Source organism: Mytilus trossulus, chromosome 7, assembly GCF_036588685.1.
Source record: "Mytilus trossulus isolate FHL-02 chromosome 7, PNRI_Mtr1.1.1.hap1, whole genome shotgun sequence".
NCBI lineage: Eukaryota > Metazoa > Mollusca > Bivalvia > Mytilida > Mytilidae > Mytilus > Mytilus trossulus.
Genome location: NC_086379.1, coordinates 65,971,593 through 66,029,976, shown reverse-complemented (window position 1 = coordinate 66,029,976; position 58,384 = coordinate 65,971,593). Strand labels below are relative to the sequence as shown.

The 58,384-nt window shown below is 32.3% G+C and overlaps 4 protein-coding genes across 4 annotated transcripts; 1 reads left to right on the top strand and 3 right to left on the bottom strand.

Moving 5' to 3' along the window:
• Positions 1–4,961: 4,961 nt before the first annotated feature.
• On the bottom strand, positions 4,962–10,046 carry LOC134727223 (ependymin-related protein 1-like). Its single transcript, XM_063591603.1, has 4 exons — positions 9,700–10,046; positions 8,049–8,130; positions 6,240–6,508; positions 4,962–5,117 (listed from the first exon to the last, which is right to left on the bottom strand). The coding sequence occupies exons 1-4, from the start codon at positions 9,985–9,987 to the stop codon at positions 5,043–5,045; spliced, it is 714 nt and encodes a 237-aa protein (XP_063447673.1). The 5' UTR covers positions 9,988–10,046; the 3' UTR covers positions 4,962–5,042.
• Positions 10,047–16,200: 6,154 nt separating this feature from the next.
• On the bottom strand, positions 16,201–23,428 carry LOC134727222 (ependymin-related protein 1-like). Its single transcript, XM_063591601.1, has 5 exons — positions 23,108–23,428; positions 20,401–20,482; positions 18,858–18,968; positions 18,006–18,157; positions 16,201–16,378 (listed from the first exon to the last, which is right to left on the bottom strand). Exons 1-5 carry the CDS (start codon positions 23,390–23,392, stop codon positions 16,304–16,306), a joined length of 705 nt encoding a protein of 234 aa, XP_063447671.1. The 5' UTR covers positions 23,393–23,428; the 3' UTR covers positions 16,201–16,303.
• A 17,035-nt stretch (positions 23,429–40,463) lies between these two features.
• LOC134725605 (uncharacterized) lies at positions 40,464–46,317 on the bottom strand. The gene is made up of 2 exons (XM_063589553.1): positions 45,859–46,317; positions 40,464–40,754 (listed from the first exon to the last, which is right to left on the bottom strand). The coding sequence occupies exons 1-2, from the start codon at positions 46,280–46,282 to the stop codon at positions 40,537–40,539; spliced, it is 642 nt and encodes a 213-aa protein (XP_063445623.1). The 5' UTR covers positions 46,283–46,317; the 3' UTR covers positions 40,464–40,536.
• A 27-nt stretch (positions 46,318–46,344) lies between these two features.
• On the top strand, positions 46,345–57,946 carry LOC134725606 (uncharacterized Golgi apparatus membrane protein-like protein CG5021). The gene is made up of 6 exons (XM_063589554.1): positions 46,345–46,523; positions 52,937–53,091; positions 54,158–54,237; positions 55,730–55,855; positions 56,660–56,788; positions 57,771–57,946. The coding sequence occupies exons 1-6, from the start codon at positions 46,453–46,455 to the stop codon at positions 57,816–57,818; spliced, it is 609 nt and encodes a 202-aa protein (XP_063445624.1). The 5' UTR covers positions 46,345–46,452; the 3' UTR covers positions 57,819–57,946.
• The last annotated feature ends 438 nt before the right edge of the window (positions 57,947–58,384 follow it).

Sequence of the window (58,384 nt, the reverse complement as noted above, 5' to 3'; positions counted from 1 at the left end):
TTCAAAATTTTCACTTTTGTAGTAAAAAAAAACAAAATTACCAAACTCCATTGAAAATTTGGAAAGGATAGTCTCTTTTCAAGTGGTAAAATCAAAATTTCAAAACACATGAACCAAATGGAAAGCAATTAGTTATCAAAGGTACCAGGATTATAATTTAATACGCCAGACGCGCGTTTCGTCTACATATGACTCATCAGTGACGCTCAGATCAAAACAGTTAAAAACCCAAACAAATATAAAGTTGAAAAGCATTGAGGACCCAAAATTCCAAAAAGTTGTGCCAAATACGGCTAAGGTAATCTACTCCTGGGCGTAAGAAAATCCTTAGTTTTTTGAAAAATTCAAAGGTTTGTAAACAGATAATTTATAAAAATGACCATAAAATTGATATTCATGTCAACACCGAAGTGCTGACTACTGGGCTGGTGATACCCTCGGGGACGAAACTTCCACCAGCAGTGGCATCGACCCAGTGGTGTAAATAGTTATCAAAGGTACCAGGATTATAATTTAATACGCCAGACGCGCATTTCGTCTACATATGACTCATCAGTGACGCTCAGATCAAAACAGTTAAAAACCCAAACAAATACAAAGTTGAAAAGCATTGAGGACCCAAAATTCCAAAAAGTTGTGCCAAATACGGCTAAGGTAATCTACTCCTGGGCGTAAGAAAATCCTTAGTTTTTTGAAAAATTCAAAGGTTTGTAAACAGATAATTTATAAAAATGACCATAAAATTGATATTCATGTCAACACCGAAGTGCTGACTACTGGGCTGGTGATACCCTCGGGGACGAAACGTCCACCAGCAGTGGCATCGACCCAGTGGTGTAAATAGTTATCAAAGGTACCAGGATTATAATTTAATACGCCAGACGCGCGTTTCGTCTACATATGACTCATCAGTGACGCTCAGATCAAAACAGTTAAAAACCCAAACAAATACAAAGTTGAAAAGCATTGAGGACCCAAAATTCCAAAAAGTTGTGCCGAATACGGCTAAGGTAATCTACTCCTGGGCGTAAGAAAATCCTTAGTTTTTTGAAAAATTCAAAGGTTTGTAAACAGATAATTTATAAAAATGACCATAAAATTGATATTCATGTCAACACCGAAGTGCTGACTACTGGGCTGGTGATACCCTCGGGGACGAAACGTCCACCAGCAGTGGCATCGACCCAGTGGTGTAAATAGTTATCAAAGGTACCAGGATTATAATTTAATACGCCAGACGCGCGTTTCGTCTACATATGACTCATCAGTGACGCTCAGATCAAAACAGTTAAAAACCCAAACAAATACAAAGTTGAAAAGCATTGAGGACCCAAAATTCCAAAAAGTTGTGCCAAATACGGCTAAGGTAATCTACTCCTGGGCGTAAGAAAATCCTTAGTTTTTTGAAAAATTCAAAGGTTTGTAAACAGATAATTTATAAAAATGACCATAAAATTGATATTCATGTCAACACCGAAGTGCTGACTACTGGGCTGGTGATACCCTCGGGGACGAAACGTCCACCAGCAGTGGCATCGACCCAGTGGTGTAAATAGTTATCAAAGGTAAATAAAGGCAACAGTAGTATACCGCTGTTCAAAACTCATAAATCCATGGACAAAAAACAAAATCGGGGCAACAAACCAAAACTGAGGGAAACGCATTAAATATAAGAGAACAACGACACAACACCGAAACGCAACAGCACACAGAAACGGACCAAGCAACAGACAATACACCACGAGAATAACAAATATAACATCAAAACCAAATACATGAATATGGGATAGACAAGTACCGTGCCACGTCTTATCTCAAAAATAAGAGAAAACAGAAACGAACAATATTATAACAATGGCCAACTGTCATATCCTTAACTTGGTACAGGCATTTACTATTAGTATGTAGGCAATGGTGGATTAAACCTGGTTTTATTGCTAGTTAAAACCTCTCGACTGTATAACATGTACAATCACATATAATTCTATTGACAGAAATATCAACAGACATAAAAGGTAAATATTTAAAATTTGGGTTCTGCCAATGAGTTATAATCTCAATCACAATAAAGCCAACCAATCATTTAGGAACAACAAAGGGGTATATAGACAGATAAATTTATATATAAGCAAAATTGCAAAAATTCAAAGGGATGACAATAACACAAAAACACTTGCGGGTTGTAGTTTGCTTCATAAGATAGTTTACCAGTATTACCAATAGTTTACAAGGTATGATCACATAAAGAAATAATGAGATACCATAGTAATTCACGTAATGTTTCAAAGATTGAAGTTTGGCAAAAGAGGGACGAAAGACACCAAAGGGACAGTCAAACTCGTAAATCTAAAACAAACTGACAACGCCATGGCTAAAAATGAAAAAGACAAACAGAAAAACAATAGTACACATGACACAACATAGAAAACTAAAGAATAAACAACACGAACCCCACCAAAAACTAGGGGTGATCTCAGGTGCTCCGGAAGGGTAAGCAGATCCTGCTCCACATGCGGCACCCGTCGTGTTGCTTATGTGATTACAAATCCGGTAAATAGTCTAATTCGGTAGGTCAAATTCATTCAATTGGCGAGATGCACATAGAATTTCATCTTTGTGATAAAGCAGGTTTTCATATTTTAAGACTCTTCCAACTTAAAATGTCAGGATGTTTTTCAGACAATTTCCTGTTTCAATAAGTTCACAAAAATCTCTCTTATTTTAATTTTTCTTAGTTCAAAACTTTTTTTTTCTCTGCAGACAGTTCATGCAATATATGTTTTGTTTAATACTTACTCCTACACTTACATTAAGTGGAGAGATTTTTACGTATTGGTATTAATGATTACGGTCATAGGCAATCATACAAAATCTCTTTTGTTATACATGTTACTGTGCCTATCCAATAAGCTTTGTGGTAGTGAATTACCTATTGCCTGACCAGTTTAAAAAATTGTCAATACAAGTTGTCCATTTAAATTGTACAACAGGTATTGTGAGAGCTATTATCAACAGGTGGTCATTTAACTACCTGTAGATTTACCTGGTTTGTTTTTGACAGAGCTAATTTAAATGAATGATACATGTAGCTAGCTTGCTTTCCTCATGTCCAATGTCCTGAATGGACTATTCTATTTAGGTATGGGACATTTTACATTTAATACACTATTTGTTCTTTCTTATAAAGATATACGATATATGTAAATTTATTTATTTTGCTTACAATCACAAATAAATCATTGCTGGTAAATCCCATTTTCATAATGAAGGATAAAGCACTGAAATTCTATTCTCTTTAGAAGCTATTTGAACTTTTTTTGGTATATTGAAAAAAAAATTTAATAGTAATTCCAATTGAAGTAGATCCTGAATATAAATGAAACTTAGCATCACTACTATTCCATTTCAGGAATCGTAATATAACATGAAAATATATCCCATTAGAAAACACCAAGCCACACATAATTAATCTTGTAGAATTATTCACAATTAGATGGGCTATCCAAAAAAAGAAATCCATTTCTCAAACACTTTAACTCCATATTAGGAACCAGAAACTTAAAATACATCCCACATTAAAATCACCATGAAGCAAACATATATCTCCTTTTTTATAAACTAAATTCACTGATTGAATTTCCATCTTCACTGTAAAGAGACACAACTAGAGGCTCTAAAGAGCCTGTGTCCCTCACCTTGGTATATGTGAATTAAACAAAGGAAGCAGACAGTTCATGACAAAATTGTGTTTAGGTGATTGTGATGTGTTTGTACATCTTACTTTACTGAACATTCTTGCTGCTTACAATTATCTCTATCTATAATGGACTTGTCCGTGTAGTTTCAGTGGAAAATGTTAGTAAAAAGTTACAAATTTTATGAAAATTGTTAAAATTGATTATAAGGACAATAACTGCCATAACTTCTTAGGGGGTCAATTGACCATTTTGGTCATTTTGACTTATTTTTGAGTCTTAAATTGCTGTACATTATTACCATTTTGGTCCAGTTGACTTATTTATAAATCTTACTTTGCTGAACATAATTGCTGTTTACAGTTTATCTCCATCTATAATAATATTCAAGATAATAACCAAAAAACAGTAAAATTTCCTTAGAATTACCAATTTAGGGACAGCAACCCAACAATGGGTTGTCTGATTCATCTCTAAATTTCAGGGCAGATAGATCTTGAGATGATAAACAATTTTATCCATGTCAGATTTGCTCTAAATGCTTTGGTTTTTGAGTTATAAGCCAAAAACTGCATTTTACCCCTATGTTCTATTTTTAGCCATGGTGGCCATGTTTTTTGATGAAATGGGAATTCAAACACAAACTTTATTCTAGATACCCTACGAATCAATCAGATGAAGTTTGGTTTGAATTGGTTCAGTAGTTTCAGAGGAGAAGATTTTTGTAAAAGTTAACGACGACGGACGCAGGACGACGACGACGGACGATGGACGACGGAGAACGGACGCAAAGTGATGAGAAAAGCTCACTTGGCCCTTCGGGCCCGGTGAGTCAAAATGAAATGGCTTGAAATGTCCCATATCTAAATAGAATAGTCTATTCAGGACATTGGTCATGATACACGAAGAAAGCAAGCTAGCTATCAGTCATTTAAATTTTACCTTTTAGTGAAGATTTTTTACTGGGTAGTTAAATGACCACCTGTTGATGAGCTCTCACAATACATATTGTACAATTTAAATGGACAAATTGTGTTGACAATTTTTTATACTGGTCAGGCAATAGGTATTTAAATACCTCAAAGGTGGTCGGATAATGACAGTAAATAGGGTGAGGTACTGGTCCTTTCCCTTTTTTTTAATAAAGTCATAATACATTTCATTACACAATTCATCGGGCTATGAAAGAAGATCTTAATCTATATAAAGGGTCCTAGGATTTGGATTAGTATTTACAGCATTTCAATTTAATGAATAAATAGAAAATGGTTATCAATTTGTATACTATCAAAAATGATATATGTACATACTACAATAACAAAAAACATAATTTGTCAAACTAAAATGTCAAGGATTTCTTCTGCCAGACATAAATTGCAAAACTATCTTCCGTATTCTTGATTTCAAATCATGCATATTGTCCTGAAAAAAATATAAAAAATCATCGAATGCATGATATAGGTTATCACTGGGTACAAACTTACATTAGCAAAAGGAAGGGTGTCACATGTAGATATGGATCTGCTTAACATTAAACATTGACTATTTTGTGTTTTGTATACTGTTGTGAGTCGTTGCTTTTTGTGTTATTTTGCCATGACATTGTTAGTATGTTTTACGACTAATGAGTTTGATTATACCTTCAGTATCTTGGCTTATTTTTTTAAAATACAAATAATAAAGATTGTTTGAGTTTATTTTCTGCCTAATATCCTTTGTAAATATAACATTTATTTTCAAGTTGACAAACACTTTATAAACTATAAGTGAGCCATTTTCTGCATGTGTTGAGCATTGAAAATGAGGATAGTTTTGAAATATGTATTGCTCTGTAAAGTAAAGGCACGTTAATAACTTCAGATTGTTAGAAAATATGCTTCAAATATGCAATCGTTACATAAAGGTCTCTTGATAATGTTGTTCAACTAGTTGATGAGCTGCTGTTAGCATGGTTTTTCTTGAGTTAAGGTCAATTGATATATAGTGAAAGCAATCGAATAAAGGAGGATATTTTAAAGTATTTAACACTCATATCTAGGTCCCCATTACACAAACACGCAATGAGAGTCGTCTATATATGTTTTCAGAGAATGCAACCTACATCTGTCTTTCGAACATACAAGTGATTCCAAATGTTAATTTATGTATTACTTATGATGAACCAAACTGTAATGTACCCTCGCCTTATTTCTTCGTCTTTCCCTTGCAGATTTACTAGCTTTTTAAAAGATGGAATGGTTATTATCAGAAATATCATTTTCATATTCTCTTACTTTAAGCTGACGAAAGTAACAGTGGTTTACTCTGTGTTCTGTTATTTCGTTGTTTTCCTCATATAGTTAATGTGTTTCCCTCGGTTTTGATTGTAAACCAAATTTGTTTTCTCTAAATCGATTTATGATTTTTGAACAGCAGTTTGCTACTGTTGCCTTTATTATATAAACATCTCTTCAATTAAAGAAATCCATTGTTGACAGCAGAAGTCTAAATAATATCCTTAACGTCCTTAATATAGTCTTTATTTGTGTAAAAAATATAATATACCTGATTCTTTCTGTGTGTAGGACTGACATGTTTACATTGAGGCGGTATGTCGAAAATCTTTGTGTCTTTAATACCCGGCGTAATATCATAAACATCATAACCTGTTACAGAACCATAATCTGAACTAATGTAAACTAAATGCACAGGTAAACAGCTACCTCTCTCAATTGTTGCCCGTATGTTCTTGTATTGATCACCTAAAGTTGTATTATATGTGTCGATAACAGTCCCTTTTCCAACAACCCCACTCTGCATCAACTTTGCTCCCCCTATAAATACCAAAAACCAATGGATGGCAATCACAAATAATGACAATCATCGGTGTTGTTTTATTGGTAAGTCTTGATAAAATAGTTTGGCAAAGTTAAATTTCATTGTGTAGTTAACACAAGTTAACACAAGATAATGCGAAGCCTTCCTCTTTTAAGGATGTATTCTTCTGACTTTTCAGTCTCGTTGAAATCTCGTTCTTAAATTATTTCCAAAACATATGATAGAAGTGGAAAATATCAATGAATTTTAAAAATATTATAATCAAACATAACTCTGTGAAAAAATTGTGTATTTACCATGAACAGTTTTTGAATAATCCAGTTTTCAAATTTTACGACCATTCAAGTCAGTATTTTTAGTCAAAATTTTGAGAAAATGGGTGAGGGATACAAAAAATGATTTTACAACAATAATATACATCCCATCTCATTTTGGTCTTTTCAAATTTCTGAGATATGTATTTTTTCAATCATTTATAACAAAAAAGTTGAATTAATATGCATTTTGTTCTTTAAAATGAGAAAAATCATAAAAATACAAAATTGGCAGTATGGTAAATTTTACACAAAAAAGCATCAAAATATGATCAAACTTTCTTATGTTAACACCTACCTATAGTTTTTGTAAGTTAAATTTATTCAGATTGGTCCACTTCATCTTTATGGAAAGTATGAAAAAAAGTTTAATTGTGGAACTGTGATTTTTTTCACGATAATAGCCCAAAAATAGGTAAAAATCGATGAAAAGTGAGAAAATCATCAAAATTGGGCATTTTCAAAGGGCCGTAGCAAAAAAAGAAGCACACCACCATATGATTTTTTCTTCACCAATTGTTTTGTTACAGTCTTATAAACCTAAAAATCAGGTTAAGAAAAAAAGTTTAATTCTAGAAATTTTTGGCTCCTCAGAGGTGTACATCCTTAAGGCAAAGACAGGCATTATAATTGTTCATTTGTTATGATAAACTTGAATATAAAAGAATATTAGCTCTTCAAAATATCTTGCTACTAAAAACATTTTTAAATTACCTTTTGGTATGAAGAAGAGAGTGTCATAACAAGCTGGATATTAATAATAGCATTTTTTCAGTTCAATATTTTTGTGAATTTTCTTTTTAGTACACAAAATAACTAACATGCAAAATCATATGTAATTTATAAAACCCAAAATGATTTAGTATTCACATACTTCGTACTAGTAACTGGAGATGCAAACACCTTTTAGGTTTAAGTATTAGTCAGAATATTATATACTTTTGTACTTTTAATATACAATATCACAATCACAATATAGTGACCTTAATTGGAGACAAGGTAAATGACATAAAGACAACTTTATCAAATCCGACTGAAGAATGGGATAAACTGACCTTTCCAATTTCAAGGCTACATATCTGTAATCTATTATACAAAATTAATTGGAGTTTATGATTGTTAGTGTTTATTGAATTGTTCTTGCAATATGTTTATCAATTTCTACTGACCTTATTGCGTATTATTATTCTAATATGATTCATTGAAGCACGAGTATTCATACCTTTAACACATTGCTTAGTCATATCAAAATCCATCCATGCTTTCTGACAAGTCTTCCCGTCGTCTAATTCATATTCGACATTCTAAAAACAATTAATACATTATATGTATAACATCAACAGCCACACGCGTTTTGCGTTAGGTTGGTTCAAAACTGTTGAAAACGAACCGTATTTTAAAAGTAGAATAACCACAGACACTTCCTACACATTCGGATAAAGAATAAGAACTGTACAGGAGTAAGATAAATTCCTTAATTAAAAACTATTTCCAAAATTGTATAACAGCAAATTGTAATAACACAATATTCGTATTTTCCTATTTTTTTTTAAAAGCAAAAATATACAACTTCATTCTACTTTTAGGAAGATCATCTTTGTTTATGAATTTCTACTAAGCAAGGATTTCTATTTCCAACCCAACCCCTCTCATTCACGACCCTAAAAAAGAGTCATTTCCACAACTTATCTTATAAAGAACTCCCAGGAAAATTCAAAACGGAAAGTCCCTACGCAAATATAAAAAACATAAGCTGAAACACATCAAACGAATGGATAACAAGTGTCATATTCCTGACTTAGTACATGCATTTTATTGTATAGAAAATGTCGGATTAAACCTACTTTTATAGCTAGCTAAACCCCTCACAAGTATGACAATCGCATAAAATTCAATTATATTGACAACGACGTGTGATTAAAACAAACAGGCATAACAGGCAAAAATGTCAAAAAAAGAGGAACGGTAGTCAACATAGTGTTATAATCTTAATCACTATAAAACAAGCAAACACGTCAACAAAGATAAACAAAAAGGCTCAAAGACAAAGTATATTAGCTAAAACGGAAGACAAGAAAACAAAAATACATCAAAGCACAATACACAATGACAGGATGTATAAGTACCGATCTCTTATGTTTTTTTCCAAATATTTTGACCTCAAGCATCACTGAAAAGACATGTACTTCCAAAATGTGCATCTCATACCGTTTATGTTATGACTACCACTGGGTATGCTGATGGACTGCGATAAACTGTCTACAAGTTTATCTAGATTCGTATCCAGTACTGGCTAAAATACAGACACGAAAATACGAATATTGTGTTATTACAATTTGCTGTTATACAATTTTGAAATTAGTTTTAATTTAGGAATTTGTCTTATTCTTTGTCCGAATTTGAGGACAAATTTGTGTTCGTTGTTATTCTCCTATTTCCATGTTGTAATGTACTTTTATATAATTTATTTACGTATTTCACTGTGCCGAATGTTCTTGCGTTTTTTTAGATTGTATTCCTGTCACGTAGTGTAGTCATTTAAACTGCTTTTTGAAACATTGCCATAAAAGCATTTTTTTTTCTAGCCATAAACCAGGTTCAAACTGGTTTTTTTTCACTTAAAAATCTAATATATCAAGTCAGTATGAATATTAAACAACGATAATCTCTGTTGCTTTTATTTGAAAATATTTTTTTCTTTTGGGTTATAGGCTCTCCATTCTTTTGATAAGTTTTGGATTTTCAAATATGTTGGCTACGATTATTACCTAAGAAACATTTATGGTCGAAATGCGCATCTGGTGTTAAAGAAATGGTACAGTTAATGTTATTACATCGATAGATCATTGTAAATGCATAAACATTATACCTACATTTTTGTAGTCTTCGATATATAGTACGGAATATTGTTGTATTTCTGGTTTCAATACAAGACTCCTTTGGACAACAGTTGCATTTATGAAGGCTCTAGAGTTTGTGAAATCGTAGGCGACTTCCGCAGAACCATTCAAATGTATGTAGTAAAATATCTGTGCATCGTCGACATACACGCGTCCTTCCCACTGATCTGGAGTACAACACACAGGATCCAATTCCAATCCAATCCCAATTCTTAAAAGTAAAGCCGTTAAAAGTACCACTATTGATCGCGGTGTATACATTTTGACTGGTTCACAGAAAGTATGACACGATGATAACACATACTATAAGCATATCTTTATCGCATGATTATGAAGATAATATGAAGTATATACGTACTGATAATTGAGAGAAAAGCTTTGTTTACTGGTTAAAGTACACATGTAATTGTTTCTGAAACGTGTTGATCATACTGTAGTTTTCTAAGTTGTGTTTTGAGTACTGTTTTGTTTTTTCGTCTAATTCGTGTTTTGTAATGGCAATGTCAACTTGTTATCGACTTAAAGTTTGAATTTCTCTTTGGTTTCTTTCGCCTCTGTTTATATTATTACAGAGCACTGGTACATGTCTCTGATAAAAAAAATATACCTAATATAAATACTTAAATATTTTTTTCAGAGACAGGTGAATGTGTTTAAGATACTATATTTATTCGAATACTGGATCATGACTCAAACCTTTAGCTTATGCACAATTTAGCTTGCTAGTTTATTTCCCCCTTTCATGCTATGTGTTTTGATGTAACCAAACAGAAAAATCATAATGATTAAGTGTATATCTTGTAAATCAATTTTGTATCTGCTGCTTGATTTTCAAGCATAAAAATGTTTTATTTTTAAAGTTATTTGCAATTTTAAAAATATAACATGCACTGAACAGTTAAGCAAAGGCAACATGACTCCTTAAAAACAAAATTAACGCCGAAGTTAAGATGTTTAACAAAAAAGGTAAAATCACAAAAATACTGAACTCCGAGGAAATTTAAATCGCTAATCACATGGCAAAATTAAATGACAAAACACATAAAAAACGAATGGACAACAACTGCCATATTCCTGACTTGGTACAGACATTTTTAAAGGTAGAAAATGGTGGATTAAATCTGATTTTATAGAGCTAAACCTCTCACTTATTCGACAACGCATCAAATTCCATAATATCGACAAAGATGCGTGAACAAAATGTCACAAATAGGGGCACAACAACAACATGAACCCCACCGGGGGTTGATTGGGGTTGATTTCAGGTGCTGCTTTACATCTGATATCATCTGAAAAACGGGTACTCCACAACGGTCAACCAACTCGGGATGGCGTCCGTAAAATATTTTTTGTTGTAAAGTTTTGTTTTCAATTGACCCTCATAGTCAATTTTTAGAATTAAGTTGTTACACAGTAATCAAATGACAAAATCAAACGCTCAAACACATCAAATGAATGGACAACAACTGTCATATTCCTGACTTGGTACAGGCATATTCTCATTTTTCTTTAACAGTGAAGTTAAGAATTTAAAAAAGGATGACAATATCTGCTTTTTTAGTTACACACGTCCTGTTTCTCATTGGTTGTTAATCGGACTTTGGTGATAGTTTGGATTTGTAAATTAGTGAAACCTATATGTGGTCATCTGTCAATTATATATTCCGTAACGCTCAACAAATTAAGATGGTGTCTCTAACCTTTGGACGGTTTGACTTCAATATCACTATTAAGAGTGTGGTTTTTGCTTTTTAAAGCAACAAATATCTATCAAAACAATTAATATACAAAAATGATAACCAGAAAATTCGATCGAAAGATGAATTTATAATCAACAGTTGTTGCTGGAATGTTTCCACTGCGTTATAGAAAATTCAAAATTGAAATATTTAAATCATTTCTTTTGTCGTATAAAATCCAGATGTTTTTCGACTCTTATTGTCTATTCTTATATTAAAGTCAAGACATTAATCAGGATTAACTGTATCTGTAATATCATATATTTTAAAAACAATTGGATAGATGCGTCAGCATAGATACTAAAAGATGTACGAAAGATACTAGAGGGACAGTCAAACTCATAAATCGAAAATAAACTGACAACGCCATGGCTAAAAATGAAAAAGTCAAACAGTCAAACAATAGTACAAATGACATAGAAAACCATAGAATAAGCAACACGAACCCAACCAAAAACTAGGGGTGATATCAACTGCTCCTAATGTAAGCCTGAATTGTTCAGCTGAAGGACATGCTAGAGACATATAATACAATTTATTGCATTATAAGTATCTGTACATATAAGAAAAAAATCATGAGACTGAAATGTTTGGAGTAACTTTAATGTTTTAATTGCGTTAATTTATTTCTTTTGAGCAGACGACACATGTTAGTTCTCTGCCGTTTACGTATGGTGGACATTTCAAACAACCACACACAGCTTCTACTGGATAAACAACAGCTTCATTACGATTACTGTCACCACCAGGAACAGAATCCAACTTCTCATCTACGCAGTTATATTGCGACGGTGTGCGGGTTTTAGTGTGGTATTCTGACATCAAATAACCCGAGAATTCCTTATGCCAACCTTCATGGCAATTTATTTTCCCTGGAACCATTAGAACAGTAGATCGTGCTGTTAAACATACTGCACATGGCATGTCTTTATCATTGAAACTCTTTGAATATGGTTTACTGGTTTGAATTTCATATTCAACACCATATAAACGACCTGTTCCTTCATTCTGTCCACTTGTATAGTCTTTTCATTACGGATTTTTTGGAAGACAAAGAAAGTTTGAACCTGACCCTCCATCATTATAATGATTCCCAGCAGCATATCGTACAGCAAACAAACATATTTCACACGTTTATAGAACTGAATGAAATAAAAACTAGTTCATGTGTAACATACATTAAATAAGGTTACTTGCATTTGAACTGAAATTTCCATCAGTATCATAGAATATATTCTCTGTTTTGGAAAGCAAACTCAAAACTTTTATTTATCATCGTGGAAGACAAGGACAAGAAGTTATATGTTCTACATACATTTTGAAACGTATATCAAAGAAATGCAAAGTAGGAAAGAAATAGATGTAAAGCCTTGTTTCACTGTATAAATGATCGAATTTCATTCCACAAACGAAAGTGTTATTATAACCAATCATTGGTAATAACTCTTTATCAAAATTTAAAAACGATTTCAAAAATTGCTTGCTTTAGAAATAAAAGGACGCGGTAGACTGAATGAATGATGAGTACGAACTACAACTATTTATCAAATTTCTGCAAGTACAACCATGCGATATTTTTCGATGTGTTAAAGACCTATATGTGGCCCGCGGCTTTAACACAGTCCCAATTTTCATTCTAAATTTTATTTCTAAGATCACCCTGACTTACAATTATTTAAACAGTTGATAAGATATACTATCGTGTTGCCATTTTTAAATCTGAAGCGACTAGTGCTGCAAACAAGATGATACCTAACCAATTTTTCAAAAAGGAGTGAAAGGAACGCTTTCACCAAACTATATACTTTATTTGATATAAAGCTAAGCAGCTAAAGATAAATGTTATACATTTAATACTGAATCACTTATTGAATATACAGTTACCATCATAAACAAGAGTTGAATCCTGAGGGCAGCTGGACTTTCCACATCTAATATACGTTGCAGCGTTATGTCCTGAAAACAAAAAAAAATGCGGCAACTATGTTTATGAATTGAGAGCAACGACAAAGACATGTTAAGCCAACATTAAAAACACACACACATATACATTAATGTTAATGTTCTTTTTTCTCCACGTCTTTTTCTTTGGCGCATACAAATCAGTACACAGTTATTGTCCCAAACAACAAATACTAATCACTTATATTTGTATATCATGTTTTGAATGATCTTACCCCGATATGCTGGTGTATTAACTTTCATATCCTTTAGTTCCACCAAGTTCCTTTCCATCTGTTTGATAAGGTAGTCCTTCAACAAACAAGGTTTTTCGGACTCGCCACGGCAATGTACATTGAACATGATTAGACCAAATACTGTTAGGAATATATTTATCATGGTTTTTTCTGTGTATCTCTGAAAGGTGGAGACAAGCGCTCTTTATGGCTCCTTATAATTCCAAAATAATGCAAATGACAAATAAAGTTTGTATCAAATTTCTGAACTTGAAATATGAAACCATAATTATCTTCTGGCATGCGATTTCCTGCTAAATTACATAAAGGTTTTTCTAAGAAGAGATGTGTGATTCCTGCTGAAGATCAATTTACTAAAGTTCTGCGTTTGATTTTCTAACACTGAGTTGATATCGCGACTGTATGATTGTTTGTCCGCGTGGCATGGTATAATAAGTCCAGTAGCTAGTAAATATCCATTGAAACTAGTAATAATACAAGGAGGTCGACAGATATCAGAGAGACAGTGAAACTCATAAATAGAAAACAAATTGACAGCGCTATGGACAAAATTAAAAAAAATAACAGACAAATAATCATTTAAAAAGAAAGAACAAAGAAAAGTAAAGACTAAGCAACACGATCCCAACCAAAAACTGAGGATGATCTCAGGTGCTCCGGAATAGTAGGCAGATCCTGCTCCACATATAACACCCCTCGTGTTGATCATGTTATTACACATCCAGTAAATAGTTTAATTCGGTAGGTCACATTCTTGGTGAAAAGGAAACTGGATTGTAGGTACGACCTAAGGAATTTATCCGACATCATCTGTGAAACGGTAATTCTATAACGGTCAACCGATGTGTGATGGCGTCCGTAAAATTTACGAAGGGATGATTTAAACTGCACCATTTATAACTTTTGGTTAAATAGCTTCATAGCGTCTGGCGTGCTAATATGTATAAAAGGTACCAGGATTAGAATTTAGTAATTATAATTTAGTAATTAAATTATAGTCCTGGTACCTTTGATAACTGTTCATTGTGACCAGCAACCCTCTATTGAGGAAATTATGATAGGAAATAACAAGCCCTTGTTTATACATTTCTATCTTTTATTTCTTCTTGTTTTTTTCACACAAAGTTGTCAATATAATGGAATTTTATGCTATCATGCAAATGATAGTTTAGTTTAGCTATAAAACCAGGTTAAATCCTCCATATCTACTTGTTAACTTTTAAATTTTCCTATGAGTTCAGTTCTGTTTACTCTATACACAACGTGCGTTAGGGTGGATTTTGATAACACATTTAACACGTTTTAGATATGCAGTTCTTTAATCAACATTCATTGTTGGTTGCAAATACCAAATGTACCTAACTTTGAGGTCTATCATCAAGGTCAATGTCAAAAATCTCTAAATTATTAATTGACTATCATAGTCATGATTGTTACATGCACTTTCAAATGAATTTGCCACAATGATTGGATGGATACCTATATAGATCCCCCGCATTCAGGCTGTAAAACACATGTGAAAAAGTTACATTAATTTGGCTGTGTTAGATTTATATAATAAAATGAACGGTACTAATTTTCTTGCACCAGATGCGCATTTCGACAATACATGTCTCTTAAGTGATGCTCGTGTCCAAAATATTTGAAATCCAAAGCTTACAAAAAAGATGAAGAGCTATAATCCAAAAGATCCAAAAAGTTAGCCAAATCCGTGAAATGGATAATATAATAATATTATATGCAGTAACGTTCAGACATTATTTGGACACTTAATATGATGCCTCATTTTTTTCGTCTTCACGTTACAAAACTCTTTCAACAACTCTAAAGGTAGCATTTGACAATGTGAATTTTAGTTATTATCCACCATTCTCATTTTAACAATAGAAGTAAAAGAGAGGCGAAACATACCGAAGGAAAATTCAAACTCATAAGTCGAAAATTTACTTACAACACCAATGCTAAAGAAGTTAAAGACAAACAGACAAATTATAGTACACAAATACACGAGCCCTACCAAAATATTGGGCGATCTCAGATACTCCGTAATGGTAAAAAGATCATGGTCTACAATTTCCACTGGATTTATTGTCAATTTGTTCAATTCCAGAATATGCATGCAAAATTAATGAAAGGACGTTAGACAAACAATTAACATTAGTATTTGAGTCCAAAATGTTGATTCCTAAAATTGTTAGTTTATTCTCTGGCTACTGACAGGTCTCTCTGTCATGAGAAAAAGATATGACAACAAAACGAACTCCAAGACGAATTCGAAAACTTCTTTAAATATTAAAAAAAAGGGAAAAAAAGAAGTTCAATTCTCCAGACAAGATACAGACTTTCAGGAGAAAACGGTTGGTTAAACATGATTTTATAGCCACCGAACTATCCCATCCTTGGATTCATGTGAGTTTTTTTTTTCAAGACTTATAATGACCGATGCTAGGTCTTAAATAAAGACCACTGTGTGTTCACAACGTTTTAGTTAACTCCTTGCCTTTTAGTCAACTCCTTGCATTAGAAAACAAAGAACCTTTGTAATGAATCAGCATTTATTGAAAATATATAAACGACCAAATAAATTGGTTATCCACATCATCATACAAATGTTTGTCAAGTTGAATCTATCTGACCATTTTATTCCTTTCTCCCTCCAAACAACACCTGCTGAAGAGTTTCTCGTATTTTCAATTGGAATACATGCATACTCTCCTGAAATGAGATATCAAATGTATATTTTACACAACCTTAAGTCTTGTTATTCAGTAGAAAATCCAAAATATCTGTACTTTGTCGTTAAATGATTTAATTAATATTTTTTTTTTCAAATTAAAGTCTACAATGTTACATAGGTGCATCAAATGTGATATCATTTTATTCTCTCAAGACTCAAGATTAACCAAAGAGAACTGGGAAATTTCGTATGTGGTGTAGAAATAAAATTTCTAAAATTTAAACAAAATATATTCAAAATTTCGAAATAAAAAATATTCTTTAAGTTTGAAGAATGATGTGTTTTCTCCCGGGTGCGGGAATTTCTCGCTTCATTGAAGACCTGTTGGTGACCTTCTGCTGTTGTTTTTTATTTGGTCGGATTGTTGTCTCTTTGACACATTCCCCATTTCCATTCTCAATTTTATAGAAGGAAACCAACTGTTCTCTTTTTTTTCTACTTGTTCCTTTAACCTTATGTAGCAGACAAGATATTTGTCGAAAGACCGAAGAAGAGCTATTTTTATCATTTGATGCTACTTTGAACTATGAAGATGATGTCTTCTCACCAAATAATTCAGGGTTTAGTGACCATAAGAACGCATATATACTACTTAAATTAATAACAAAAAACAAAAATCTACACTTTTGTCCGTCACACATCTGGGGTTCCATCTAGACTAAAAATCAAAAGTACAAGGATTATAATTTAGGACGCCAGACGCGCGTTTCGTCTACACAAGACTCGTCAGTGATGATCATATCAAAATATTCATAATGCCAAACAAGTACAAAGTTGAAGAGCATTGAGGATCCAAAATTCCAAAACAGTTGTGCAAAATACGGTTAAGAAATTGTCCACGATGGTTGTGTGAGAACAGATGATTTAAGCCTTTTTTATTTCTATGTAGCAACATTCCAGCATAGCATGCACATCGGGAATATATCTTCAATGTGATACAATATTTAAGAGCTAGCATTTCATATCATGATTTCCTTGGTAGAGATTGCAAGAGTTTCAAGTGATGAGTTAAAATCATTTCTTCGAAAATAAAACAAAAACTAACACAAGTTGGTTGAACGTTATAGTATACTACAAACCGACCATATTCGCTAGCAATATTTTCGCAACTTTCACGAGTAGAAAAATAACGCGAATAAATCATAACGAATATGTTATACTTGGATCTTTCTTTATTAAACCATAAAGAGCAAATTTGAGAATCATGGAATTAAATCGCTGTGAAATGGGCCAGTAATTCTAAACGCTAAATAAATTATACTCGAAAATAAGTTGGTTTACATTGTCTTATCGGGGCCTTTTATAGCTGACCATATGCGGTATGGGCTTTGCTCATTGGTGAAGGCTGTACGGTGACCTATAGTCGTTAATGTTTGTGTCATTTTGGTCTTTTGTGGATAGTTGTCTCATTGGCAATCATACCACATCTTCTTTTTTATATTATAGTTTCTGGTTCACAGATGACGACGGATATATTTCAGTTGTCGTTACAGAACCATAATCCCATCTTATTTTGCTTTTCATGTTTACAAGAGTTTATTTTCAAAAATAGTTGTTATCATGAAATTATTAATATTGTACACATTGCAAGATTTCATTTCTCACCATCGTCCTTCTGTGTTTTGGACTATCATGTTTACATTGAGGAGGTATGTCAAATATCTTTGTGTCTTTAATACCAGGTGTCACATTATAAACATCCACAGTAGACATGTCTACTTTATGAGTGACGTATAAATGTACTGGAACACAGCTACCTAAAATAAAAATTCTGAAACGCATATATATTATAGTCAAGGTAAACAGAATTATGACTGATATGAAATATCAAAATTTACAATTTCTGAAGAAAGAAATTCTTTAAACTATTTGTGTTGTTCAAAAAATGAAAACTACACGTTAAATAATTTCTTGCGTTCTAAGTGATTTTCTGGATTTACCTTCATCAGGAACGCAAATGTACATGTTAATAGGTAAACAAAGAACTAGTCAGACTAGTTCCAAAGCCATAACAAAACATTGACTAAATACATGGTACACTGATTTTTTTGCAGGGGGAGGTCGTTGACAAGTATAGAACTTATATTAGGCACTCGGAGTAGTGGAGCACGGTACAATTTATATTCAGATAACATAAAAGAGCAACTCGACACATAACCAAGTATGAATTGATGAAATCGACAATAACTAATGAAGATATTTCTGACACACTATCAAATTAATTAAAAAATAAGGACGAAAGATTCCATAGGGACAATCAAACTCAAAAAATCGAAAACAAACTGACAAAGCCACGGCTGAAAATGGAAAAAAGGCAAATAGACAAACAATAGTACAAACGACACAACATAGAAAACTAAAGAATAAGCAACACGAACCCCACCAAAAACTAGGAGTGAATGTACACGGATTGTTTTCGTTGATCATGTTAGGTTGTAAGCCATAATCACTACATACCTCTTTCTATTGTTGCTCTAATGTTTGGGTTACTCTTATCGAGGGTAATGTTGTATGTGTCAGTGATAATGTGTTCTCCGACTTTACCACTATACAATAAACTATCGTCACCTTCAATATAAAAATTCAATGAAAAGAGAAATCGACAATATGTCACATATCGGTTCCGGATATCTGAAACCCTTATTTGTCCTTTTATAAATATTATGACGTAAGCGGGTTTTTTCCCCCTATAACTTGCCTGTACCAAGTCAGGTGTAGGACAGTCGTTATCCACTCGTTAGATATGTTTAAACTTTTGATTTAGCCATTTGATTACGGACTTTACGTTTTGAATAAAATTAAAATAAAAATCACAAAAAAGTAATAAAAAAGTAAAATCACAAAAATACTGATCTCCGTGGAAAATTAAATCGGAAAGTCCCTAATCACATGGCAAAATCAAATGACAAGACACATCAAAAATGAATGGACAACAACTGTTAATTCCTGACTTGGCACAGTCATTTTCAAATGTAGAAAATTTCGGATTTAAGCAGGCTATATATCGCTAAACCTCTCACTTTGTACGACAGTCTCATCAAAGTCCGTTATATTTACAACGATGCGTGAACTAAACAGACATAATTGAATTTTCTCGGTATGTTTGTTTTTCGACTTTTTGACTCTTACTTCAAAAACGAAAGATTCAGATACTTTTAATTTACTTGTCGAATCTACCTAGTATCATGATTTTATCTTATATCCGTTTTCTACAAATGACACCTGTATTGGTTTATTTGTTATCTAGACACCATATTCATTGGTTTAGTTGTTGTCTAGACACCATATTTATTCGTTTTCAAATGTATTAGTTATTCTGTATTTAAAGTTAATTTGTTTTGTCTAAATTGAAATGAATGAGACAGAAGTGTACCGGTGTCTAAATCTCGTGAATCGACAAGAGGAGACAAATCAACATAACAACCAATAAAAGATCTAATCGCAAAATATCTGAACGTGAAATTTCAGAACTTGTTGTGGTAGTCTGTGTGGTTTCCCAGAAACGACGATTTGTCATTACTTAAAACCAAATTTAAATTTAATCTTTAATTCTAATATGCTTTGTAGAAAATTATCTGCTGAATAAGACAATTTTGTCGACCTTGTCGCTCTGTTTTCGATGTAGTCGGTCTTAACCATAAAGCTGTTTGTATTACAAGGTTTAGATGTACATGTCGTTGCAGTCTGTACATAAAGGGTTTATTTAGACTAGACCCACGTATTTAGTTTTTATGCCTACTCAAAATATTGTTTGGTAAATCATTCTGACCTTTATTTTGCACGTAAACCATGAAATAACAAGCATCAAATTAACAAACAAACAAATCGGGCCAACAAGCCAACAAACAAATTTCAAAATCAAGATGAAAAAAAAAATCGGTTTTGTATTCTAATTCATTAATCAAGTAGTCATAAATATTACTTTCCATACTTTTTTTTTTACAGTAGTTTAAATCAAAGATTCATGTGCTTTATACTAAACGAGAAAATTATTTCTTACCTTGAACACATTGCTTAGTCATATTAACATCCAACTTTGTTTTCTGGCAGTTTCCCCGGTTGTCTAATTCATATTCATAATACTGAAATTACAATCATCGTTTAATTTAAATGATGATATTTACCATTCTGCATTACCATCAAACTTTGATCAAATCGCAGAATTTGAATGATATTAATGATAAGGTATAGGGGGAGGGTTGAGATCTCACAAACATGTTAAACCCCGCCGCATTGTTGCGCCTGTCCCAAGTCAGGAGCCTCTGGTCTTTGTTAGTCTTGTATTATTTTTATTTTAGTTTCTTGTGTACAATTTGGAAATAAGTATGACGTTCATTTTTGTTAAACAATTGATTAACATTGTTATCACAACTAATTCAAATCTTCAAAAAGATAAAAACCAATCACCCACATCTATGATTAGTGATACATTATTAAAATTTAATAACATATAGCCTAGATGAAATTTATTTTGATAATGACATTTGTCTAAGGGGACGACCATTTGTAAAGTTTTTTTTCAACAATTTTGCATTGTTGATATCTAAATGTAAGTCAATATATGAGGCAGGCTTAATTGTATCAGTTGTATTCTTTATTTCAGTTTCAATTGGATCGATGCGTTTTAAAAACTTTGTCAATGAGACAACTCTCAACTTCTCCAATGTAAACAAAATATACACATTAAAAAACCCTGAGCATATTGTGTGTTATTTTTTTTGTTTTCTACTGTATGATTTTGAAATAACTTTTCCTTGAAGTTCTGTATTTTGTCTAATTTAAGCTGTGTTTCCGGGCAACCAGTTACAATTGTAATAAATGCAAATTTGCATTATTGTTGTGTAGATTCAATAGTTATCAAACTTTATGAAACTACATTTTAAAGATTTCAAACCTCTGTACAATTGTGTTGATAAAGGGTTTTTTAAAATTATTTCATAAATCTTAACATATTCCACTACTTTGCAATAAATATATACAAAATAATTTTTACAAAATAAATATGTAAAAATTTAAAATTAATGTTAATATTATACGACATTAGTAGATATTTTTCTCTCATTATATTCTTAGACAAAAATGTAACCAGAACATTTTTAATTAAAGGATGATACTCTGCTCAGCCAGGTAATAATCCCGATAATCAGACTTACTTACAAAGTATGTTGTATTAGTATCTGATACTCATAGTTATTCCGAGTTAGACACGTTTTTAAGTATTATGTATAAGTATCTGATACTCATATTTATTCAGAGTTAGACACAATTTAAAGTTTTATGTATTTTAATATCTGATACGCATTGTTTGATATTCAGAGTTAGACATGTAAAAATCCTCATCACTGGGGCATAGTCAAGGTTAAGCAGGATCTGCTTACCCTTCCGGAACACCTGAGATCACCCCTAGTTTTTGGTGTTTATTCTTTAGTTTTCTACGTTGTTTCGTGTGTACTATTGTTTGTCTGTTTGTCCTTTTCATTTTTAGCTATGGCGTTGTCAGTTTATTTTCGATTCGTGAGTTTGACTGTTCCTCTGGTATCTTTCGTCTCTCTTTTAAGTGATAACTCCTTAAAGATATCAGGATTAAAACTTGTTATGAGAATCGCGCGGTTCGTCTACGCACGATGCGTCAGTTGGGCTCGGGTTGAAATATTTAGAATGTATCAGTATAGTTAGTATTAGTATAATACGCTCTTGAACAATATTAAAACCGATGATTCGATCCGAAATGGTGTGCCAATACTGCTTAGGTAACCTATGCATAAGAGTAGACAAACCAAAGTGCTGATGGACGTAGCGCGCGTCTGGTGTATAAAAATATTTTTTAACCTGTTACCTTTGGATGGCTATTATTCGTTTGTTTCCTTGTCCTATATTTCTCCCATTTATCTGTTTATTTATTGTAACCCTGTCGTGTAATGTTGTAATTTTAATGTTATAATTAACACTGCCATTAAAGCGGGAGTTTGGCATGCCACAAAACCAGGTTCAACCCACCATTTTTTTTTCATAAAATGCCTTGTACAAAGTCAGGAAAATGGACAGTGTCTCATTATAGCTTGTTTCTCTGTGTGTTACGTTTCGGTGTTGTGTGTTGTGTCTCTGTTGTGTCCTAGTTCTCTTATATTTGATACGTTTTCCTCAGTTTTAGTTTGTAACCCGGATTTTTTTTTTCTTCCTCTATCGATTTATGAATTTTGAATCGCGGTATACTACTGTTACCTTTATTTGAATTATTCAGCATTTTATAAACAGTAAATTCACAGAACTCTAATAACAATCTAATCTTACTACTAAAGCAAAACAATCTTCTTAGTTTTGATCTTTTAGGGGTTTACCTCCTATGTGCCATAGGGCCGATTTGGTTGATCTTCCTTTGAGTACCAAAGATCGGCCCAGCCCAATTAGATTATGATTCAAAGCGACAGATGTACAAATAAACTTATCATAGCTACCAGGATTGAATCTTGTATTCACACCACACGCGCTTTTCCTCTACAAAAAGACTGATCAAAGTGATGTCGATTCAAAAAATGTTAAAAAGGCAAAATAAGGTACGAAGATGAAGAGCATTGAGGACCAGCTTAGGTAATATATTCTTGATGTAGAAAAGCCTTAGTACATTGTATTTCAAAAAAAATAAACGTTAAATATCCCCATATCAATGATAATTCATGTCGGCACAGAAAATCATACATGGTACTTACATTCGTATAGTCTTCGAGATATAGTGTTGAATATTGCTTCTTTTTTGGATCCGCAAAAGGACTCTCTTCGACTAGTGTTGCATTTATAACAGTTCTAGAATTTATAAAATCGTACGCAACATCAGCCGTACCGTAGGTGTGAATGGCATATGGAAAAACAAAAAAGTCTACATACAGGCGTCCTTCCCATTGGTTTGGAGCACAACATACAGGAGTCGATGTCGATGCACATAGCCTTGTTAACAATACAATCAGTACTAACCCCTCTCCTCTTGCTGCATACATGTTTTGTGGGTCACATAAAGTTTAACACAATGATAAACATAGTTATTAAAATATCTATATTTATCATAATGAAGATAAATTATGTAACAGTTATTGTACAATCAGGTATTGATGTCTTTCGGGTCGAGTATATAGGGCTATCCATTTGGGTGTGCAGTATATAAACTCATCATAGATAGATACTAGGACAAAAATTCCGCACGCCAGACCCGCGTTTTGTCTACACAAGACTTATCAGTGACGCTCGAAATAAAAGAGTTAATTAAAAAGCTCCTCTCATTACAAAGTGTTTCTTCTTTTTCTTCCTAAAACCATTAAGGACATCACAAAGTTAACAATACAATCATGTATGAAATTGATACAAATATCTTCTGTCAAAGAATCAGGCCGGACCATTATTACCAAATATTGAATGAATGAAATGATGTTAATTTTGAGATTTTGCTACAAATCCATCAACGTTTGCTCTCATTAAGCGTTTGGAAACAGATCAACATAAAACCAGATAAGATATACTCAAAAAGTGTTGCTTTTACTGGTAGGGGTCACTTGCATACATAGATTTTTGGGGATTTTTTTTTAAAACGATTATATATTGAAAAATGATACCTCCAAAGACGTACGTATACTAACATTAGCCCAAATTGATATGTGTCCACACTTGTCCTTTGTTGAACCCAGTAAAGATAAATAATCCTATATATCGACCTAGGTTGTGTAGTGATGTAAAACCTTTCTTGATAAAAAGCTTACTGGAAACTAGGACGACTCAAACGTCCAGGTAAAAGCTAGTTGGGACAGGTTCGAATCCTACGCTTATACAGTATGAAAACAGAGAACCACCACAATATGTTTAGATAGCTAACGAAAGACGTACGGGATTTTGTGTTCATGTTTGGCCAATGAAAGACTTGATTTTGAACCAATGGTTTGTAGTGTGGAAGTTGAGGTTTTACTAAAAAAGACGACACCCCCAATTAAGCAACTGTATGTCAACAAATAGAAGTAGTAATGTATGCTTGTATCAGAGAATATCTAAACTGCGTAGCCTAGATGGCGCAAAACCAAGTATCATGATTAAAGGGCATTCGTACAGTCATAGATATTGTGTTTTTATCTCAATACATATTGCTTAAGGTGGTCTATATGAATTGAATAACTTAAATGGTTGATGTATATATGCAATTCTCATTCCAGAGACAAAGTCAAAATCAGCTTAATGCTAGTGACTTCATAAACTTATAATGCTCAAAGTTGAGCAGACTATATCTATTAATGTTTTGGTTATTCCTTACTAGACTAGTATCTAGTGTATCGTTTAATTTACCATACAGTTATCGCTAAATGTTAGAACATACACATTCGAATGATATTTTTTTTTAATACTGGTATAACATAAAACTTGTACTACTGGATTTTCTCCTATATTAGAAGGAATGCAAATTTAAAACTTTGTGAAAGTAGTTTTTTAATGTTAAAATGAACATATTTAGATGATAAGTAAAAAATCGCGGACGTTCCCTTAAAATGTATACTGTTAAAAGGTAAGAAAAAGGACAAAGCTCTATAACATGCCCTTCAATTATTAATTCGTGAAGTTCTTTTGTTGAACAGTAGGTTCAACAGTTTAATATATATGATAACCGTGTTTACATAACTTTAAATGCGAATTATTTTCACTTTTATCAGAGAGTTTGATAAAATCATTATGGTATATGATTATTTAATCAAATATGGTTTTAAATCGAGAATCAAAGTAAACAAAAAATCTTTTCAAAAGAGTTCACGTTTTTACGCAAATAACACTGCCATAAATCAATTTCAAGGTTACTATATATTCCATTTTATATGATCAGGCTATATAGATATACTCTTAATTTATTTACAATATCATCTCATTTCTTATCCAAGGCAATGATTACCTTGGCTGTATCAGGCACAACTTTTTGGAATATTTGGCCCTCAATACTCTTCAAAATAACACTTGTTTGGTTTTCAACTATTTTCATCTGAGCGTCGCTGCATAGTGAGTATTGTATAGACAACTGCGCGTCTGGCGTATCAAATTATAAGCCTGGTACCTTTGATAAATATTTACACCATCGGGTCGATGATACTACTGGTCGACGTTTCGTCCCCGATGGTATCTCCAGTCCAGTTGTCAGCATTGTGGGGTTGACATCAGTACACATTATATGGTCATTTTTTATAAATAAACTGTTTGCAAAAGTATGAATCATTCGAAATACTAAGAATGTTTTTTTTTTATCCCATGCATAGATAACCTTTGCCGAAGTTGGCACAACTTTTTTTTTTTAGAATTTTAGGCCCTCAATGATCTTCAACTTTAAACTTGTTTGGCTTTCTAGCTATTTGATCGTCACTGATGAGCCTGGTACTTTTGATAAATATTTGAATTATTTTTCTGATATGAAGACATTGAACGCCTTCAAATTGATTCTTTGAAAATTATGACATTTTCTGACTTCCCACTGTAAACTTCCCTTTTCTCAGTAATTACGTATTCATCGTGAAATCGTATAGTGTTTTATTAGTAGAGAGCATGACTCATTCTTCACAAGCCTCTATGCGTTCAATGCTCACTCTTGTGTCGATCGATGTCAAAACTTACTGACATGCTTTCGCGGTCTTAGAACTTAAAATACCAGAATAGTTGCATGATCTGAACATTAATTAAGCGAGCGGCTGCGTGTTCAATACAACTATTGTGTAGTAATTGTATATAGATACCCACGGTGGACCTAGAATGCATATATATCACGAAACACTAACCAATGTCGAGTTCAAAAACAAAATCATAAAAATTACCGAACTCCAAAGAAATTTCAAAACGAAAGTCCCTTTTCAAATGGCAAAATCAAAAACTCAAACACATCAAACGATGACAAACGAATGGATAAAAACTGTCATATTGCTAAATTTGTACAGGAATTTTCGTATGTAGAAAATGGTATATTAAACATAGTTTTACAGTTAGCTTAACTTCTCACTTGTATGACAGTCGTTACTCGTATAAAATTCCATTATATTGACAACGATGCATGAACTAAACAAACAGACATAAAAGGGAAAACTGTCAAAAATAGGGTACAGCAGTACACATTGTATATTTTTTATATAATATGAATGTTCTTATCCTGGGCATACAAACAATGCCGTATTTGGCAAAACCTTTTCAACTTTTGATCTTCAGTGCTGTACAATTTTGTATTTTTTTCGTCACTGGTGAGTCTCGTGTGGACTAGACGCGTTTTTGGCGTATTGAATTTTAAACCTGATGCTTTTTGTTATCTATTAATCATGCTTTTTTTTGTCTAATATGTTTTGCTTTTTATTTGTATTGTAGTCCTGTAATTTTTTGTTTTCGTTTCAATGTTATATTTAACTGTGCCATTAAAGTGCGAGGTTTGGCATGCCTTAAAACCAGGTTCAACCCACCACTTTTATTCCCCTTTAAAAGTGTCCTGTACCAAGTCAGGAAGATGGCCATTGTTATAATATTGTTCGTTTCTGTTTTCTCTTATTTTTGAGATAAGACGTGGCACGGTACTTGTCTATCCCATATTCATGTATTTGGTTTTGATGTTATATTTGTTATTCTCGTAGTGTATTGTCTGTTGCTTGGTCCGTTTCTGTGTGCTGTTGCGTTTCGGTGTTGTGTCGTTGTTCTCCTCTTATATTTAATGCGTTTCCCTCAGTTTTGGTTTGTTGCCCCGATTTTGTTTTTTGTCCATGGATTTATGAGTTTTGAACAGCGGTATACTACTGTTGCCTTTATTTATAATCTCAATCACTGTAAAAAAAAAAACCACCAAAAATCACGGTAACAAAGAAGTACAAAAAAACATTCCCCCAGATACTGTTTACCTTTATGAGATTTGAACTTATAGACTTTATAGACTCAAAACTAGTAGGCTTATCATGAGAAACAATTGTAAAAGATAAAGTACAATTTTTACAGTTATCATCGCGAATTGATTGAACGATGCAAATTGTCTATGTCTCAGCTCAGTAGAGACATATTATCGTGACCGTAGACCTTTAGATGCAAAAAAGGGCGCAATATTTGTAAATTAACCGATCGTGTCCTATTCCATATCGTACAATTTAATTTGATTGAGTCTAGATTCGTTTGGCGGATGTTTCCTGATAGCCTTAGACGCACATAGTCTCGTTTTCATGTGACTCCCTCAGTCTTTTTTTTAAATCTTCTTTACCATGTTTACTTAGCGTATTCAAAATGGTCTTAAGAGATTTGTAAATTGGGAAACTGTTGATGCGTCATATTATTGTAAGCTATGACCTCAACAATATTCAATTTGAAAGCTCCTTTTAGCAAAATTCGGTTAACTTTAGAGATTCAGGGATCTATAATCCGGTTATAACTCACCGTTAACTTCGGAAAATCTCTGTTGTAAGTAAGGATATGGCAGTTGCTTTTAACTTGTTCGGTTGATTGATAGTGTTTGGTTTTAGAAGGAATAAATAGATATCAAAGTAATGCGCACTTATTAGACAAACATAATCTTTAAAACAAGACGGGCAAACATGTAAGTTCCATTCTTATTTAGTAATGACAAAAGGTATATGTATAATTTCATAGTATGCCTGTCAAATGGGTTTGAACTATGAAGCGTACAGATCGAATGAAATTCAAAACAGTGTGGCTGTGGCTATTGATTGACAGATTAAATTCCTTCATTGACTGGGACAATTTACGTGAACGTTTGTCTGTAACGATCACTGTTCACGACGTACCTACGATAGACATTTAAACTGTGGGGTCACCAAAGGTTTCTAAACACCTTTAATTATAAAATAATTCGAAAAATTAATCAGGAATAATCTTTATGTTTTGATTTATATATTGATATGAATCAAAACATCGTGATATTTCTGATTAATTTTTCGAATTACTTTATTTAGGTGTTGAGAACCTTTGGTGTCCCCATGGTGTAAGTGTCTTTTAAAAGTGCATAGTGAGCAGTGGTCGTTACATACAAACGTTCACGTAAATTGTCCCAGTCAATGAATGAATTTAATGTGTCAATCAATGGCCACAGCCACACTGTTTTGAATTTCATTCTAGTGTCAACTGATACATTGCAGATGAATGCAAGCAATGCTTATGAAGCATACAAATTGGGTCATCAGATACCACACTGATGGATGTGAACAATAAAGAATGCAAAAAGCACACAGAAACTCATAGGTCATCTCATACCTGACAGACGAATTTGACGAAAAGTGCAAGCACAAATAGTCATTTGATACTTGTAAGACGGATGCCAAAAAAAAAACTTACAGAGAAGATCATTAAATTGTTTCTTGTTAGATTGAAACAATGAAGCATATAGTCATAAATTTCCTGACTGACGGATGTATACAATGTGCAATCTAGTACCTGTCCGACGGAAGTACAAATAAAAGCATAAATATACATTATAGGGACAGGTGTGATCACTCATCGTAGCAGGGAAGTTTATTGATAGGGTCATTTGATACAAGTCAGACGGTCAGCAGTGCACCTTCCCATTGTTCAAGGACAAGGCCAATGCACTCACTACTTGTATTAAGTTGTATATATACTTCATGTATCACTTCTCTTGATGTAAACATGTTTTGTTCACAGAAAGTATGACACATAGATGAAATGTTTTTCAAAGTATCTTAATAAAAAATGATGGTCACATAGATGTTGTATATTATCTATAAAGGTATATATACTCAACAAATATTACATTTGTTCTCTTTTCAGAATTGTTGTGATGTCTTCCTTGAGGGTTTCTTTGTATTGAATTTTGTATTCAGTTTTGTGAGCATATTGTTACGTAATACTATAAATGTACGTCTTGCTGACGATCCTGTATTTGGAATATAAACCAAAAGATAATTCGATTTGATATGATTACTCAATTGAAACATGGAAAGCATTTAGTCAATCATTTGAAAATGTCGAAAGTACAACTGATGTTCATGATTCAGTTTTATAAATGAAATATGTCAAACAAAAATAAATAAAATCAGGATGGTTATTTATATGTATATCCCAAATATCTAAACGGACTTGACTGTATATTTTTAAATTTTTTATTACTTTTTACAATATTCGAAATTCAGCAGCTTTTTGAGAGCATGTAAATCCTCAAAAATGAGGGAGGGTAAATTACTTTTTCTTCAGTAATGGGATCACATATTTAAGCAATTGACGAATAAAATCAGATTTACTCTTTTGACAATATCGTCAAAGCACTTAACCAAAGCTTCTCGTAATTCAAATGATTATCCACTAACAGGTCAGCATAACATCAAAACCAATGAAATAATGGAAATAATGTGTTGTTTATCAATTTTATTCTACCCATTACAGTTTTCAAGATAATAAACCAAAAACAAGCGCAGAAGTAAACTTTTTTCTGGTCAAATGTTGTATTAGCATTATTGTAGATCTTGTATTGCGGAACATTTTCTTGTTTACTACTACGGGTGACTGTATTTAACGACCTTGAATACCCATGCGGATATTCGTCACTATAGGGTAATAACCGGGTTGGGGTCATATATATTTATCATTTTGTAGATCGTGTACACGTGATCATTTTGTCTGTTCGCAGTTTGTGCCAATCTGTTGTACTTTTCTATATGTACCCAATGTAAGCAGTTTATCTGCGTTTTGTGTGATGATTTTCGAATCTAGTGGTCTTTGCGAAAGATTGGTTTATCATTTAAATTGAAGTATTCGGGAACAAAAATCCACCCTTATGAGGCACCTAGGCATTTTATATGACACAAAAAGGTAGCTTCCTTTATCACCAAACTCTCGTGTAGTCTAACTTAATTTTATATGAATGGTGTTAACCATATATTTCTATTTGACTTTTGTTATGTTCTTCTTGACATTTTGTCTTATGATGTATCTTACATATACTTATTTTTTTCCATGTGCAAAAAAATATTGATCCTCCCTCTTTGAATTTATAAAAAAATGTGAACCCCCCTTTTCCACGCACAGAAAAAAAATGACCCCCACTACGTTTTGACCAGCCCACCCTCCCAGATAAAAAATGATAAGTCCCTTAGTTTGATGGAAGTTATGATGTAGCGTCACCCTCACACTAGGGTTACAAAGAACACTAGCTCATATTTACATCTCCGAGTGCTATAATATTGCTTTTCCCCTCGTGCAAATATTATGCCTTTCAACTTACTAACCATTACTTAAAAATATTTTAAAGGTTCGGAATACACTGAAATTAAATACAAATCAAATCAATTCAAGTAATTTTATTGGTGTAAATTCCAATACAGGATTGTTTGATACCAGCTTACATTTACAAAATACAAATACACAAAATAAACACAGACAAATATACAGAGACATATTTTCTGAATGATATGAGACACATATTCCATATCTACATTGCGTAGAGGTATTATCCATGCTTAATATATGTTATCAAGTTATTTGAATAAGCTTCAATACTACATGTACTACAACAGTTTTGATAACATTATGTTCGCTTTAAACGAATATTCGTATCATATACATATCGCTTCGCTTATTCCAGCTACACATACAATACACATTCAATTACAAAAGAGTATACATGTATTCCTTTTTAAAAATTTTGTTCAATTTCATCCTTGCAAAGTGGAAAAATTCCATGTTCTAAATGCATTCTATTATCATGATTATATCTACTTACTTGTCTTCTAATAGAAATAAAATTTTGAAAGGAAATGGGGAATGTATTATTAATAGTAATTATATTTTTTACCAATATCACAATTACCATGACAACCTTTAATAGAGTAAAAAAAGAGCTTATTTCCTGGATTTTATTATAAATAATAAAATGTTTATATAGCTGATTGTTACTTGTTAGCCTACAACTATGACAACTCATAGATCTATTAATAAAAAATACAAATATTTCACAACATCGTACTTACTAACATTTAAAAAAAAAGCATTTACACAAAATCTTTCTTATAAGAATAAAGAGTATATAGAATATATATATTCATATTATTGGTAAACTAGTGTCAACATATCACACTAGCAAATTAATTTAAAAAAGAGGGTCCGCATTCAACAAGCGCCTGACATTAAAGCTGATGTAACGATCGCAGAATACAAATATTTCACATCATATCATTCACTTACATTTCCAAGAGAAACATTTAAATAAAATCTTCCAAAAAAGAATAAAGAGTATATAGAATATATGATATTCAAATTATCAACAATCGATCTAGCAAATTCAGGGGTCAAGGAGCCTGTGATTATATGATTAAAGCAATTGGATAGATGAAGGCCTCTTCGTCGCAGATCTATTTTACAAATATAAAAATATTTCACAACAAATTATTAACTTACATTTCGAAAAGAAATATTTAAATAAAATATTCCAAATAAGAATAAAGAGTATACAGAATATACAATATTAATGGCATTTGCTTGTCAACATTACACAAGCAAAATCAGAAAAGGGGGTCCATTCCCAATGCGCCTGTGATTATAGTTGGTGGATAGATGAAGGCCTCTACCTCGAATAGCTGATATATTAATTGAAAAAAAAAACCAACATTTTGACTGTGCGGTATGCGTTTTGTTCATTGTTGAAGGCCGTATGATGACGTATAGTTGTTAATTTCTGTGTCATTTTGGTCTCTTGTGGAGAGTTGTCTCATTTGCAATCATACCACATTTTCAAGTTTTTTATATTTCACAACAATACTAACTGACATTTTAAAACGGATTTACATAAAATCTTCCAAATATAAGAATGGAGAGTATACAGAATATATATATTACCCGATTGAGAATGTTAAGTATACTTGATTGTAAACATTACACTGGAATTACAAAATCCAATTACAATACGGCATGGTATACCACCATGAATGCAATTGTTAACATTACACTGGAATTACAAAATCAAATTACAATACGGCATGGTATACCACCATGACTACTTTGTCAACATTACACTGGAATTACAAAATCAATGATTACAATACGGCATGGTATACCATCATGAATACAATGTTAACATTCCACTGGAATTACAAAATCAATGATTACAATACGGCATGGAATACCATCATGACTACTTTGTCAACATTACACTGGAATTACAAAATCAAATTACAATACGGCAATGTTTACTTGATTGTCAACATGACACTGGAAGTACAATATCAAATTATAATACTTCATAGTATAGTTGCAGAGACGGGTCCAGTCATTTTACACGGGGTTTCCAACTCAAGATTAAGGAGTTAGCCAACCATATGTCTCTATTTCAGAGCACTGATCGTCAAAGGGGGAGAGGGGTTATAACCCAACGTGGATCCTCTACTGACTTGATTGTCAACACGACACTGGAATTACAATACTACATGTACATATCAAATCATCCCAATAAAACGGCTTTTGTTGACCGGTCAATGTGGTGTTCCATGTCAATGTTCTTCCGGCTACAAAACATAGCGGCAGCGAGATGTTTTAGCCTATGACATTCTTTCCTAAACCTAGAATCTCCAACGTAATACACAATAACGTTCACAACATTATTTATAAAGTACGATCTAAATAAAAGTGGCAATAAACCAAGAACTATAGGACTAGGTGGCAGTATTTTCCCTCGTTTTATGGTCCTAACAGCATTCAGAGACAAGTGCGGTATGTAACTCACAATATATGCAATAGTTAAACACAAGAATATTTTTGTTACGGTATGTTTTCTTCGTTTCAATCCATTCTCTAACTTCATCAGACGATTCATCCTGAAATGATCACGCAACTCCCATATGATTCTTCCATACAAGAAAATCAAAACACAGAAAACTATCGCAAAAGTGATAAGTAAGACAGTAGCTTGGACAAATGGATACTTTGTCGGTCTGTAATCATCATCAGTTGTACATCCATATCCTGTTATATTTCCGGGAAAGTGTTCGATCGATTGTCCCTGGATAAAAGCTGTAGGCCATGAAAGAATAACAGATAGTGATATTGCCATAACACACATTATCTTTGCTGTCTTAAGAGACATGTCTTCACTGAAAGGAAAACAGATTTTCCTATATCTCCCAATCGCCATTACAGTCAACACAAAAGCTGATCCTAGCTTAGAGACGTCTCCTATAAACCTTGAAAACTTGCAAAATCCTTCACTATAGAACATGTGAGGGTAGACGTTATCCACGATCTCGGACGGCATAGAAATAAAGCAAGCAGTTAGATCTAAAACTGCTAAACATAAAACATAACATCTCAAGTTAGAAGGATTATACTTAGATCCATAAATAAAAAGAACCAAGCTGTTGCCGATACCTCCAAATGTAACAAGGATAGATAGGTAAATAATAGTCGGAAGTCTCTGCTTCGCCTCGGCATCATTTAAGTCTTGCAATGACAAATAGACAATTTCTTCTGAATAGTTTGTGGATATCATTTTCAGAGTTTTCCCGACTACTGTGTCGATACCGGTCTGGCCAATTTATACGTGTATATCAGTTTGTACTTTAGGTTCACTGAACCAGTAACCTCAAGGTCGGAATTCTCAGTTATTACAAGCACTTCATAGTACACATGGAAATTGTCATTAAATGCGTATAAATCCTGTTTATTATATTTGAAAGTTAACTAAACGATCGGCAAATAAACACAAAGAATAATTAATTCCTTTAGCGTGTAAATATTTCTTCAGCTCTTTGTTTGATCCAGCGAACGATCACTGGTTTAAGGTGAAATCGATATGCTAAGAAATCCTTGAACTCTGTGTAACACTTTAACTTTATCATGTGTCACCTTGCACAGATGCGTATGTGTTTAACGGGTATAAATCTGAAGACGGTGGATAAATCAAGGACAAGGTCAAGATCTTTATTTTAAAGATGTGTGTTGAAATAGCTTAATGTTTTTATGTTGGTGTTTAATTGTCCGTGATCAAACATAAAACCACATACAGTGACAGTCTTTTATATATATATAATTTTTTTATTTATATATATTTATAACCTTTACCCTCAGGCTGTTTCCATCGTTTTTTAATTATATAGTCTATATATGCATATTTATGTCCTCATATTACAGAAACTAATTAAAAAATACAACGGTCGTGTTTCAACAGCTTCCAGTAGTCTACTTAATTGGAAAGTAGACTACTGGAAGCTGTTGAAACACGACCGTTGTATTTTTAATGCTTCCATTAAAGAGGGTCTGGATGGGGTCTGTATTCTTTTATTTTTAGGCTATTTTCTTTATTCTTTATGCTTTCCCTTTATTCCTTATTTTTAATTCTCTATTCTTTATTTCTTTGAGTCCACTTTTCTCTCTATTCTTTATAAATATTTTTGCCCATTATTTTCTTTTCTATAAACCCCCATCAATACCCTTGTTACATGCTATTTTGAATAAAAAGAGAACAAAGATATTTCTAAAACATGTACCCCCCCCCCCCTCTTTTAAATCTCTGTACCCAAGTTAAGTCTATATGACTGGGTTTTCAGTTGTTCCCTTGAATGGTAAATTGATTTTGACTGAAAATTCAGTATTTTTGTTTAACTTTTGTGTAATAAACAATTTAATGCAAAACATTGATTGTTGGTTGCGTAACGTCCAGCAGCAAATATTTCATGCATGTTAAGTGCAAAACAACGATATTTTGTATCAATCATCAAAGAATCCATTAAAGAATATTACAAAAAGTGTCCAACGACAGGTCAATATACGGTCGGTCTTTAACTATTTAAAGCCATATGCAAATCTTTATCCATTCAACTTGGGTGGTTTGAACAATCGTATAATACTATTTAATTTGTTTCTGCAATGCATAAATAACTCAGTATTGCAATGAATCAAACGAGGCACCCCTCTCGTTCAACTAATTCATAAATGTGTGTGATGTCTCATAATATAATAAATAGCTTAGAGCCTTCGCAGCTTCTTGCCATTTCGTCTCAGATTAAAGAATATATATCTAATCTGATAATGTGATCAATAAAAGGTACGTAAAAATGGTATAATAAAAATTAGTACATGAAAACTGAGACAATTACATTTTTAGATTGGTCCCATCTAGTTGAAAAGCACGTTTAAGTCTATATAAGAGAGAGAGAAAAACTCACACACACTGACTGACTGAGGGAGATGTTCAAGCAAAAATACAAACAAGAAATGTCCAAAATCCTCGCCAAAATCGTCAATTCAGGACAGAAAATTAATGGTCTTTAATAATGTTGATCATATTTAGCTATTTGCTTCAAGCAGCTAGTTAGTACGTAACTTTAAGAGTTTTTTTTTAAAGAGAATGGGAAGAACAGGTAGAAGATGAGTTTTAGACATTCTAAGCTTTTTTTTTATCTCTGTAAATATTTATCTATGATCGTTTTCAAGATAATAGAAAGTTAATTCAACTTTAACGTTTATGAGCCATATTTAGCTTTAGCGGCGAAATTGACGGATTCGTGTATTGATCAATCTAGTATTACTATTTCGAATAAATTCGGCCACAAAGGTGCCGAAGTCTAAGTTTTCTTTCCAATTACCCCAATGATTTAAGAAAAAGGTTTAAGTCATTAGAACGACGGACCTCAAACTGCTCATTTTGGTCATGATGTGAGCCCATATGGGGGACTTCTTCGACAAAATTTATTGTACACTATCAAATTAATGGACTTAACACATTACAGAACCCATAGATGTAATACCTATCTATGCAAAAACTAAAGGCTATATACAGCCTGTGTCACTCATCTGCATCTTCCATGGGTTGTCCTCAGCTCAAAGAATATTTCAAAATGTTCGTCTCGTTTCGACTCCTCCGAGCCTTCCCACATAAAATTCCTGTCTTCAGTAAAAACAATTAGCGGAAAAAGGAAATAACTCTGGATCTTATCCTGTTAATCAGTTTTACTTTTTGAAGTTTCTATTTATATTATAGTTAACTGGATAATAGGCAAAAATTAGAAAAACCGTCATTAAAAAAGCTATAACTATTCTGTCTATCAGTTATTATTATTCGATTCAATAGGCGAAAAGTTGACAAACACTACCATTAAACATAAAGCAATAACTCCTATCAGTTTTAGTCCAACAGTTTTTTTGTCAACAGATATTTTAAAAGTAGACCTCATCAGTCTGAACATTTTTAACCCCGTCAGCTTTTCTCTATCTAGAAGAAAATTGCATGTTCTATTTCAGCCATATTTGTCGGCAGGTGAGGTAATAGGACACATTTTAAAAAAGATATCCCAATGTGAATGGTGTTTGTGACAAATTTGTGTTAAATTTGGGTCTGTAGTTTCATATTAGATGATCTTCGTAAAAGTTAAAAGACGACGGACGCCAAGTGATAGCAAACGGTCACACTTGCCCTTCGTGCAAGGTGAGAAAAAACACATTAAAATGTGATGACAAGCCGTGCACACCCAAAGTTCTCATCGGGACTCAAATTGAAACTGAATGTACACAAGTCAACCCGCTACATCATTGAGGGTCATTGTTTGCATTTGTCTTAAATCAGGAATCTGTATTCAGTGGTTGTCGTTTTTTGATGTGGTTCATAAGTGTTTCTCGTTTTTCGTTTTATTTTATCTAGGTAAGACCGTTGTTTCCCCTGTTTGAATGGTTTTTAAAAACTTTTAGCAGAAATTACACTATAGTCATTTTTTGCACCCTAGCTTTATATCTTGTTCTGTGTGAGCCTGTAGGCTCTGTGCAATCTAATAACGTAATCAGAGATCAACATTTCAATTAGATTGGGCTCTGTGTAAAGACCGTTCTTTGACCTATCCTGGTTTCCTCTTTAAAATAGTGACTTGGATTGAGAGTTGTCTTATTGATACTCATATCACATCTTCTCATATCTACATACACCGGTTTCAAGTCAATCTAACGTGTTAACAGTCAAAAAGCAACCAATCAACCAGATACAAACCATGAACACTACGGAAATAGTGTCCTAATTAGCCAGGGAAATCCTCCAGCGATTTCAGATTTAAAAATATGTAAATTGATTTATTACATATTTCAATACATATGTGCATGTAATGCTGTTGGCCTAACGTCCAGTGGCAAGTATTTCGAGTATTCAGACTATCATGAGTAAGACAAGTTCAATTTGTCAGTCATATGGATCTACAGAGATAAATGTGGGATAATAAGTACTCGTCTGTCACTGGATAGAGATAGCACTATTTAACATTACAATCCGACACCCACTAACCATCTAAGGTTTATTGTAGTTTACTGACTTGCAGAAAGCGGACTTAACACTTTCCCTGTGTATACAAGGACAACGTTAAGACCGTCCCCATGACTGCGAATTTATATGAATATCACAAAATTGATAAGACAAAAAGAGGTCACAATTAATTAGATTATAACCGTTTTAATATACTTGCAAACTTTCTTGAAATAATTTCATTTCCGAATTGCATTCATATCACATTTCTTTTTTTATGATACACTTTGTTGTCCAATTAAAAAAAAAGAGTATTCAAAAAATTAAAAGATTTCAAACCTTAAAGGACAAATATGTTAAACTGTGGAAACGTAATTCAATTACTGTAAAATCTATGACAAGAGTTCCTATGTTTCGCCTTCTTTACTGGTCATTGGTATTATGTTGATAGTCGTAAGTATAAAGCTTTATTACAACTGTCACATAAACTTAAAATTAACCAAGATAGCTAAACAAAGACCAATGAACCATGAAAATTAGGTCAAGGTCAGATGAACCATGCCAGGCAGACATGCACAGCTAACAATGCTTTCACACATTAAATATAGTTGACCTATTACTTATAGTTTAATAAAAATAGACCAAAACACAAAAACTTAACACTGTGCAATGAACCGTGAAATTAAGGTCATGGTCAAATAAAACGTGCGGGACTGTCATATAGATCATAAAATATTTCCATACACCAAATATAGTTGACCTTCGGCATATGATATTAGATTAAAAGACCAAAACTCAAAAACTTAACTATAACCACTGAACCATGAAAATAAGGTCACGGTCAAATGACTGCTGCCCGCTAGACATATACACCTTACAATCATTCCATACAACAAATATAGTAGACCTATTGCATAAAGTATAATAAAAACAGACCAAAACTCAAAAACTTAACTTTAACCACTGAACCATGAAAATGAGGTCAAGGTCGAATGACATCTGCCCGCTAGACATGTACACCTTACAAGCATGCCATACAACAAATATAGTAGACCTATTGCATAAAGTATAAGAGAAACAGACCAAAACACAAAAACTTAACTATAACCACTGAACCATGAAAATGAGGTCAAGGTCAGGTGACACCTGCCAGTTGGACATTTTTTGGTCTAAAAACATATAACATAAAGTGTAATATGCACTTTTTAAACGGTTCCTGGCGTGGGGCATGTATATTTTGATGTTGCTGTAAAGTGAAATGGTTGGATATTTTCGATGCTGTATTCTCCCTATTATTGTCTATCATTAAATGATACTAGTAGTATGGATCCAAAGCTATGTTCTGATAAATTTGATGTGCATGGGACTTATCAGTAAAAAATAGTCATGGAAAATTCTCGCTGGTTTGTTGCTAGTAATAAGTTTATCAAAACCTCACAAATTTCGTGTTCTAAACAAGATATTCGCCGGGCTATATGATTAAATTTAAAATACGACAGTCACGAGTTTAAAAAGACAAACAAGCAATTTTTATCCAAATGTTTGGTTGATATATTTCACCCAACAAAATTAAGGGAAGTGAGGGTTTTCAAATCAACCAAAGGCTAATAATGAGTCTGAAATGACAACGAAGTTATGATCAACGGCCGACAAATTGAGACATAAAGGCCACACCCAGCAGGCAGGTTGCAGTCTGGTCTTGAAAAAAGTATTCAATATATCAGTTCGGCAAAACTGATATGTTGGCCAGACATGCAAACTCCTGCCACAAAATAAAATATGCCCGTTTTTATTTATCATGTTCATTGAATGCTTAATAATTCTGTTGGAAATTTTCGTTTCTAATAGCAAAGATGTGGACAAGATTATTGTTTTCAATCCAGATACGACCAGAATTTTTGTTTAAGGCAAAAATCATAGTCAATTTTTTTTCTCTCCAATATCTAAGACTGTCTCCTCAAATCAAATTGTTCGTACATTAGACTTTAAACGTATATAGAGCTTATACTGACTGGGGATCATTATTCAGCTATGTTATTTAAAAAAAGGCTGGGGCGTTTGGGGTTAAACATGTTTTCGTAGGTGTTTAATATTGATGCGGAACTTTTTTGCCATGAGAGTGTAATAGTCTATATATATATAGAGTATTACTTTCTGTTTGATGCAATAATAAAATAGAAGTCAATACGTTCTTGCTCAATCCAGTGTTGCTTTGAAGGTGTCATGAATGTCATCCTCAGCAAAAGCAATGTGTTACTGTAATTTGAATATTAAATTGACTGAACGACGTTTTTTTCGATGCACTGCAACTCCACCATATAGCGAATCACAGACACATGACTTTGGTAATCAGTATAGATTCCAGCGAAAATATCTTTATAATTAAAGAATTGTCACATAAAAATAAAATAAAGAGTACATGGGAAATGGCAAAGTTCACGAAGTCTAGTCTGATAAAATAATTTTACAAAAAAACAAAAAAAAAATCAGAGAAAAGGGGGGGCGTACGCCCTCTACGCCCCCCTCTGAATCCGCCACTGGTTGTCCGATATTTTGGTGGAAAATGGGGTAGATAGATTTGATAGAGGTGAAGTGATACTCAGACTAATGACAAGAAAAGATAAAAAAAGTTACAAAGGGTTATAACTTAAGTTATCCAATCATTCCTTGAATAAATAATGGCATGAGCATGATGAAAATTAATGCAAATTGTGCAATTCAGTTCAATTCATTTCAATAGAATAATTGTTAGATAAATAAGCACCATGATGTGACAAAAGGACATGCATCTTTTAGAAAGAAAATCACAATATAGTTTTTAAAATAATGATGAATGACACTTTATTATTTACAAATATAATGAATGTATCACATAAAAATGACTGAGTTTGATATAAATAACACATATTATTTTTTTTGACTCATTAATTAATTCTGGTTTGGATCAAATTTTAACCACAACTTTTCAAATTCTGATATAAATGGCAACACAATATTCTCATTATTAGTGATGAGTATATTTTCCTGGTTCCCTGTTATGGCCTTCTGTGTCCAGTTGAAAGATCCATTCATGAGGTGTTCTTTATCAATTATTGCAAACTTGTGATGCACAAAGAAGGAGGAGTTGTCTATCCTGACAGGAATACCTGAAAAAGAACATACATAAATATGATCACAATACATTTGTGTTTCAATTTAAATGATTCAGGATAAAGCATGAAAGACTAGTCCCCCTCCCCCTTGCAGACGAGATTTACTTTTAGTCGAGTAGCAAGTATCAAGTTGCAAAAAGCGAGTATCGAGTTATAAAAAGTGAGTAGCAAGTAACAAAAAGTGAGTATCGAGTTATAAAAGTGAGTAGCGAGTAGCGAGTTATAAAAAGTGAGTAGCGAGTAACAAAAAGCGAGTATCGAGTTATCAAAAGTGAGTATCGAGTTATAAAAAGTGAGTAGCGAGTAGCAAAAAGCGAGTATCGAGTTATAAAAAGTGAGTATCGAGTTGTAAAAAGCGAGTATCGAGTAATAAAAAGCGAGTATCGAGTTAAAAAAAGTGAGTAGCGAGTAACAAAAAGCGAGTATCGAGTTGTAAAAAGTGAGTATCGAGTAGCAAAAGCTATCATTTATATGTTTGTAAAGATTATTATTTAAACGAATGATCATCTCATGGTTTGTTTCCCTTTTCATTACTTACTAATTCTTAAGGCTTTCAATTAATTTCTTAAAATATTTCAATACAATATGAAACCTTGCTATTTTATATGAATTCATTGCAAAGGATAGTCGTTTTACTTTATTTATAAATTACTCTAGAAATCAGGATAACTGTTGTTATTCCGTCATCTAACCTGATTATTTGTTTAGTTTGCTTAGTATCACCCGATGATTTAAACTTAAAAGCTGTTCTCTTCACAGTTTTACTTGGTTGTTCTTATGTTTTGCTGTAACACCACTGTCCTATGTTAGAGGAAGTGGACGGATCCTGCGCATACGTTTAACCTCTCTAAATATATATACGGGTACCCAACTTACCTGTCCCAAGTAAGGAGCCTATGATTTTTGTTGTCTCTTGTTACTGTAATTCATATATGATTTAATATTGATGATTTTGTATTTAAATCTGGGTGTTGTTTATTCTCATCTGAATTGTTTTACATGTGAAGTTGGGGGTGGGGGGTTACAGCTAACTTTGCGGCATAAGCCAATGCTCCATATCGAAGGCTGTACTGTGACCTAAAATTGCTTACATCAAAGAAATTTTGTCATGGATGGAGATATGTCTCATTGGCAATCAAACCACATCTTATTTTTATACTTAACAAATAATTATCACATTGAACAAAATTGAATTGAATAATTTAAAATAATAATTATAAGAATAATACTAAATTATCTCGGAGCTGTCTCAAGGATTCATGATCTAAGTAAAGATGACCGGAAAGTGTTGCAGATCCAATATTAATATGCATTTTTTTTAACCAAACTAATACAGATATAGTGTGTGTTTACTGAATTATTGCTAAACGTTCTGATAAATATTCTCATAATTAGCTAATTTGTAATTTATTCATAAAAATACAAAATGTAATTATGAAAAATCTTTCATTTAAACACCAATATACAAATTAAAATTAAAGGCTCAGTCCTCACCAGAGTTATGTTCTTTCCTATACAAAACACTAGCATGTCAAGAAGAATACTAATTAGATTTGTATAATTTTTAATTTTAGTTTCTCGTGTACAATTTGGAGTTAAGTATCATCATGTGTTCATTATCACTGAACTAGTATATATATAATTGTTTAGGGGCCAGCTGAAGGACGCCTCCGGGTGTGGGAATTTCTCTCTGCATTGGAGACCTGTTTGTGACCTTCTGCTGTTATCTGTTCTTTGGTCAGGTTGATGCATTCTTGACACATTTCCCATTTCCATTATCAATTTTATATTTAAAAATATCTAATAATTCATCGGACACTTGAATTAAGATAGGGTGCGAACGGACCTATGTTGCGAATGTGTGAAAACTATGACCCGTTATATATTATATTAGTCTCGTCTAAACCGCTTTTCGAGATTTAACTTTATCAGTAACAATCAAACAAAAATCTAGTTAAAACAGACGGACGGACACACATACGGAAAAGGTTAACACATTTAAAAATGCTCTCTGCGATTGTGGGGGCACATTTAAATCATTGATGATCATTGATAGACAACCTTCCTATCACTGTAGCACAATAAAATCGCTGTTTTTTTCAAGTTTCTAACACTTCAATGATATTTATATAAACTTATTTGGAAAGGGGGTCAAACTCCTTATCATACATTGTCCTTTAAGATGCAATTTTTGTATACATATTATGTTTAGCCTATCACCATGAACTTCTCAAAACAATGACATTTGAAAAAACTGTAGAATCATATTCAAAACAGTGTGGCTGTGGCCATTGATTGACGACAAAAATTATCACATTGACTGGGACAGATTATGTGAATGTTTGTCTGTACCGATCACTGCTCACTATGTACTTTTTAAAGACACTGAAACTGTGGGGTCAACAAAGGTTTTCAACACCTAAATAAAGTAATTCGAAAAACGAATCAGGAAGAATACGATGTTTTGATCATGTTGATTTATATCAATAATATAAATCAAAACATAAAGGTTATTCCTGATTAATTTTTCGAATTATTTTATTATTAAAGGCATTAAGAACCTTTGGTGACCCCACAGTTTAAATTCTATAATAAGTAAGTAGTGAGCAGTGGTTGTTACAGACAAACATTCACATAATCTGTCCTAGTCAATGGGATAATTTAGGTAGTCAATCAATGGCCACAACCACACTGTTTTGAATATGATTCTATTAGTTTTCATTTCTGTGTCCGAAATATAGCTTTTTATATTCTTTTGATATTTGATGCTTGTGTGGAATACTAGGGTTGCGTTCAATATCGTAGCAGCTATATAGTGCTACGTACAGTCAGGGTACTACTTCTATAAGTAATTTTTATTTACTTGAAGAAGTAAACAGAAAATATACTTATATATAAGTAAATTTGTAGGATACTTATACAAGTGAAATTCATGTACTTTTATAGGTAAAAAAATTACTTAATTACATGTATGTCCCTTAAACTGTTAGTTTAAACATATTTATTTATAGTGGATTGGGAAACAAGTTTTGCAACTTATATTAATCCCTTTCCACTTTGTCCCTTAAACATTCAAGTTCCAATTGAGGATAACATATTATTATCTTTGTCATAAGTTTACAAATTCAAAATTTAATTTGAAAAGTAAAATTCTTTCCTTGTATCTATTTTCAGATCCTTAATTATAAAGAAAAGGTGTATTTTTCAGATAGGTTTTCACTATTATTTTCATTGAGTTTTTAAACTAATTGGAAATTTCAAGCTTACGTACAATTTTTTAAATAAAGATGTGTCTGTTTATAGTTTAATATAGACACATGATCAACTAGGGATAAGGTAGTTGGCTGTGACACAACGAGATGGGCGTAAGCAAACTTAAATACCCATGGGGGTCTTGCACAGTCGTACTGCATTTAGAAGAATGATATATATATTAGTATATAACTTTAACATTAGTTCTTTCAAAATGGCAAACAAAATATATCAATTTAAAGGAATGAGGTAAAATGAATATCCTTTGCAATGAATTATGATGTAGTCATATAAAATAGATAAGTACCTTTTGTTACTCGCTACTCACTTTTTATAACTCGATACTCGCTTTTTGTTACTCGATACTCACTTTTTATAACTCGCTACTCACTTTTTGTTACTCGCTACTCACTTTTTATAACTCGCTACTCACTTTTTGAAACTCGCTACTCACTTTTTATAACTCGCTACTCACTTTTTGTAACTCGCTACTCACTTTTTGTTAATCGCTACTCACTTTTTATAACTCGCTACTCACTTTTTGTTACTCGCTACTCACTTTTTATAACTCGATACTTGATACTCGACAAAAAGAAATCCTCCTTGCAGACGATTTATAAATGTATGTCCATTCCTTATAATTATATAAGTATAGTTTAAATTGAGTAGCCATGATAACAGCAGTAATTGATGAGAAGTTGTTTAAAGAACTACATGTTCAAAAATATACACTTGATTTGTTGCAGTAGACAGAACTTTGCAAAATATCAGAAGTCTATGTTTCACTGAATCATTACACAAAACTTCAGTAATTTTATATATTTCAAAACTTTTGCATTTTACTTGAATTTTTATGGTCCGCAAATAGTCAAAAAAATAATATAAGGACCTATGAGCTACGATTCCGCACATAATGTATATTGTAACCAGAGAGTATGATTATACATAAAAATCATCTTTGATTCCACCAGGATTTGAACCTGGGACTTCTGAAATACAAGGTAGCATGTTGAATGACTGAGCTAAAGAAGTTAGTCCTTAGCCAAACAGTGTAGAACACTTTTTCACAGGACACTATTATGTCTTACAATTGTAACTTATATTTTATTATCAGATTATATATAATCCCTCTCCACTTTGCAGTAGGGAGTGCTGTCTTGTACAGGCAAAAGCCTACTATTATTTAAAATCTACAAGGGTATTTTTAAGTAGATATTGCTCTCTGTTAACACAGGTCAGCAACTTAATGTCCCCTTCCAAGGGAAAACCATCATTTCTCCTATTAAACCATACAGCCATACTAACAAATATGAAATGATGTCAAGGGAGAGCCAAAAATAATTTTTTTTTCTCCCTGGAATGTGAATCGAAACCAGGCAATGCCAGGAACCTTTGTCATGTTTGTGTTTGTAGTCCAACCCAATGTCAGACTAATACACCAAGGCTCTCCTTAGGCTTTGATCTATGAAAGCAACAGCCTAGCTGATAAGAAAAACTAGTAGATGTATTTTTTCTAATAGTATTTGTAATGGTATATTTTATAACAATTGCATTAATATGAATGTTTGTACTTGTACTTTTAATTTGAAAAGGTATCACCTCCTCTAAAACATTTAAATATATAGTCTTATGAGAATATGAATGTTGTTTAAATTTATATGTTTGTATAAATAATTGTCATGTTTGTCTTGGTAACAATCCAATATTTGGATTTTACACCAATAAAATAATTTGATTTGATTTGAAAGCTACACTGATTAAAGGGGTTAAACGACCTTGACTACAGTTAATCAGTTGAGGCATAATATTAACGAATAAAAGTATTGTGCTATAGGTAATGCATTACCTGCTTTTCTAAACTTCCAAATCTGTGATCCAGACACATCTACTTGTTCATTATCAGAAATGACTCTGACCACAACACCTTTTTTATGTGACTTGATAAGTAACTCAGCAAGATCATTGCAAGTTATCACAAATACACATACATCAATTGATGTTCTAGCAGACATTAAATACGTAAAAAGTTTGCTCAATGAATTATCTTCATGGGAGAAACGACAGTTCGAATTTCTACAACCGTAATCATCTGTGAAGTATGCTTTACATGCAACTGTTTCATCAGGGAAAAATAAAACTTCTGTCTTTGGAAATTTCCTTCTGTTTCCTTTATTTCTTGAGTTAAGTCTTTTGTAAATTTGGTAAAAGATTTCTGATGCTATGCCAAAGGACAAAATCAAAACACCAGATCTCAAAATGAAAGTAGACATTTCCCGCGTTTTTTCGATTTTCTCTAATTTTATGAAAAGGCAAGAGAGAATCTGTCAATTCGGAAGTTTATTTTCTTTTCCGAAAGGTTCCTGTTGACGAATATGAACAAGTTGGCAGATTGAGATTGTCACATTACTTAAAAATCCTGATTATTTTGAACAAAGTCAATATGGATAAAGGAGATGATATTGCCCTCAACTTTGGGGAAGAGGACGAATTAGATAGAAGACAAAAATTCAAGTATATATTTCATTATTTGTGTATAGTAATGGACTAAAAATTAAAATGCCTAAATTTCTGGTGTATCCACAGTGTAATCACATGAGTTATACAATCCTGTCAATAAGGGGGTAAAAATATACCAAAGTCGACTATCATAGTAGAGCTTCTCTCGAAGATTGTATATTTTTACCCCCTTATTGATAGAACTTCAAACTCCTGTGGTGTAATATGCGTTGTCCTATAGGGTGCAAGTCAAATCAGCACCTGGTCAAATCGGGATACATGTCAACTCATACTTTCGGCAACTCGTACTCAGCCAACTCGTACTTTCGGCAACTCGTACTTCTACTAAGTCGTACCCAATATTTTTTTTAGCATTATAGTATAAGTTTTCTACGTTTATATCCGTAGATATGGATATTTTAACTCCCTGAAGTATCCCAGTGCACCCTGAGGTAGATTCATAGAATATGAACAGGATATTATTTAGTGAACATTGCGTTGAACATGTCTTAGTTTTTTCGTGTTAGTAGAAAATATTTTTAACATTATAATGGCTCATATTTTATTATTTACCTACTGATTTATCTACTGATAGGATTTATATCTAAAAAAAATCCTCAAGTGTCAAAGTGTGCTCGATCTTTAGAATATTTGAAGAGATTTTTTACTGAATATTGCGATAAACATATTGTTTGTTGATGTGTTAACACTTTGTTTTTTTTTTTTTTTTTAAATAAGTATGGCAGTCAGTTCGTTTTCTCGTTTGAATTGTTTTACATGGTCATTTTATAGCTGACTAAGTGGTATGGGTGGGCTTTGCTCATGGTTGAAGACTGTACGATTATTTGATGTTTGAATTCCTTGATTAAAGATATTTATTTATATTGTAAAGTTTAATATTTGCACCGTCGCAAAACCTTTGATTACCTTCTGCGAGAAACTTATATATTTTATACAAATTGTTTTAGATTCTTATCTTGAATGTCAGTCCTCAAAGGATTGAAGATAAGAATGTAAAACGATTATGATAAAAAAAAGAATGTAAAACGAGTTGTATAAAATACATAAGTTTCTCGCATAAAGCCAGGCTTTCCAACCAGTTTCCAAAAGGTTAGTGCATTTGCTACATATTACATGCCTCCTCAGTACGGTAAATTGAAGTCTTCTTAAATGCTTCATTTCTATTTAGTTTTGGCTTTACATGATAACAGTTGTACTTTGCTGATTAAATTATATATTGTTTTCAGTTTTGGTTTTTATTTACTTAGATTTATTACAGCTCATCACTTTTGGCATCAGTCGTTTTCTGCACACATCAGTTTACAAACTAGAATTAGCTGTGGTCCGCATCCCTGAATCTTAGGCAGAATTGTTCCTGCTACACTACTTTTAACAAATCCATTCTATTTTTGTAGGTATGTTATCCACTAATGACCACTGATTAGCATAGTGTGTACTCATAATTATTTTAATGTGCATATCAAAAAAATTGCCGTCCAAACAATTTCAAACAATCAATTCTAAGGAATACTAATGATTATAACGATTAGCATTTTATAAGCTTATTTAAAACAATTATGATTGCATTTTATTAACAATGAAAGTTGGTTTTTTATTTGTATTTTGCTATATGATGATATATGAAAGCAAGTTACAATAAATATGCATATAAACTAGATAAAATAAAATCAAATAAAACATGGTTACGAGTTGGTAAAAATAGGGTACGAGTTGGTTGAGTATGACTTGCCGAAAGTACGAGTTGTCGTGTACCCGTCAAATCGGCATCCATGGAAAAAGTCAAATCGGCACCACAGGTGCTTGAGGACAGGATCCTGTATGAGCCCCATATAGTCCCTCCCCCCCCCCTTTTTTTTTTTTTTTTTAATCATAAATCTCAGATTTTTCTATATATATATCACTTATTTGTACCATATATATACTAATATACCATATTTATACTCTAAATATGCATGTTTACTATCAACGTGAATCTCAACTATAGAGGAATAGTCGAGATTCACGTTGATAGTAAACATGCATATTTAGAGTATAAATATGGTATATTAGTATATATATGGTACAAATAATTGATATATATAGAAAAATCTGAGATTTATGATTAAAAAAAAAAAAAAAAAAAAGGGGGGAGGGACTATATGGGGCTCATACAGGATCCTGTCCTCAAGCACCTGTGATCGGCACCTGGTTAAATCGGCACTCAGTATAGTCAAATCGGCACTCAGTATAGTCTAATCAGCATCCAAAAATATTTGATAAATATACATTTGTATATGTATAAATGATTTTAAAATGTATAAATTCATAATCTATTTTGGGGTTTGGATTTTATCATGCATTACATCATTAAAGATCATTAAAAAGCTTCAAGCAGTTAAAAAACATAGGTTAATTATTTAATGTTTTCCCAACATTTTACATGTTTTATGACTGATGTTTTGATTAGTTTTCTTTTCAATTAATTTTAATAACTTTAAGCAAGTACATCATGTACATAGTTAATATGTTTGTGGTTTTAACTCAACAGAAGAATGTTAAAGGTATTTATTAATGTTTTATTCTTCAAAAACTTCATAAGAAACAAAGAAGCCCTTACACAAGCTAATAATTAACAATGAAACAATAAGAAGCATTCAGTTAAATGGAAAACTATGAGTCCCTTTCAATAATTCAAACTTTCATGCAAAATAATTAGCAATTGAAGGTGTTTTACAGGAGAGTTTAAACAGCATTAAACCAACAATCCTGCAAAATGTTCCACTGTTAAAAAGTGCAGTAAAAATATCCAGTACCTTACCCATGGTACCTCATATATCATTGCAAGGATTGGTATAGTGAGAACTATACAAATCCTTGAGCATTGTATATATAACTAAAATACGAATTTAGTTAAAAGAAAAATATATATACATGAACTCCAAAAAATGTGAATAAAATTAAGTGAATATTTCTGGGAAACCCCTTCCTTATTTTTACTGTTTTTGCTGAAATTACAGTTAAAATATGTATATTAAACAAATCTAACATGGGTGCTGAATTGACTACATAAAGTGCCGATTTAACCAGGTGCTAATTTGACTAGGTGCCGATTTGACTATACTGTCAGAGTGCCGATTTGACCGGGTGCTAATTTAACCAGGTGCCGATTTGACTAGAATTCATCCTATATATAGACAGGAAAAAATGATATACCGAGAAAAAAAACGTTGAAACAAATCTTCAACTTTTGACCAAAATAGAAGTAAAAAAGCTTTAATTCATTTAACAGTTTAAGGATTAGGCTTGTCCTCAAATTAAAGTGTCAAGTAAGCTAAAAAGGCATATTCCACAAATTTTACATGGGTGCCGAAATGACTACATGTACATTAGGTGCAATTTCAATGGTTTGCATGTATATAGTTTCAACTTTCAGAATTGAACTTTGATCTATATGATGTTATGGTTCAAGTGAGCTATTTTCATCACTTGTAAAATTGAGAATGGAAGTCCTTCGTCGTTAACTTTTACAAAAATCTTCTCCTCTAAAACTACTTGGCCAAATTTAACCAAACATAGCCACAATCATTTGTAGGGTATCTAGTTTTAAAAATGTGTGCGGTGACCCAGCCAACCAACCACAATGGCCACCATAGCTAAAAATAGAACATAGGGGGTAAAATGTAGATTTTGGCTCATAGCTCTGAAACGAAAGCATTTAGAGAAAATCTTTCAGGATTTAATTGTGTATCAAGTCAATATATATCTGCCCTGAAATTTTCAGATGAATTGGATAACTGGTTGTTGGGTTGCTGTCCCCCAAATTGGTAATTTTTAAGGAAATTTTGCCGTTTTTGGTTATTATCTTGAATATTATTATAGATAGAGATAAACTATAAACAGCAATAATATTTAGCCACATAAGACCTCCAAATAAGTCAACATGACCAAAATGGTCAGTTGACCCTGTAAAGAGTTACATTTGTATTGCCATTTATAAATTATAGTCAATTTTAAAAAATTTCATCAATTTGGTAAATTTTGGTAAGTTTTTACAAAATATTTTCCTTTGAAACTAAAGGGCCAAGTTAATTACAGATAGAGAAAATTGTAAGTAGCAAGAACATTCAGTAAAGTAAGATCTACAAGCACATCTCCATCACCAAAACAAAATTTTGTCATGAATCCATCTGTGTACTTTGTTTAATATGCACATGTAGACCAAGGTGAGCGACACAGGCCCTTTAGAGCCTTTAGTTTAATATGTGCTACATGTATCTACAAATATTAGCTTTAAACATCTGTGTGGATTTTAATATGTTTTTTTGTTGTTGTTCAACTTAATATATCTTCAAGGAATATGTGCCGATTTGACTTTTTCTTTCGGTGTCGATTTGACCAGGTGCCGATTTATATAAAATATAATAGCCTTCTCAAACTGAATAATTATTTTGGACTGCATTTGGGATAAGCAAAAGATAAACAGGGTTAGGACAAAAGCTCAAATTTAAAGACTATTCAATCATGACTACCAGTAGATTATAAGTTATAAGATACAAAAGATATTTACATGTATCTGTACTATGCAATGAATCATTACTCTAAAAACCTAGGGGTTGAAATCCATTCACTATGATCCTTCTAAGAGTAAGACCAGGTACCATGGACTCATCATCAGAATCTACTGGGAATCACCAGTTCATACATGTATATAAAAGGAAAAATGACTCACCCTAAAAAAAATTGTGGGATACTGGTATACATGTATAAGTAAAGAGGTTTTTTTCTAAATATCTTTTGCCTCATATTCGAATGTTCAGTTTCAAAACTTTCTATTTAACCCTGCATATAGGTGTAATACCATCAAATCATGGTACAATCAATGGTGGTATTACTCCTAATATGGAAAGCAGTACATGCACCTATGGCCTTGTCAGTAATCTCATATATGTTAAAATTTCTTGTTATTTAAGTGAAATAATACAAAAAATGAAATATTCTGAGTGGATTGAGTCTCCAAAACACATTTTGTGAGAAAATTGTCTTGAAATAGGACTGTACAATGAATATTCAGTTGACAGAACAAGCCATAACTAAGTGCATATATTTATTTTTTTGGAGGGGGTGGGCTTTTTTCTTATTTCTTATATCTTGCTGTGATATAACATTTTCCTAGGTAATACTGAAATAAATATATAGTTATAAGTAGATGAAATTATTTTTAATGTTGTAACGACAAGTTTAATTCACTAAAAGAGAAGCCTTTTATGTCCCTCTTTGGAACGCTGCCTAAATTTAATTTTTACGTAAGGACTTATTGAAACCTCCTTGGAGACAGTAAACTTTTATATGGATTGTTCATTCTGCTAAAATGCTTCAATTACTCATTTCTTATAACATTTCTACCATACATGAGTGAAAGTTACCCCAATATTTTTATTTATTGGCCTGAAAAGTTGAAATTTTGAGGAAATGAGAGGTATAAATTGACCCAAAGAGACCTTATAAAGAAGACAAAGAGCTTTATTAGTGGTATTTTATCTTCCTAAAATCATCTTGTGTATCATTTTCAACTGTTTGTAGGCAGATAGGATAGATATTTGATCATTTATTGGTCCACACTCTATTCTATCTTGATGCGGCTTGGTTTGGATTTGTCGAAGAAATTTTGCTCGAATCGCTGTAGATGTCGTCTTTCATTATACTAGATTTTTCTCAAACTATTTAACTGATTATGACAAAACTTGACAGAAATGCTTGAAATAACCAGTATTACAAAGGGAAAAGTCTCATTCAGTTTATTCAACAAAAAGGTCTTCTTTAGGTGTATACCACCAAATCATGGTACTTCACATCCGGTTGCATACGAAAGTAGGTCTGAAAAAATATTCCCTTGAATTTGACCGTTGTAGGTAATTAATCCTACATTTTATTGCAGTAAAACTATTTCTATGTCATAAACATATGTCTTGGGTATTACAAAACACCGTTATTTTTTATTTTTGATTTCTATAGAAAATTTTGTAATCTTGAGGTTACATGGTGAATAAACCTTGTACACAGATAGAATAAGGGGAGAAATTTGATTGGTTAACTTCCAATGATGGTTATTTTCTTATATGCAATGAAATGTTATGTGAAACTTTTTCTATAGAACTGGACAGGATAAAACTTTACTCATGCCAAGTATTTCTTTATTTGAAAGAAAGATAAATTCTGCACAATTTTTTGAAAAGTGCGAATTTAACAAAGACTAATAGGGGAAAATCAATGGTGGTATTACACCTATACAGATCTCGAAATGACTCATGATTCCAAAAGGGATGGCATATACATGTATATATATATATATATATAATTTAGAATACCTGCATACATTGTACATCACATCTCTCTTCATCTTTAATATTTGTGTTTTTTTTCGTTTTCAGACATCCGTTAGCAGTATTCTTTCATATGTTCTTCCGCTCAGCAGCCATTATTTTATATTTTATGTGTGACTTCTTCATCGATAGTTTTGTGACCAGTTTTGTTATGATTGTAATTATGCTATCAATGGACTTTTGGACTGTTAAAAATGTAACAGGTAAGGATTGAGTAATCATACAATAACCTAGAAAACATACAGTTCTTTGAGGTTGAAAAAAATGGTTCTTGTTGTAAATCTGCATTTATAAATTTCGCAAACATTTATGTAGGTTACAAGTAATTTCTTTATATTAAAAAAATGAAAAATCACAGCAGATTTTAAAATGTCAGAAGTTAAAATAGTCAATATCAGTAAGTTGTGTAAATGATCTTATTTTGCATGAAAAATGGAATATTAAAACTTTTTTTTTAAGTGCAAATTTAGTTTAAAAAATGTGGATAAGACTGGTTTTATTACACCTGCTGCTTTTTCAGCTAACCTTATTGCAACTCCTCTGATTCAGACATGGACAAACACAGGTTTGTGTATCGTGAAATATCAGATAAATTGCCATCAGATTATAAGTTTTCAATAAAACCTATTTATACTTTTAAGAATACGTAGATCCAAAATGTTGGTTTACACCACAGGAACTCGATGAGCAGATCATTTTTATTTTGTTATTCAATGTTTTTTAAAATCCTTTTTGCTACTTTCTGTCTATTTGTATTACAATACTTATGTTTATGTTTTCTAGCAATCTGCAGATTACTATCCATATCCATATACTGAAAAATCCTAAAAGGATAATCTGATAGGAAGTCACCATTTTGAATAGCCCCATTAAAAAAAGAATGACAAAAATATTTCTATGTGACTTTATACCTTTCAAAGACACTCATCTCCAACTTAAATGATTCTTCAATCAGATTAGCATGCATTGGTTTTTCAATATAATTTTTTAAATAGAAACTACTGTTTGCTCGGGTTGTTGTCTCTTTAACATATTCCCCATATATTCCATTTTCTATTTTAGAGAAAGTTTGAATGGAATACTAATGAAAGAAAACAACAAAAAGAAAAAGTTTAAATAATAATGAAAAAAAATTACATAATACATGTAGTTATTGCTGTTTTATATGTACATCTGTTTGTGACATTGGAGCACTGTTCCTTTTGTTAATTTGCAGAAATATATGACTTGTATTTTGATAATGGGTCATGTATTTCATTAATTTTTTAGGTAGATTATTGGTCGGGCTGAGATGGTGGAATTATGTAGACGATGATGGTCAAAGTAATTGGGTGTATGAAGCAAGAAAGGTACAAATCTATTGCACATAAATTACAAATGTATTATAAAGGAAAATTCATGTTTTTAATAGTTTAAGTTCAATTTGTAAAATGGAAAGTCAAAATTGTGCTAAAATGAAATGAATGTAACTTCAGATTTGACAAAATTTAAAAATTACACATGCTGACAATTGATATACCACTAATAAAAGATCATGTATCAAGTGCTTACAAATAAACATCTTCAGAGTTCAGACTGAAGTAGAGTGGAAATTGTTGCCAGAAACAACTTTCATTTAAGGATATAGTTTAGGAGATTTTTTTTCAGCATATTTGAATGAATCAATCATTGTATAAATTTAACTGTCTGATTTACATGTTTTCACATTTCTGTTCAATGTTGTTTTGTATTCATTGTACATATGGGTCTTGATAGAGTGTTCTTCATTTCAGATCTATAACTTTTTATATGACCGCAACTTGAACTGAATTTTAATGTGCGTATTGTTATACGTTTACCTTTTTTACCAGAAGGTTCAATACCACTAAAGAAAGATTTGGATTGATTTTGGGGGTTATGGTCCCAATAGTTAAGGAATTAGGGGCCAAAAATGGGGCCCAAAATAAGCATTTTTGTAGTTACAATAACTTGTGTTTAAGTGTATGAATCTCTTTGAAATTATACCACAAGTTTCCATACCATGAAGGAATGGTTGGAATAAGGGGCAAAAGGGTCCAAAAAAGGGGAAAACTAGGTTTTTCTGTTCAATGGACAATTTTAAAAAGACAATTTATAAGCAGTGTAAGGGAGGTAATTCACAAACATTTAACATACAATGTTGGGTATGTTCTGATTTACCTCCTTACAGTACTTGTAAATTATATATAAAGAAATGTCTGGCTTTGGACTTATTGCAAAACAGGGGGGGGTAGCAGTTTTTTTCTCTCCAAATTTCAAAAATGTTTGGAAAGTTTGAAGAAGACATCTTTAATTGCACAATATTGCGAAATAGATTTGTAAGATCTTGGCATTTGTTTTGTGTCAGAAACTTATATTATGTAAAAAATTTGATCACAATCCAAATTCAGAGCTGTATCGAGATAAAATGTTGTGTCCATAAATGTCCCAACTGTTCAGGGCTCGACCTCGGCAGTCGTATAAAGCTGCGCACTGTGGAGCACCTGGTTTTACCATTTTTTGCATATTTTTTTTTCATACATTTCTCTGTTCTTTGTATATCAGCATCCACTAAGCCTTCATGTTTTTTGCTTATTTTTCTTTTCTGATATTTTTTTTACCATTTATAAAGAACTTTTGGCCCTTTATTTTCTATTCTGTATACCATTACCAACTCTAGACCCTTATATGTGGGTCCTATATATATTATTATTTATGAAAACACATTGATGATAGAAATCTTTACAGTGATCATCTTCATTATAGAGAACCAAAGTAATTTATTGTTGGCATTGCAAATGTTAACAGTAAATTTTAATGTTGTAATATTGTTTTATATTTCAGGGGGCACAAAAGAAAAAGGTTACTGTAGTTGAAGCTAGAATATTTTGGTTATCATTAGTTGCGTGTGAAATTATATGGATATTCTTAATATTTTCAACATTATTACGACTACGTTTTGCTTGGTTGGTAAGTATTTATTAATAGACTTTAGTTACTATGTAATGATACATGTATGTCTTTATAATGGATACTGTCCATCGCCTGACACTTTTTTTTTAATATACATTTAGTTTGAAATTTTATTGAATCAACTGTTTACTTGTGAACCTTTTAAAAAACATTGATTTGGGGAGGGAGTGTTGATGGTTAATTGGAATTCGGATCAGGAGTTTATTTTCCTAAAAAATGTGCTAACCAAATTAAAAGTAATTTTTATGTGCTATCTTGTCCCAAAATAATTTTCCAATGTTTCAAACTGATACAGAAAGCACAGATTAGGATTGAATTTGGGTTGCATTGCTTTTACCATTCTTGAGTTATGTCCCTTTATACTGTTACATGCAAACATGGGGATCATCTCTGTCTTACAGATTCATGATCCATTTACTTTTCTATAAATTCTTAGCACCAAGATTTCAGAAACAATGACAATGCATAACATTTTTGAATCAAAGTACAATCCGAAGCCTGTGCAAACGTAACTTGTAAAATCAAAGAACAAATTACTTTTAAAAGAAACTAATTTGAGGGTTTTATCATTGCAAATAATGAGACTTGGTGAGTATCTCAATAATAACAACTCACATTCTAATATCTAATACCTGGTACATATATCCCTATGCATTTCCTGAAATATCTATACTGGTAATAAATATGGTTTTTTTGTACATTCCTAAAAAATCGCAACAATTCCTTAATTACAGTATCTAATTTTCAATACTCATGAATAATAAGAACCACATTTAAACCTTATATAAATATCTTTGATAGATGATAGTTTTAGTTGGAACGGCAATGAATGGAGCTAATTTATATGGATATATAAAATGTAAATATGGTGCTAATAAAAAATTATCAACAGTAGCTACAGGTTTCTTAGGAAAACAATTATGGACTTCTGTAAGTATTATTAGTTATTAATTTACTATCTTGTCTGAAATTGAAACTTATCAAGAGGTTGATCCATCCAACTTCAAAGAAAACTGCTGAAGATCTGCCTTAAAAACCAAATTCCTCAATGAACAAACTGTTTTAATTTCAATATTCTCATTTAACAATCAAATCACATACAGGCGATATTTATCTTTTGCCAGTAGTTTATTCATCTGGATCAGTTAAGATAAAGTTCATAAAACATACAATTATAATTGGTTGATATAAAGCCTGGACTACTGGTAGTATTATTGGAACAAACACAATAAATCATGACATTACTGATCGGCTGACATAAAATTGAGAAAGGAAATGGTGAATTTGTCAAAGACACAACATTTTGACCAAAGAAAAGAAAAAAACCTAATAAATCATGACATTACTGAGCAGCTGACTTAAAATTGAGAATGGAAATGGTGAATATGTCAGAGACAACATCTCGACCAAAGAAAAGAAAAACAGCCGAAGGCCTCCAATGGGTCTTCAAAGCAGTGAAAAAATCCTGCACCTGGAGGAGTGGGTTAGCTGGCCACTCTATAAAAATGTGTACTATTCAGTGAAAATGGACATCATAAATGAACCTCTCTGAAAGGATGTTAATGTAAACCCTATTTTCTTTGTTTATATATATTATTGTATTTTAAATTATTATGCCCCACCTACGATAGTAGAGGGGCATTATGTTTTCTGGTCTGTGCATCTGTCCGTCTGTCCGTCCGTTCGTCCGTCTGTCCCGCTTCAGGTTAAAGTTTTTGGTCAAGGTAGTTTTTGATGAAGTTGAAGTCCAATCAACTTGATACTTAGTACCCATGTTCCTTATGATATCATCTTTCTAATTTTAATGCCTAATTATATTTTTTATCCAATTTCATGGTCCATTAAACATGGAAAATGAAAGTGCGAGTGGGGCATCCGTGTACTTTGGACACATTCTTGTTTTTATTTTCAGATGTTATCTATGGGGAAATCAGAGACACCAAATCAAACACAGCAGTAAAGTGACAGATCTGTGGGACGTTATAATAATGACTTTATCTATACATCATCTTGTTGGGAATCTTGACATATTGTTTTATTATTTATTTCTCATATAAATATCATGAATAAACTTATAAACTCTGTAAACATATATTTCACTACAAATATTGCCCTTTTATTCACTCAAGCTCTTGATTATTTCCCCAAGGAACAAAATTATGTATGTTTTTCACCAGCCGTCCATCAGTGAGTCCTTCATTGCACTTTTTGATATCCCAACTCCTCTAAATCCACACAAAGGAATTTTATGAAACTTTGCAGATGGACATGTATTAACTTGTGCATATCAACAGGAAAGTATGATTCAACTTTTTTTAAGGAGTTTCAGCTTAGATATACTACTGCAACAGTTTTTCATCACAACTCTGCTGAATCCAAACAAAATATTTTATGAAACTTTGCAGGTGGACACAATGTTTGCAGGTGGACATAATATGTAGATGTTTGTATCCAATGGAAAATGTGATTCAACTTTTTATTAAAGAGTTGTGCCCTATTGAACTTAAGCCTAAATATACTACTGCA

Excerpts from the sequence above, each read along its gene's own strand:
- LOC134725605 (XM_063589553.1), bottom strand. The coding sequence starts at position 46,282 with ATGTCTACTTTCATTTTGAGATCTGGTGTTTTGATTTTGTCCTTTGGC. Across the intron at positions 40,755-45,858 it reads TTGGAAGTTTAGAAAAGCAG|GTATTCCTGTCAGGATAGAC; the intron begins GTAATGCATTAC and ends GTTCTTTTTCAG.
- LOC134727223 (XM_063591603.1), bottom strand. The coding sequence starts at position 9,987 with ATGTATACACCGCGATCAATAGTGGTACTTTTAACGGCTTTACTTTTA. Across the intron at positions 8,131-9,699 it reads ATATCGAAGACTACAAAAAT|AATGTCGAATATGAATTAGA; the intron begins GTAGGTATAATG and ends AATTGTTTTTAG. Across the intron at positions 5,118-6,239 it reads CTACACACAGAAAGAATCAG|GACAATATGCATGATTTGAA; the intron begins GTATATTATATT and ends TATTTTTTTCAG.
- LOC134725606 (XM_063589554.1), top strand. The coding sequence starts at position 46,453 with ATGGATAAAGGAGATGATATTGCCCTCAACTTTGGGGAAGAGGACGAA. Across the intron at positions 46,524-52,936 it reads GATAGAAGACAAAAATTCAA|ACATCCGTTAGCAGTATTCT; the intron begins GTATATATTTCA and ends TTTCGTTTTCAG. Across the intron at positions 56,789-57,770 it reads GAAAACAATTATGGACTTCT|ATGTTATCTATGGGGAAATC; the intron begins GTAAGTATTATT and ends TTTTATTTTCAG.
- LOC134727222 (XM_063591601.1), bottom strand. The coding sequence starts at position 23,392 with ATGTATGCAGCAAGAGGAGAGGGGTTAGTACTGATTGTATTGTTAACA. Across the intron at positions 20,483-23,107 it reads ATCTCGAAGACTATACGAAT|TATTATGAATATGAATTAGA; the intron begins GTAAGTACCATG and ends TTGTAATTTCAG. Across the intron at positions 16,379-18,005 it reads CAAAACACAGAAGGACGATG|GAGAGTATGCATGTATTCCA; the intron begins GTGAGAAATGAA and ends ATCTCATTTCAG.